The 71,684-nt window shown below is 44.2% G+C and overlaps 3 protein-coding genes across 5 annotated transcripts; 2 read left to right on the forward strand and 1 right to left on the reverse strand.

Annotated features, from left to right (window-relative positions):
* The first annotated feature begins 39,870 nt into the window (after window positions 1-39,870).
* LOC103653083 (transmembrane protein 120 homolog) lies at window positions 39,871-44,496 on the forward strand. 2 transcript variants are annotated; one of them, XM_008680048.4, is made up of 10 exons: window positions 39,871-40,241; window positions 40,667-40,745; window positions 40,873-40,967; window positions 41,950-42,054; window positions 42,151-42,230; window positions 42,573-42,663; window positions 42,739-42,846; window positions 43,214-43,300; window positions 43,760-43,828; window positions 43,952-44,496. In XM_008680048.4, the coding sequence occupies exons 1-10, from the start codon at window positions 40,020-40,022 to the stop codon at window positions 44,132-44,134; spliced, it is 1,119 nt and encodes a 372-aa protein (XP_008678270.1). In that variant the 5' UTR covers window positions 39,871-40,019; the 3' UTR covers window positions 44,135-44,496. The 2 variants fall into 2 exon arrangements, with proteins under 2 accessions (XP_008678270.1, XP_008678271.1); XM_008680049.4 differs by lacking the exon at window positions 43,760-43,828 and having other exon boundaries at window positions 39,872-40,241; window positions 43,952-44,495.
* A 1,083-nt stretch (window positions 44,497-45,579) lies between these two features.
* On the reverse strand, window positions 45,580-51,594 carry LOC103653085 (sphingoid long-chain bases kinase 1). Of its 2 annotated transcripts, XM_035967231.1 has the most exons (9): window positions 51,108-51,548; window positions 50,925-51,015; window positions 49,953-50,339; window positions 49,624-49,717; window positions 49,483-49,520; window positions 48,943-49,089; window positions 47,306-47,405; window positions 46,237-46,697; window positions 45,580-46,038 (listed from the first exon to the last, which is right to left on the reverse strand). In XM_035967231.1, exons 3-9 carry the CDS (start codon window positions 50,214-50,216, stop codon window positions 45,883-45,885), a joined length of 1,260 nt encoding a protein of 419 aa, XP_035823124.1. In that variant the 5' UTR covers window positions 50,217-50,339; window positions 50,925-51,015; window positions 51,108-51,548; the 3' UTR covers window positions 45,580-45,882. The 2 variants fall into 2 exon arrangements, with proteins under 2 accessions (XP_035823124.1, XP_008678272.1); XM_008680050.3 differs by lacking the exon at window positions 50,925-51,015 and having other exon boundaries at window positions 51,296-51,594.
* A 612-nt stretch (window positions 51,595-52,206) lies between these two features.
* On the forward strand, window positions 52,207-54,984 carry LOC103653086 (protein FAR1-RELATED SEQUENCE 5-like). The gene is made up of 2 exons (XM_008680051.4): window positions 52,207-54,534; window positions 54,620-54,984. The coding sequence occupies exons 1-2, from the start codon at window positions 52,975-52,977 to the stop codon at window positions 54,779-54,781; spliced, it is 1,722 nt and encodes a 573-aa protein (XP_008678273.1). The 5' UTR covers window positions 52,207-52,974; the 3' UTR covers window positions 54,782-54,984.
* Window positions 54,985-71,684: the final 16,700 nt, after the last annotated feature.

Consider the following 71,684-nt stretch of genomic DNA (forward strand, 5'->3'; position numbering starts at 1 on the left):
ACAACTTGCCTTCAACGAGCTCCTGCTCAACAGTCTCCACCTGCTGAACACCTGGATCTTCTGTGGCTTGCTCGTCTACTCACAACAATACAAACAAACAAGGTATAGCAGAAATTAACATTACACCAAGAAGCAGAACAGAATGCATGATAATATTCTACGCGTCGTAATGAGATCGTAGGAACAAGAATCACTAAATTCGGAGTTACGGTTATCGAGTTATGAATTTATGAAGTTATTTAGTGCCTAGTGTAGAATAACTCTAGTGAATAATTTTAATCCAAGTTTCATGGCTAAACAGATCGAGTTACTAGTTGATAGACAATATTAATACAAAATTATTGCAACCGGAATAGAGTGAAAAGGAATTAAAATGAATTTTCTATGAATTAAATGAGTTTCTGCAAATATTTTTGTACCAAAAAATAATTTATGTATTCTTTTATTTGATTTACCAATTCAATGGACTCCGCGCGATATTCCTAAGAAGGTCAGGGGCTAACCCGCAAATCTTCCCAGACTTAGCTTAATCTCGAGCTGGACTTTGGGTTGATTTATATTTTGCGCGGGGACTCTTTTGTAAAGTGCACAGCGAAAGGGTACCGACTAATCTAAGTCGTTCGATCGTGCGCCAGAGGCCGGGATTAGATAGCAATTTCCACGAATGGGTACGTTAAATCCACCGTGGGATCCTAATCGGATGGCTCTGATTCTATGAGGCTCGATCTAAATTTGTCCCTTCGATTCCTCATCAACGACCCAGATTTAGCACCCTAAGAAGTATGCCCTGATCTAATTGTGGTCGTCGCACAGGGAATCGATGCCCCGCATTGTTTCTTCCCCCACCGGCCAACTACAGGGGCGCCGCCAGGCCCCTACGGTAGAGACCTCACCGGCGGCACCCAAATCGCCACCCGAGCACGTTAATTACCATGAATCCCGGCGCATCGCACAGATAATGGAAAGGGGAACTTGGTAGGGGCTTGCTTACCGAAAATAAATGGCACGAGCACGCAGGTCCACACGAGGGTGCGGTGTCGCGGCGTCGTGCTCACTCCGACGAGCAATTCGCCACCCCAGGTTGGTCTTTTCGACGGATTGGCAGTAGCTTCAGCTTCTATGTGATTGGTGTTAGAAATATGCCCTAGAGATAATCATAGAGATGAGCATATTTCTTTGTATCCATGATATATATATTGCTTAATTAAATATCCATGAAAGGCACCTTGTTGATTAGCAATTATGTGAATTGTTTGTGAGATTCTTTACTTGTATGGTTATTCTAAATGATGTCCCTGGTCAGAGTCGATGACTAGCACATATATTAGTTGATGACTACATTTCACAAGTCATGGACATGGAGATGTCGAACTAATAATGTGGGCGCATGTATGACATGAGGCTGGACCGACCCAATGTGAGATATTGTAATATAGTTCTCTTTTTGCAACATGTATATTGTGTCCTTAGACCTGAGATTGTCTCATGTTCTCAAGATGTGGATTGACCTACTTAGGGACTATCAAACGCTACACCATAACTGGGTAGTTATAAAGGTAGTTTTGGGTTTGTCAGGAAGCATGCTGTGAGGCATGGTCAGTCAAGATGGAATTTGTCCCTCTCTTCTTGAGAGAGATATCTCTGGGCCCCTTGAGTGATTGGATCAAGAAATGCATGGTCGTGCTAGGGTTAAGAGTTAACCATTGAAAGGATTCCAATTCACAGTATCGAGAAAGAGAGGTCAGCTTAGAGCCAGACCAAATATCGTGAGACAAAGAGAACAACATATACGTGATGTTGCAATGGTTGGTCTCATATGATCTTAACGTGCGCATAGGAGTTGACATGTTTTGCTAGAAGCCGCTGTCAATTATTGGGCCAAGTAAGAGTACTCGGGCCATGTCTATTTGTACGTGAACCTATAGGGTCACACACTTAAGGGGAAGGAAGCCTAACTCGGATTAGATCCGAAATTAGACTGGGCTTTAAAGTTACTGGTGGGCCTCGGAGTCAGAAGCCCACCATAACGCCTATATAATGAGGGTCAGGGGCGCGGTTAGGCTAACCCTAATTCGCCACCAGCAAACGAGCAGTCGCTCGCCTCTCGCCCTCGCGAAGCCGCCGTCGCGAACCTAGCAGTTCGGTACGCGGTGCTTCCTCCCTGTACGTGTGGATACCTTGGAGGTGCTACATCTGGAGCACTAGGATGAACCACGCGAGGACGCCGGCGACTGCACGACACTGCTCGACACGTTCGCCTACATTGAGACGTCTTCCGCTGCCCTGCGCGTCTAGTGGTAATACCATGACCTATAACCGTAGTAGTTCTTGGTTTTATGGGGTTGAAAATTTTGTTTATCGCTAGCATAGCCTCCCCATAATCCTACAATTGGGTGGTCACGTTTGGTCCCGCAATACAGACCCGGTCACAAGCGAACGTGGATCTACACTGGCGGTGGCCATCACCGTCACCGCGACGGGTGTTCACCGCGAGTTATGGTCTGGACTTAATGGTTTTGGCTCCCGGGGTCAGGACCCTGGCACGGTTCTCTTTTATGGGGCTTGGGCGCGAGGGCAAATCCTACTAGAATGCGGACGCGGCGGGAGCGCGGAATCCCCGACGTTCGTTGTGCCCATGAACGCGAGGTGGAGATGGACGGTGTTGCGAGGGGCCCACCAGTCCGTCACACCAACCCAGAGAGCACGCGTCGTGGTATGACCAGCGGGGCCCAACGGTTAGTGACTATGGCGCTATGCGAGGAGAGAAGAGGCTGACCGCGCGGGCCCAGGCTTTTGTGCATAGCGTAGCCGGCCAAGTTAGCGTGGAGGCGCCATTAGTTCGTCCACGCGGAAGAGGGTGAGGGACTGGGCCGAAACCGGGTACTGGCCCACTTGCGGGTATGACCTTTTTATTCTTTTCTTTTCTATTTTTGTTTTTCCTTTTATTTTTGAATTCCAATTTTTTTGAATTCAATCCTTGTTGAGAATTTGCACCTTAGATCAAATGTTTAATTTAGACACACCAGTATGGGATGAATCCATTTATTTATAAATTTATTTTTGTATTGTACAGTATTTTCCAATTTTCCTAAATTGTACTTTTGGGTTAAATCCAAATTCTCCACTCATTATTTTATTTTTATTCATGTTATTGTTATTTTTATTAAATGCATGAACAACCAAACTCCAACATGATGCACATTTTATGGAAGAATTATTCACATTAAATATGTTTCCTAATAGTTCTTATGAATGATAAGGCATTACACATATAATTTTATTCCTCTCTGTATTTTCTAGAGTTGGGTATTACAATGAATTATAAAGTAAGTAGGACATAATGGGTCAGAGAACACTTGCCTTCACCAGGTTGTTGCTCAGGGAAGTTTCCTGCAACACACTCGGGAACCACGGACTGCTCGTTGTCTGTGCAAAGCAATCATTTATTCAACACACTTGGGGAATAACAAAAGAACAGTACACCAAACATATGCAACAGAGTGAACACATGTTCAATAAAAAGATAAAGACACACGGGTGCATTCTAGGTTTTGGGGTAAGTCACCATGCCAAGTGGTCTATTGTTCTCTAACTAATGCCTATCTTAGTAAATTACTTACTTAAATAAACTTATTCCAGGGATGGACTTATACATTAGATGGGATTAGGTCTACAAAGTTAAGCATTTGAATATTCATTAGGGTTTTATCTTTATTTTATTCCTAATGAAATTCCCATAGCCTTATTCCAACCTAGAGACTAACCATAAATTTGAAACATGGAAATGGTGAATGAGCATTATTTGAACAGGTAGAAAATATTATAATGAACATTTTGCGATTTGAACTACCCAATTTGGAGTTCATATGACAAAGTTATGAAATTTACAAGTTTTGGAATTCAAAACCCTAAATTAAACCTATTTCTGTGATTAAAATAAAGTCCAGGGGTCTGTCTGCAAGAAACCAGGGGCTCGGGTGTAAGGAAACAGAACAGCGGGTTGATTCCTAAGAAACCGTGGGGCTCTTTAACAAAATAACCGAGCGAATGGGTATCGGGCGTTCTCGACCGTCCGATCTCAAATCAACGGCTGAGAACAAATCCCGTGGGCGCGAGCGCGCATTGACAGGCGAGCTAGGGCAACACTCAGTGGCTTTGGGTGAGGGTGGCTGACCAGTCGGGCCGAGCGCTAGGGGCGCAAGCGATCGATGAGTGGGACCCAGGGGCAGGGGCGCCCACGTGAAGCGGTATCCCGAGATCTAGACCACTGTATCGGGGCCAGACGGTTGGGATTAGGCACTTGGGGATTAACAGCCTCGGGCAGCGCTGCTCCTAGTCTACGGCGGTGCAGTCGCCGGAGACGAGGCGGGTGCGGGCTCCAGGGGGTTTGAGGTCGCCGGAGCTGGCCAAGACCGGTGAGGGGAACCTGGCGAACTCAATGGCAGGGTGTTAGCTGTGAGCACGGGGCAGGAAATGGGCGAACGGAGGAGGGGGCGCTCCGGGTGGGTCGATTGTACTCCGGTGAGCAATCCCGACCATGTGGAGGGGTGATCGAGTGCGTCGAGCCTAGCGCAGGCTCCAGTGAGGGATGAGGGACAGCTAGGGCCAAAGCGCAAGCACAGGGCGGGGCTAAATGGGCCGGTCACCGTGCGGGTGCGGCGAACCAGCACGGCAAAGCTCTGGCGAGCGCAAACTCACTACGGCAAGGTGGAATTGGGGCAAACAGAGTGTGGGGAATGGTTCCTTACCTTGGGACGACACTCGGGGAGGCTTGGCACGACGTCTGGAGCTCCGTGCAGCAGGCACGGCGGGCGCAGATCACCAGCGAGCTCGGGCGGCGGATGTTGTGCGCGAGAGAGGCTAGGAGCGAGTGAAATGATGCAGGGGTGAGAGAGCGGGTGTGCACGGGGCTCAAAAGGGAGCTGGGGACGCGACGTGGTAGGCTTTCTCGGCGTGCGTGCACGCCGAGGGTCAGCGACAGTTGCGGAGAGGACGGAGCTGACAGGGCAGGTCCAAGGTGCAGCGACTCAGGCGCGCGGGGGAGGGAAGCGGCGCTTACGGGCCGGGCCCGCGACGCAACGGGAGGGGGAGCGCGTGCAGCTGGGGAGGTTGGCAACGACAGGTCGGGCCCACCGGGCAGAGGGAGCGGGTGCGTGCGGGCGGCCTGGGCCTAAAGGGCCGAAAGGCCGAGCAGGGGCAGGCTGCGGGCTACTTTGCCTTTTTCTTTTTATTCTAAATTTCTAATCCCTTTTTCTTTTTATTTTCTCTTTTGAATTCAAATCCAACCAAACCACAAATTCAAATTTGAATATTCCAAACATATGCATCGAACAAAAGTAAAGTCTAGGCTCAGCATGAAGCAACATTTCGTGTCTCCCCTAGGGTTTCATCTACTAAAGTAATAATACATATCCAAAATAAATAAATAAACTCTATTAAAAGGAAGGGAAAATAAATATATAGAGAGGAGAAAAGAGGTAACACCTAAATTTGGTAGATATTAGAGAAGAAATTTTACACCCCCAAATTCAGTGTGTTACAGCGCAGAGAGTCGTCTTCTTTGCAGCAGACCTAGATCTCACCTCCCGAGAGGGACCCTGTTAGGGAGGAGAGATCATAGGGTGTCTTGGCGTCGATAGGCCACCCAAGACACCTCTAGTCGATGTAGAGCCGAAGAGAGGTGAAGATTCGAGGTAGAGGGAGGCTAAACTAGGGCTAAACTAGAGCTACTCCTAATGCATAAGGTAAAAATGATAAGTAGAGTTGATTGGATCGATTGTGGGAGGTTCAATTGGTCGTAGCCCTTCATCTATATAAAGGGGGAGGTTTGGACCAGTTATAAGTTGGTTCTCGAATTAATCCCGTAGGTTTAGCTAACAAATCCTGCAAGAAATCCGGAACTGTAACTGATTCTGCGCACGCGCGGACGGTCCGCGCTACTACGACGGACAGTCCGGACCAAGGATCGTTCAGCCTCAGGGCCAGACCATCCGGTAGGCACTTTTGGTGCTCAACATATGCCCCCTACCTTTTGGTGGAGGTTGTTGAACCAAAAGCATATGCATTGTCAGCACCCTTCGGAAAACAATAGATCTCACAAGTCATTTTGTTCTCGAAGTAAGAACTAAGCCTGATGCAAGTCACTGACTTTTAAAGCAATAGGGTGATCATTCAATAGATCTCTAATGCATAAGGACGTTTCAGATTGCATCTTTCTCGGCCATGACCATCTGATCAATGGATTAAAATGTATAGAATGGAGGTGCCCCAGCTTGAATAAACAAAGGGACTATGCATGTACCATGGGTTCATCATCGTACCATTCCATATTTGAACAGGAAAATATATCGGCGATGAGTAGGTGGGTGGAAAGTATCCTCTCATCATAGGATGAATAGGCGATGCTTGTTACGTCGCCTTTTGGGCTGTTTTATTCGGTCGTTTTGTTTTAGCGGGTGATCGGGGTTTTGTTGGCCGATCGTGTAGAATGACCTTCTTGCTAGCATATTTGGAGAGCAATTGACCAAAAGTAGGACCGACTTTGACCAGCCAACCATGTGTGTTATGTTTACTTTGCCCTTGTGCCCCTATTTCTTTGTGTGGAGGCTGATGCCCCTAGGTATGGGTGGACTGTCCGGCTGAGTCATCCAGACCGTCTATTTCTACCGGACCGTCCTCGATGCTCGAGTCAGGGAGTCGTGCTTGGTTGCTCCATTGAGCATACCCCTCAGCGCCTCTAGACTTGTTAGTCTTCTTGTCCAGAGCCTTCCGAGCAATCCCTCCTTGTGATATGTTCGACGTGCGAGGATCACTAATGACGATGCTTTTGCCTTTGCCTTTATCGGCCATTTGTAGCCAAACCAAAAAAATTTGCTTGTGGATTCTATTGTATTGACAGGAAATTGTTGTGTGTCCACTTCATATCCTAAAAAAACCAACTAACCCCCATTTATGACTGATTGTATCTGTCGACGAAAAACATTACAATCATTGGTGGCATGGAAAAAAGAATTATGCCACTTACAATAAGCATGTCTCTTTATTCATCCATAGGAGGACTATTATGTGTTACTTTAATGTTGACATTTTTTACTAGCTTGTCAAATATTATCGCATTTGGCAACATTAGAAGTAAATTTAACTTCTTGCCGATTCTTTTGAACTGGCTACAAACAAGAAAATGCAAAAGATTTGGCCTTCGTTGGCCAAACAAGCACAGCGGTATATATATCTGCGGACTCATCATTTGAACTATCACGCTCTACTAGATGTATAGTACTGGTGGCCAGTTTTGATGTCTCTTTACATCGACTTTCACAAGCCAAAGCCCGCTAATGTAGCCGAGCTATTGAAAAGAACTGAGCGCCATCTAATTTGTCTCTTAAGTAGGACAACAACCCATTAAAAGTTAGCCCTTCTAGCTCTTTGTCTGCGACATGGATTCGAAAGCATCAGTTTCTAGTGTCTCGAAACCTTCGGATATAATCATTAACCAATTCTTCGCGTCTCTTCGGACTAAGGCTAAATCAGCCAACCCTAATTCATACTCCCCGGAAAAGAAATTATCATGAAATTTACTCTCTAAATCATTCTAGGAATTAATGGAATTAAGAGGCAGGGCGATGTACCATGCAAAAGCGGTACCAATAAAGGATAAAGAAAATAAACGAACACGAAAGGGTTCCCCATCGGCCAATTCGCCTAGGTGTGCTAGGAACTGTCCTACATGTTCGTGTGTGCTTCTACCACTTTCACCAGAAAACTTAGAAAACTCTGGTATCCTTGCCCCTTGTGGATACGAGAAAATGTCAAACCGGTGATTATATGGCTTTTGATATGACTGCCCTACTCTGGCTACACTAACTATGAGCCTATCTTGAAATAGTTCAGCCATCTCTTCCCTAATTTTCTCTATTTCGCCCGGTGGCAGACCACCGGGCCTTGGGATGTGGGGCTCATTCGTTCGGGCATTGCTATGCCGACCTTATTGTCGTGACCGATTGATAATGTTGTTCAGCCTATGATCATATGGTGTGTTGTGGTTTAAATATGTAGGGGGCAAAACATACTACTGTTGTGGTGTCAAATAACTTGGTGCATAGTGTGAAATAGTAGGTTCTGCATATGTGTATCTAGACTGTCCGATTATGTTCGCTACTATTGGGGTGCCACGTGGTGGTCCTAGTGTGGCCTCGGACTGTCCATCAAGGAAAGTTAGATGGTTCGTGTAAGGGTCAAACTGTCCTAGCAAAAACTTGGACGATACAACCATGTCCAGGGGCACCGATCTGTCAAGCAGGGACGCCAGTGGTGGTATTTGTCCTAGATATGAGTTCATCGTCATACCATGTAATGGCTAGGGCTGCGAATCTCTATTTGTTTTCGATGTATTATACATAGATATCCTATTAATAGTTTCACATGATGGAAAACTAGGAGCAACAGATTTCTCAAACAAACGTGTTAATTTTCTAATTGATTCTTCTAACCCTCTAATTTGTTGTTTCATTTGATTCTGTTGTTGATCTACATACTATTTGATAGATTGGATGTCGTCGAGTTTACTTACGTTGGGGATTTGTGACAAGAATTTCTCCTTCGCTTGACGCATGTAGTCTTCGTATTGCTGTTGCTCATGGACCGTCAGACTTCAGCCGGCTTCAGGATATTGTCTAGGGAGATACCCATGTAATCTTTAGAACCGGTCATTTGAGGACCTAATTTTGTAGATCTAGACATCTGGTCCTAGCAGAGTTGCCAAAAAGTGTGGTGGCGCCGATCTGGCGCCAAACACGGAACAACCCACCTGGCGGTGCTCTCTGCGGAGGCGCGGACGGTCCGTGACACTGGGCCGGATGGTCCGCGACCTAGGCGCAGGAGCGGCTCCTCTGCGTAAGTTCGGCCGGTCCGCGTCTAAGACTCGGACGGTCTGTGATGGCGCAGAGAGTCGTCTTATTTACAGCAGACCTAGATCTCACCTCCCGGGAGGGACCCTGTCAGGGAGGTGAGATCCTAGGGTGTGTCTTGACATCAGCAAGCCACCTAAGACGCCTCTAGTCGACGTATAGCCAAAGAGAGGTGAAGATTCGAGGTAGAGTGTAAAGCCCAAAAATTGGTAGAAGAAAAATAAAATAAAAAATATATTTATGATAATGTTTTAGGAATTTTGAAAACCTTTGGAATTTATTATTTCCCTTTCCTTTTATAATCCGATAATGGTATTAAAGTAGTCAAAATAACAAATAAATAAATACAGAAATGTGCATTCCATACTATGTTCTTGTATTTTTGCATTTGTATTTAAATTTATGAGACAAGATTAAGTTTGAAATTTTTGAATTTGAAAATGGAAAGAGAAATAAGAAAAGAGAATGAAATAAAAATGGAAAATACCACACAAATAAAAATATATAAATAATTATAATTCTTCATGCTAGTAATTGATTTGTGCACTTAACTTGTGTGTGAAACTCACTAACAAATTCAAATTCAAATAGTAAATTTTTGAAATGAAGAAAGAAATGCAAAACATAAAAGAAAAGGATAAAAAAAGGAAAAAAATAGAAACACCCTCTCTCAGCCGCTTGGGCCGAATTCCTCTCTTTCAGCCCAACTCACGTCCGCGTGACCCAAAACACGTGGCCTAGTTCCCCCATCGCCTCCTATCACCGCCAGACCGGGCCCACTCGTCGGACCTCCCTCTTCCACCACATTGGGTCACTTGTGTGTGGGACCCAGCGGTCAGTTCCATCTCCACCGAATCGAAACAGAATTCCACACCGCACCAACCTCGCCAGAAACCTCGGCCTCCTCTCGCGCGGACTCCATCTCCCCCCCTGTGCTATAAAATAGGGCGTCGTGTTCCCCCTGCTCACCAAAACCGAATCTAGAACCCTCCCTGTAAATACTATTGCTGACTCGTCGCCGCGTGGGTGTGGCATGGGAGCTCCGCCGTGGATCTTGACCTCCGTAGACGCTTGGAACACAAAGACTGGTCGCGTAGCTTCATCAAGCCCTGGGGTCGTTCGTGTATCTGTGCCTTGGGGAGATTGCGACTGGAGGACCCGTGATTTCTCGATGGTGTTTCTCTGCCGCCGCAGAACCGACCTTCATCGTGGGTGGCGGAATTTTGTTGTGCGACATCACGTAAGAGGTCCCCAAATTACCTCACTGCGTTATCCGCATCATGTAGAGCTTTTCTATTCGAGATTTGGGGCAGGAGAGATCCGAGATGCTGTTCGTAGTGTCTCATGGCGTCGCCGCCGGGGGCGCGTGAGCGCGGCCATGGCTGGGCGCCGTGGAGAGGTGCGCCTCAGCCGTTGATCCGATGCTGAACGACTGTGATTAGTATGTGTAATACCCCTCCGACGTGTTGGATCGGGATCGTTGATTCATGATCGCGCGGCTCGGAACAGATCGGGCTTCATAAAATCTAAGCCGTCCATTTAAGATCCGAGGGTCCCGAGCCCATACCGGTTCACTTGGATCAGGATCTGATCTCGTCCCTTGATTCCGGATCGGGTGGCCCTTGTTGGCCGATACCCCTTCGGGTGCGACATTAGCATATGAGCCCTCGGGTGTTTTAATAATTGAACCTGCCATCCCTTAGTTATGGGGGGGTTGCGTCCAGGTCCCTAGAAATGACACAATCACCCCTGAAGTATATTTTAGGCATAAAAAGTATATAAAAATGAATAAAAACTTAGATAATTCATATCTTGATCATTTTAACTCCAATTTGATCCATTCTAGTTGTGCTAATCTCCCATTAATGTTGTTTATCATCTATTAACTTTATTTTGTTAGGAAATCTAGGGTGAAATTATGCAATTAATTTCTTTTGTACCCAACGCTTAAATCTTCAGAAAATCATAACTTTATAATCGTAACTCCGAATTTAGTGATTCTCGAACCTACGGTATCGTAGCATCACGTAGAATATTATTATGCAGTTTGTGCTTATGTTTGGTGTGATGTTAATTTTACCTATACCATGTTTGTTTGTATTGCTACGAATAACAGTGAGGCACGAGAATCTGAAGATCATCCTGATACCTGGAATCTCGAGTCCCAGGCAAGTTGTGCCCTTGATCACTCCTTTTTACCTAATAATGTTCCTGTTAATCATTGTGACATGCTTAGGTTAATTTTATGGGACCTAATAGGTTTTCCCTAGCATTGTTTTCCCCCCACCTTGCAAACAGATGAATTATTGGGTAGATTTGCTATTGCTTTACCTGGTTTTGGGAAACTAATGTTTCATCATGATAATGTTCCAATTATGTTGTTGTTTAACTATTGTTTATGATAAGATCATATTGTTAATTGGAACATGGAAAACCACCCGGGAAAACAGTGCTACCACAAGGGTGGAATGGGACGCCCTTGGCCAACTAATTAGAAAAGCTAGGGAGAGATTACCTTACCCGGGTAGGCATCGCTGCTAGAGTATAGGGAGGTCCTCGGGTCGAACTGTCTGTAAAGCTTTTCGGACGAGAGATTCCTATGCTTCCTTTGTCTTGAATCCGTAGCGGGTTTTCTCGAACTAGTGGAACTTTGGAAAGGCCTCGTAGTGCTATCCTGCCTCGCTTCCTCGGTAGAGGTGTATGGGATCCGATCAACCCCATGGCAAATGGGTAACATGACTTGTGGGTAAAGATGTGCAATCTCTACAGAGTGTAAAAGTGGTATATCAGTCGTGCTCACGGTCATGAGCGACTCGGACACTCACATGGTTAACTTATGGAATTAAACTCAATTTGTCATTTGCATTGCATTGCATTGTGGGTGTGAAAGGGAAATGTGCCCTTGGGCCATTTCTAAGTATTTTGGTGATTTAGTGTCTAACACAAGTGCTAAAATGTAAAATGGTAGACAAAGTACAAACCAAGGATAAAGGTATGTTTCTCAGACTTAGTACATTGTTTTATGGACTAATTTATTGTGTCTAAGTGCTGGAAACAGGAAAAATCCAATTGGAATTGTCTTGGCTCGAGCAGCCAAGACCCTGCTCAGTCTGGGAGCACCGGACTGTCCGGTGGTGCACCGGACAGTGTCCGGTGCGCCAGGCTGGTGCGAGCGAAGTGGCCGCTCTCGGGAATTCACCGGCGACGTACGGCTATAATTCACCGGACTGTCCGGTGTGCATCGGACTGTCCGGTGAGCCAACAGTCGGCCGAGCCAACGGTCGGCCGCGCGATCTGCGCGGGACACGTGGCCGAGCCAACGGCTAGAAGGGGGCACCGGACTGTCCGATGTGCACCGGACATGTCCGGTGCGCCAATGGCTCTCTGGCGGCCAACGGTCGGCTGCGCCAGTTAAGGAAAGAAATCGGGCACTGGACAGTGTCCGGTGTGCACCGGACTGTCCGGTGCGCCACTCGACAGAAGGCAAGAATTGCCTTCCCAGATTGCTCTCAACGGCTCCTAGCTGCCTTGGGGCTATAAAAGGGACCCCTAGGCGCATGGAGGAGAACAACAAGCATCTCCTAAGCATTCCTAAGCACCAAGACATCAACTCCGCGCCTTTGATTCTTTGCGATAGCGATTAGAGCTCTAGTTGAGTGGTGAACTCATTGAGTTGTGTTGTGAGCTCTCGTTGCGACTTGTGTGCGTGGTGTTGCTGTGATTTCTGTCTTGAGTGCGTTGCTAATCCCTCCCTTGCTCCGTGCTTCTTGTGAATTTCAAGTGTAAGGGCGAGAGGCTCCAAGTTGTGGAGATTCCTTGCAAACGGGATTGAGAAAAAGTAAGCAAAACACCGTGGTATTCAAGTGGGTCTTTGGACCACTTGAGAGGGGTTGATTGCAACCCTCGTCCATTGGGACGCCACAACGTGGAGTAGGCAAGCGTTGGTCTTAGCCGAACCACGGGATAACCACCGTGCCATCTCTGTGTTTGATCTTGTTGGTTATTGTGTTTTGTTGAGATTCCTCTCTAACCACTTGGCAATTATTGTGCTAACAATTAACCAAGTTTTGTGGCTTAAGTTTTAAGTTTCACAGGATCACCTATTCACCCCCCCCCTCTAGGTGCTCTCAATTGGTATCGGAGCCGTTCTCTTCACAAAGGGACTAACCGCCCGAAGAGATGGATCCTAAGGGGAAGGGAATCGTGATCAACGACAAAGAGAAGGAATCCTTCGTCAACGAGCCGAAGGAAGACAAGCCTACCGACTCTGGCTCAGGCCATAGACGGAAGGAAGGGAAGAAGAAGAAGACGAGGCGCATCAAGGAGATCGTCTACTACGACGACAGTGATGCGTCTACTTCTTCCCAAAAGGACGATGACCACAACGACCACGAGAGAAGGAAACCGGTTAATTCGAATTTTTCTTTTGACTACTCTCGTATTCCGCAAAGTTCAAATTCACATTTGATGGAGAAGACTACGGATTTTGGAGCCACAAAATGCGTAGTCACCTATTCTCTCTCCATCCTAGTATATGGGAGATTGTAGAGAGTGGAATGCACTTTGATAGTTCGGATAGTCCCATGTTCATTAATGAGCAAATTCATAAGAATGCACAAGCTACCACTGTTCTTCTAGCTTCATTGTGCAGGGATGAATATCACAAAGTGAGCGGCTTGGATAACGCCAAGCAGATCTGGGACACCCTCAAGATTTCTCATGAGGGGAACGACGTCACCTTGCTCACCAAAATGGAGTTGGTGGAGGGAGAGCTTGGACGGTTCGCGATGATAAGGGGCGAGGAGCCAACTCAAACATATAACCGGCTCAAGACCCTTATCAACAAAATAAGGAGCTACGGAAGCACACGATGGACGGACCACGACGTCGTCCGACTGATGCTAAGGTCTTTTACCGTTCTTGATCCTCATTTGGTGAATAATATTCGTGAGAATTCCAGGTACACCAAAATGTCGCCCGAAGAAGTCCTTGGAAAATTCGTGAGCGGGCGAATGATGATCAAGGAGGCGAGGTACGTGGACGACGCTTTGAATGGTCCGATCAACGAGCCGCAACCCCTTGCTCTCAAGGCAACAAGAAGCAAGGAGGCGCTACCTAGCAAGGTGGCACAAATCGAGGCGGCTGGACTTAATGATGAAGAGATGGCCCTCATCATCAAGAGATTCAAGACGGCGCTTAAAGGTCGCAAGGGACAGCCAAGCAAGACCAAAGCCAAGGGGAAGCGCTCATGCTTCAAATGCGGTAAGCTTGGTCATTTTATTGCTAACTGTCCCGACAATGATAGTGATCAGGATCAAGGGAACAAGAGGGAGAAGAAGAAAAACTATAAGAAGGCAAAGGGCGAGGCTCATCTTGGCAAGGAGTGGGATTCGGATTGCTCCTCGTCCGACTCCGACAATGAAGGACTCGCCGCCACCGCCTTCAACAAGTCATCCCTCTTCCCCAACGAACGTCACACATGCCTTATGGCAAGGGGGAAGAAGGTATGTACTCGAGACTCTACTTATGCTTCTTCAAGTGAGGATGAATCTAGTGATGAGGATGAAATAGATTATTCATGTCTATTTAAGGGCCTAGATAGAACCAAGGTAGATAAAATTAATGAATTAATTGATGCCTTGAATGATAAGAATAGGCTTCTAGAAAAACAAGAAGATTTGTTGTATGAAGAACATGACAAATTTATAGAAGCACAAAAATCTCATGCTTTAGAAGTTAAAAGAAATGAAATGCTTTCATGTGAATTATCTTCGTGCCATGAGACAATTTCTAGCTTAAGGAGCATTAATGATGATTTGAATGCTAAGTTAGAAATAGCTAGTAAATCAACAACTTGTGAAGAAAATGTTGTTATTTGCAATAGATGTAAAGATTTTGATATTGATGCTTGTAGTGAACACATAGCTTCTATTGCAAAGTTAAACGATGAATTGGCTAGTCTTAATGCCCAACTTAAGGCTAGCAAAAGTGATTTTGATAAACTAAAATTTGCTAGGGATGCCTACACGATTGGTAGACACCCCTCAATTAAGGATGGGCTTGGCTTCAAGAGGGAAGCCAAGAACTTAACAAGCCATAAGGCTCCCATCTCCGCCAAGGAGAAAGGGAAGGCCCCTATGGCAAGTAGTACTAAAAAGAACCATGCTTTTATGTACAATGATAGAAGACAGTCTCATAGGAGTTGTAATGCTTTTGATTCACATGCCTATGATTCTTATGCCATGTATGCTTCTAGTTCTTCCTATATGCATGATAGATATATGCCTAGGAAAAGTATTCATCATGTGCCTAGAAAGATTTTTGTTCATACTCCTAGGAAAGTTATGAATGGTCCCTCTACAATATATCATGCTTTAAATGCGTCCTTTGCTATTTGTAAAAAGGATAGGAAGATAGTTGCTAGGAAATTAGGGGCAAAATGCAAGGGTGATAAAACTTGCATTTGGGTCCCTAAGACAATTGTGACTAACCTTGTAGGACCCAACAAGAGTTGGGTACCTAAGTCCCAAGCCTAAATTTGCCTTGCAGGTTTATGCATCCGGGGGTTCAAGCTGGATTATCGACAGCGGATGCACAAACCATATGACGGGGGAGAAGAAAATGTTCACCTCCTACGTCAAAAACAAGGATTCCCAAGATTCAATAATATTCGGTGATGGGAATCAAGGCAAGGTAAAAGGATTAGGTAAAATTGCTATTTCAAATGAGCACTCTATCTCTAATGTGTTTTTAGTTGAGTCTCTTGGATATAACTTGCTATCTGTTAGTCAATTATGCAATATGGGATATAATTGTCTATTTACAAATATAGATGTGTCTGTCTTTAGAAGAAGTGATGGTTCACTAGCTTTTAAGGGTGTATTAGACGGCAAACTTTATTTAGTTGATTTTGCAAAAGAAGAAGCCGGTCTAGATGCATGCTTAATGGCTAAGACTTGCATGGGCTGGTTGTGGCATCGCCGCTTAGCACATGTGGGGATGAAGAACCTCCACAAGCTTCTAAGGGGAGAACACGTGATAGGTCTAACCAATGTTCATTTCGAAAAAGATAGACCTTGTGCAGCTTGTCAAGCAGGTAAACAGGTGGGAGGCTCTCATCACACCAAAAATGTGATGACAACATCAAGACCCCTGGAGCTGCTACATATGGACCTCTTCGGACCCGTCGCCTATCTGAGCATAGGAGGAAGTAAGTATGGTCTAGTTATTGTTGATGACTTTTCCCGCTTCACTTGGGTGTTCTTTTTGCAGGATAAGTCTGAAACCCAAGGGACCCTCAAGCGCTTCCTCAGGAGAGCTCAAAATGAGTTTGAGCTCAAGGTGAAGAAGATAAGGAGCGACAACGGGTCCGAATTCAAGAATCTTCAAGTGGAGGAGTTCCTTGAGGAGGAGGGGATCAAGCACGAGTTCTCCGCTCCCTACACACCTCAGCAAAATGGTGTGGTAGAGAGGAAGAACAGGACGCTCATAGATATGGCGAGGACTATGCTTGGAGAGTTCAAGACCCCCGAGTGCTTTTGGTCGGAAGCCGTGAACACGGCTTGCCACGCCATCAACAGGGTCTACCTTCACCGCCTCCTCAAGAAGACTTCATATGAGCTGCTGACTGGTAACAAACCCAATGTATCGTACTTTCGTGTATTTGGGAGTAAATGCTACATTCTAGTGAAGAAGGGTAGGAATTCCAAATTTGCTCCCAAAGCCGTAGAAGGGTTTTTATTAGGTTATGATTCAAATACAAAGGCGTATAGGGTCTTCAACAAATCATCGGGCTTGGTTGAAGTCTCTAGCGACGTTGTATTTGATGAGACTAATGGCTCTCCAAGAGAGCAAGTTGTTGATCTTGATGATGTAGATGAAGAAGACGTTCCAACGGCCGTGATACGCACCATGGCGATTGGAGATGTTCGGCCTCGGGAACAATTGGAGCAAGATCAACCGTCTTCCTCAACTATGGTGCAACCCCCAACCCAAGATGACGAACAGGTACCTCAAGTGGAGGCGCATGATCAAGGGGGAGCACAGGATGTTCAAGTTGAAGAGGAAGAAGCACCTCAGGCACCTCCAACCCAAGTTCGAGCGACGATTCAAAGGGATCATCCCGTCGACCAGATATTGGGTGATATTAGCAAGGGAGTAACTACTCGTTCAAGATTAGTTAATTTTTGTGAGCATTACTCTTTTGTCTCTTCTATTGAGCCTTTCAGGGTAGAAGAGGCCTTGCTAGATCCGGACTGGGTGTTGGCCATGCAGGAGGAACTCAACAATTTCAAGCGCAATGAAGTTTGGACACTGGTGCCTCGCCCCAAGCAAAATGTTGTGGGAACCAAGTGGGTGTTCCGCAACAAACAGGACGAGCACGGGGTGGTGACAAGGAACAAGGCTCGACTTGTGGCAAAAGGTCATGCCCAAGTCGCAGGTTTGGACTTTGAGGAGACGTTTGCTCCTGTGGCTAGGCTAGAATCAATTCGGATTTTGCTAGCATATGCCGCTCACCATTCTTTCAGGTTGTATCAAATGGATGTGAAGAGCGCCTTCCTCAACGGGCCGATCAAGGAGGAGGTGTACGTAGAGCAACCCCCTGGCTTCGAGGATGAACGGTACCCCGACCACGTGTGTAAGCTCTCTAAGGCGCTCTATGGACTTAAGCAAGCCCCAAGAGCATGGTATGAATGCCTTAGAGACTTTTTAATTGCTAACGCTTTCAAGGTCGGGAAAGCCGATCCAACTCTTTTTACTAAGACTTGTGATGGTGATCTTTTTGTATGCCAAATTTATGTCGATGATATAATATTTGGTTCTACTAATCAAAAGTCTTGTGAAGAGTTTAGCAGGGTGATGACACAGAAATTCGAGATGTCGATGATGGGCGAGTTGAACTACTTCCTTGGGTTCCAAGTGAAGCAACTCAAGGACGGCACCTTCATCTCCCAAACGAAGTACACGCAAGATTTGCTAAAGAGGTTTGGGATGAAGGACGCCAAGCCCGCAAAGACGCCGATGGGAACCGACGGACACACCGACCTCAACAAAGGTGGTAAGTCCGTTGATCAAAAAGCATACCGGTCCATGATAGGTTCTTTGCTTTATTTATGTGCTAGTAGACCGGATATTATGCTTAGCGTATGCATGTGTTCTAGGTTTCAATCTGATCCTAAGGAGTGCCACTTAGTGGCTGTGAAGCGAATTCTTAGATATTTAGTCGCTACGCCTTGCTTCGGGATCTGGTATCCAAAGGGGTCTAACTTTGACTTGATTGGGTACTCGGATTCCGACTATGCTGGATGTAAGGTCGATAGGAAGAGTACATCGGGGACGTGCCAATTCTTAGGAAGGTCCCTGGTGTCATGGAACTCTAAGAAACAAACCTCCGTTGCCCTATCCACCGCTGAGGCCGAGTACGTTGCCGCAGGACAGTGTTGCGCGCAACTACTTTGGATGAGGCAAACCCTCAGGGACTTTGGCTATAATCTGAGCAAAGTCACACTTGAAAGGGAAATGTGCCCTTGGGCCATTTCTAAGTATTTTGGTGATTGAGTGTCAACACAAGTGCTTAAAGGTGAATCAATACCCATGGATGAACAAAGTGCAAATCTAGAGCAAAGGTATGTTTCTAAGTCTTAGTACATTGGTTTTGTGTACTAATATACTTGTCTAAGTATTAGAAACAGGAAGAAGAAGAAGAGAAGAAAGTTGGCTGTGTACAGCCAACAGGCTGTTTCGGTCTGGGGCACCGGACTGTCCGGTGGTGCACCGGACAGTGTCCGGTGGTGCACCGGACAGTGTCCGGTGCGCCAGGCTATCTCGGGCGAAGAGGCCGCTCTCGGGAATTTGCTGACGGCGTACGGCTAAAATTCACCGGACTGTCCGGTGTGCACCGGACTGTCCGGTGAGCCAACGGTCGGCCAGGACCAACGGTCGGCCGCGCGATCAGCGCAGGACACGTGGCCGAGCCAACGGTCGGAAGGGGGCACCGGACTGTCCGGTGTGCACCGGACATGTCCGGTGCGCCAACGGCTCCCGCATCTGCAACGGTCGGCTTCGCCATTTAAGGAAAGGAATCGGGCACCGGACACTGTCCGGTGTGCACCGGACTGTCCGGTGCGCCCGACGACAGAAGGCAAAGATGGCCTTCCAGATTTGTTCTCAACGGCTCCTAGCTGCCTTGGGGCTATAAAAGGGACCCCTAGGCGCATGGAGGAGAAGACCAAGCAACTCTTGAGCATTCTTGATCATCCACACTCAGTCTTTGCGCATCCATTTGTGATTCTAAGTGATTCGAGCTCTGTTCTTGTGAGAAACTGTGAGATAGTCTTTGAGCTCGAATCTTGGCCGTGTGTGTGCGCGTTTCGCTGTGGATTTGTGTGTGTTGCTTCCCTCCCTTACTCCGTGCTTCTTTGTGAATCTTAAGTGTAAGGGCGAGAGACTCCAATTTGTGGAGATTCCTCGCAAGTGGGATAAAGATAAGCAAGGCAAAATACTGTGGTATTCAAGTGGGTCTTTGGACCGCTTGAGAGGGGTTGATTGCAACCCTCGTCCGTTGGGACGCCACAACGTGGAGTAGGCAAGTTTTGTACTTGGCCGAACCACGGGATAAATCACCGTGTCTCCTCTGTGTTGAATTCTCTGTGATTGTCGTATTGTGCAAGATCTTCTCTTTAGCCACTTGGCAATTATTGTGCTAACCCCTAACAAGTTTTTGTGGCTATAAGTTAAGTTTTTACAGGATCACCTATTCACCCCCCCCCCTCTAGGTGCTCTCAATTGGTATCAGAGGCGTTCTCTTCAAGAAAGGGACTAGCCGCCCGAAGAGATGGATCCTAAGGGGAAGGGAATCGTGATCAACGATAAGGAGAAGGAGTCCTTCGTCAATGAGCTCAAAGATGACAAGCCTACCGACTCCGGCTCGGGTCATAGACGAAAGGAAGGGAAGAAGAAGAAGACGAGGCGCATCAAGGAGATCGTCTACTACGACGACAGTGATGAGTCTACTTCTTCCCAAAAGGACGACGACCACAACGACTACGAGCAAAGGAAACCGGTTAATTCTAACTTTTCCTTTGACTACTCTCGTATTCCGCAAAGCTCAAATTCACATTTGCTTTCCATTCCACTCGGCAAGCCCCCACACTTTGATGGGGAGGACTACGGATTTTGGAGCCACAAAATGCGTAGTCACCTATTTTCTCTCCATCCTAGTATATGGGAGATTGTAGATAGTGGAATGCACTTTAATAGTTCAGATAGTCCTATATTCATTAATGAGCAAATCCATAAGAATGCACAAGCTACTACTGTTCTTCTAGCTTCATTGTGCAGGGATGAATATAACAAAGTGAGTGGCTTGGATAACGCCAAGCAAATCTGGGATACCCTCAAGATCTCTCATGAGGGAAATGACGCTACCTTGCTCACCAAAATGGAGTTGGTGGAGGGCGAGCTTGGACGGTTCGCGATGATAAGGGGCGAGGAGCCAACTCAAACATACAACCGGCTCAAGACCCTTATCAACAAAATAAGGAGCTACGGAAGCACGCGATGGACGGACCACGACGTCGTCCGACTAATGCTAAGGTCCTTTACCGTTCTTGATCCTCATTTGGTGAATAATATTCGTGAGAATCCCAGGTACACCAAAATGTCGCCCGAAGAAGTCTTAGGAAAATTCGTCAGCGGGCGAATGATGATCAAGGAGGCAAGATACGTGGACGACGCCTTGAATGGACCGATCAACGAACCACAACCTTTTGCTCTCAAAGCATCAAGAAGTAAGGAGGCGCTACCTAGCAAGGTGGCACAAATTGAGGCGGTCGGACTTAATGATGAAGAGATGGCTCTCATCATCAAACGCTTCAAGACGGTGCTAAAGGGTCACAAGGGGCAGCCAAGCAAGACCAAGACGAAGGGAAAGCGCTCATGCTTCAAGTGCGGTAAGATTGGTCATTTTATCGCTAACTGCCCCGATAATGATAGTGATCAGGAAAAGGGAAACAAGAGGGAAAAGAAGAAGCATTACAAGAAGGCAAAGGGCGAGGCGCATCTAGGCAAGGAGTGGGACTCGGATTGCTCCTCTTCCGACTCCGACAATGAAGGACTCGCCGCCACCGCCTTCAACAAATCAACCCTCTTCCCCAACGAGCGTCACACATGCCTTATGGCAAAGGAGAAGAAGGTATGTACTCGCAACTCTACCTATGCTTCTTCAAGTGAGGACGAATCTAGTGATGAGGATGAAGTAGATTATTCATGTTTGTTCAAGGGCTTAGATAGATCTAAGATAGACAAAATTAATGAATTAATTGATGCCTTGAATGAAAAGAATATACTTTTAGAAAAGCAAGAGGATTTGTTGTATGAAGAACATGATAAGTTTGTAGAGGCTCAAAAATCCCTTGCATTAGAAATTAAGAGGAATGAAATGCTTGCTTGTGAAGTGTCAACATGCCATGATTCTATTTCTAACTTAAAGAGCATAAACGATGATTTAAATGCTAAACTAGTAGAAGCAAATAAATCCAACTCTTGTGTTAAATATGTTGAAATTTGCACTAGGTGTAAGGATATTGATATTAATGCTTGTAGCGAACACTTAATTTCTATTTCAAAATTGAATGATGAATTAGCTAGTCTTAATGCTCAACTTAAGACTAGCAAGAGTAATTTTGATAAACTAAAATTTGCTAGGGATGCCTACACGGTTGGTAGACACCCCTCAATTAAGGATGGGCTTGGCTTCAAGAGGGAAGCCAAGAACTTAACAAGCCATAAGGCTCCCATTCCCACTAAGGAGAAAGGGAAGGCCCCTATGGCTACTAGTGCTAAAAAGAACCATGCCTTTTTATATCATGATAGGAGACAAACTAGAAATGCTTATAAGAGTTATAATGAGTACGATGATTTTTCTCATGCTATGTTTGCTTCTAGCTCTTCATATGTGCATGATAGAAATGTTGGTAGAAGGGATGTTGTTCATAATATGCCTAGGAGAAATGTTGTTAATATTCCTAGGAAAGTTAATGAGCCTTCTACAATATATCATGCTTTGAATGCTTCCTTTGCAATTTGTAGAAAGGATAGAAAGGTAATTGCTAGGAAGTTAGGGGCAAGATGCAAGGGAGACAAAACTTGCATTTGGGTCCCTAAGAATATTTGTGCTAACCTTGTAGGACCCAACATGAGTTGGGTACCTAAGTCCCAAGCCTAAATTTGCCTTGCAGGTTTATGCATCCGGGGGTTCAAGCTGGATTATTGATAGCGGATGCACAAACCATATGACGGGGGAGAAGAAGATGTTCACCTCCTACGTCAAGAATAAGGATTCCCAAGATTCAATTATATTCGGTGATGGGAATCAAGGCAAGGATAAGTCTGAAACCCAAGGGACCCTCAAGCGCTTCCTCAGGAGAGCTCAAAATGAGTTTGAGCTCAAGGTGAAGAAGATAAGGAGCGACAACGGGTCCGAGTTCAAGAACCTTCAAGTGGAGGAGTTCCTTGAGGAGGAAGGGATCAAGCATGAGTTCTCTGCTCCCTACACACCACAGCAAAATGGTGTGGTAGAGAGGAAGAACAGGACGCTAATCGACATGGCGAGGACTATGCTTGGAGAGTTCAAGACCCCCGAGCGTTTTTGGTCGGAAGCCGTGAACACGGCGTGCCACGCCATCAACAGGGTCTACCTTCACCGCCTCCTCAAGAAGACGTCGTATGAGCTTCTAACCGGTAACAAACCCAATGTATCTTACTTTCGTGTATTTGGGAGCAAGTGCTACATTCTAGTGAAGAAGGGTAGAAATTCTAAGTTTGCTCCCAAAGCTGTAGAAGGGTTTTTATTAGGTTATGACTCAAATACAAAGGCGTATAGAGTCTTCAACAAATCATCGGGTTTGGTTGAAGTCTCTAGCGACGTTGTATTTGATGAGACTAATGGCTCTCCAAGAGAGCAAGTTGTTGATTGTGATGATATAGATGAAGAAGATGTTCCGACGGCCGCTATACGAACCATGGCGATTGGAGAAGTGCGACCACAGGAACAAGATGAACAAGATCAACCATCTTCCTCAACTATGGTGCTACCCCCAACTCAAGACGATGAACAGGTTCATCAACAGGAGGCGTGTGATCAAGGGGGAGCACAAGATGATCGTGTGATGGAGGAAGATGCGCAACCAGCACCTCCAACCCAAGTTCGAGCGATGATTCAAAGGGATCATCCCGTCGACCAAATTCTGGGTGATATTAGCAAGGGAGTAACTACTCGATCTCGATTAGTTAATTTTTGTGAGCATTACTCCTTTGTCTCTTCTATTGAGCCTTTCAGGGTAGAGGAGGCCTTGCTAGATCCGGATTGGGTATTGGCCATGCAGGAGGAGCTCAACAACTTCAAGCGCAATGAAGTTTGGACACTGGTGCCTCGTCCGAAGCAAAATGTTGTGGGAACCAAGTGGGTGTTCCGCAACAAACAGGACGAGCACGGGGTGGTGACGAGGAACAAGGCTCGACTTGTGGCAAAAGGTTATGCCCAAGTCGCAGGTTTGGACTTTGAGGAGACTTTCGCTCCTGTAGCTAGGCTAGAGTCCATCCGTATCTTGCTAGCATATGCCGCTCACCATTCTTTCAGGTTGTACCAAATGGATGTGAAGAGCGCTTTCCTCAACGGGCCAATCAAGGAGGAAGTGTACGTGGAGCAACCCCCTGGCTTCGAGGATGAACGGTACCCCGACCACGTGTGTAAGCTCTCTAAGGCGCTCTATGGACTTAAGCAAGCCCCAAGAGCATGGTATGAATGCCTTAAAGACTTTTTAATTGCTAATGCTTTCAAGGTTGGGAAAGCCGATCCAACTCTTTTTACAAAGACATGTGATGGTGATTTGTTTGTGTGCCAAATTTATGTCGATGACATAATATTTGGTTCTACTAACCAAAAGTCTTGTGAAGAGTTTAGCAGGGTGATGACACAGAAATTCGAGATGTCGATGATGGGCGAGTTGAACTACTTCCTTGGGTTCCAAGTGAAGCAACTCAGGGACGGCACCTTTATCTCCCAAACAAAGTACACGCAAGATCTGCTAAATCGGTTTGGGATGAAGGACGCCAAGCCCGCAAAGACTCCGATGGGGACCGACGGACACACCGACCTCAACAAAGGAGGTAAGTCCGTTGATCCAAAAGCATACCGGTCAATGATAGGTTCTTTGCTTTACTTATGTGCTAGTAGACCGGATATTATGCTTAGCGTATGCATGTGTGCTAGATTTCAATCCGATCCTAAGGAGTGTCACTTAGTGGCGGTGAAGCGAATTCTTAGATATTTGGTTGCTACGCCTTGCTTCGGGCTCTGGTATCCAAAGGGGTCTACCTTTGACTTAGTTGGATACTCAGACTCCGACTATGCTGGATGTAAGGTCGATAGGAAGAGTACATCGGGGACGTGCCAATTCTTAGGAAGGTCCCTGGTGTCATGGAACTCTAAGAAACAAACATCCGTTGCCCTATCCACCGCTGAGGCCGAGTACGTTGCCGCAGGTCAGTGTTGCGCGCAACTACTTTGGATGAGGCAAACCCTCCGGGACTTTGGCTACAATCTGAGCAAAGTCCCACTCCTATGTGACAATGAGAGTGCTATCCGCATGGCGGAGAATCCTGTTGAGCACAGCCGCACAAAGCACATAGACATCCGGCATCACTTTTTGAGAGACCACCAGCAAAAGGGAGATATCGAAGTGTTTCATGTCAGCACCGAGAACCAGCTAGCCGATATCTTCACTAAGCCTCTAGATGAGAAGACCTTTTGCAGGTTGCGTAGTGAGCTAAATGTCATAGATTCGCGGAACCTGGATTGAATTGTAGCATACATGTACTTATGCTTTTGATCATGTTCCTTTTTGCATTTTGTTGCTTTATTATGGTGCTCAAGTTGTAAAAACACTCCCTGGACCTCACAAGTCCGTTGCAAAGTGATGCACATGTTTAGGGGGAGATGTGTTACAACTTGACCCTTTGAGACTAACCATGTGCTTGAGTTTGATAATTTAGTCTCGAAGGAGGATTGAAAGGGAAAAGGTGGACTTGGACCATGAAAGACTTCCACTGCACTCCGATGAGAGGGTAACTAATTCCAAGTTCATCTCATGAAATCTTATTGCCATTTGCTCTGAATTGAAGACTTTGGTGAGGCAATGGGGTTAAAAGGCCAAGATTGATCCCGTTTTGGTGCTTGATGCCAAAGGGGGAGAAAATAAAGGCCAAAGTGATAAATGGATCAGCTACCACTTGAGAGATTTTGAAAATAGTAGAATAGAGTTTTTGTTTTGTCAAAAGCTTTTATTGTCTCTTATTGTCTCTATTGTCAAAAGTTGGCTTCTTGTGGGGAGAAGTGTTGATTATGGGAAATAGGGGGAGTTTTTGAACTCTTTGATCAATCTCTTTTGGAATGACTCTCTTTATGCCTCAACATGTGTGTTTGACATAGAAATAGAGATTTGAGTTTGATTTGCAAAAACAAACCAAGTGGTGGCAAAGGATGATCCATATATGCCAAAATTGAATCAAAACCAATTTGAAGTGATTTTGCACTTGTTCTAGTTGCTTTATGTTGTGTTGGCATAAATCACCAAAAAGGGGGAGATTGAAAGGGAAATGTGCCCTTGGGCCATTTCTAAGTATTTTGGTGATTGAGTGTCAACACAAGTGCTTAAAGGTGAATCAATACCCATGGATGAACAAAGTGCAAATCTAGAGCAAAGGTATGTTTCTAAGTCTTAGTACATTGGTTTTGTGTACTAATATACTTGTCTAAGTATTAGAAACAGGAAGAAGAAGAAGAGAAGAAAGTTGGCTGTGTACAGCCAACAGGCTGTTTCGGTCTGGGGCACCGGACTGTCCGGTGGTGCACCGGACAGTGTCCGGTGGTGCACCGGACAGTGTCCGGTGCGCCAGGCTATCTCGGCCGAAGAGGCCGCTCTCGGGAATTTGCTGACGGCGTACGGCTAAAATTCACCGGACTGTCCGGTGTGCACCGGACTGTCCGGTGAGCCAACGGTCGGCCAGGACCAACGGTCGGCCGCGCGATCAGCGCAGGACACGTGGCCGAGCCAACGGTCGGAAGGGGGCACCGGACTGTCCGGTGTGCACCGGACATGTCCGGTGCGCCAACGGCTCCCGCATCTGCAACGGTCGGCTTCGCCATTTAAGGAAAGGAATCGGGCACCGGACACTGTCCGGTGTGCACCGGACTGTCCGGTGCGCCCGACGACAGAAGGCAAAGATGGCCTTCCAGATTTGTTCTCAACGGCTCCTAGCTGCCTTGGGGCTATAAAAGGGACCCCTAGGCGCATGGAGGAGAAGACCAAGCAACTCTTGAGCATTCTTGATCATCCACACTCAGTCTTTGCGCATCCATTTGTGATTCTAAGTGATTCGAGCTCTGTTCTTGTGAGAAACTGTGAGATAGTCTTTGAGCTCGAATCTTGGCCGTGTGTGTGCGCGTTTCGCTGTGGATTTGTGTGTGTTGCTTCCCTCCCTTACTCCGTGCTTCTTTGTGAATCTTAAGTGTAAGGGCGAGAGACTCCAATTTGTGGAGATTCCTCGCAAGTGGGATAAAGATAAGCAAGGCAAAATACTGTGGTATTCAAGTGGGTCTTTGGACCGCTTGAGAGGGGTTGATTGCAACCCTCGTCCGTTGGGACGCCACAACGTGGAGTAGGCAAGTTTTGTACTTGGCCGAACCACGGGATAAATCACCGTGTCTCCTCTGTGTTGAATTCTCTGTGATTGTCGTATTGTGCAAGATCTTCTCTTTAGCCACTTGGCAATTATTGTGCTAACCCCTAACAAGTTTTTGTGGCTATAAGTTAAGTTTTTACAGGATCACCTATTCACCCCCCCCCCTCTAGGTGCTCTCAACACTCCTATGTGATAATGAGAGTGCTATCCGCATGGCGGAAAATCCTGTTGAACACAGCCGCACAAAGCACATAGACATCCGGCATCACTTTTTGAGAGACCACCAGCAAAAGGGAGATATCAAAGTGTTTCATGTTAGCACCGAGAACCAGCTAGTCGATATCTTCACTAAGCCTTTAGATAAAAAGACCTTTTGCAGGCTGCGTAGTGAGCTAAATGTCCTAGATTCGCGGAACTTGGATTGAATTGTAGCATACATGTGTTTATGCCTTTGATCATGTTCCTTCTGCATTTTGTTGCTTATTGTGGTGCTCAAGTTGTACAAACACTCCCTGGACCTCACAAGTCCTTTTTGCAAGTGATGCACATATTTAGGGGGAGCTGTGCTACAACTTGACCCTTTGAGACTAACCATGTACTTGAGTTTGGTTGTTTTAGCCTCAAAGGAGGATTGAAAGGGAAAAGGTGGACTTGGACCATGAAAGACTTCCACTGCACTCCGATGAAAAGAGTAACTTTTCCAAGTTCATCTTTATACTCTTATTGCCTTTGTGTTCTCATTTGATGATTTTGGTGAGGCAATGGGGTTAAAGGGCCAAGATTGATCCCGTTTTGGTGCTTGATGCCAAAGGGGGAGAAAATAAAGGCCAAAGCAAGAGATGGATCAGCTACCACTTGAGAAATTTTGAAAATAGTAGATTAGAGCTTTTGGTTTGTCAAAACTCTTTTATTGTCTCTTATGTCAAAAGTGGGCCTCTTGTGGGGAGAAGTGTTGATTATGGGAAAAAGGGAGTTTTTGGAATCCTTGATCAAATTTCTTTGGAAAACCTTTCTTTATGTCTCTACAAGTGGTTTTGACTTAGAGATAGGAATTTGAGTTTGATTTGCAAAAACAAACCAAGTGGTGGCATAGATTGATCCATATATGTCAAATTTGAATCAAAATAATTTGAGTTCTTATTTGAAGTGATTTTGTACTTGTTCTACTTGCATTATGTTGTGTTGGCATAAATCACCAAAAAGGGGGAGATTGAAAGGGAAATGTGCCCTTGGGCCATTTCTAAGTATTTTGGTGATTTAGTGTCTAACACAAGTGCTAAAATGTAAAATGGTAGACAAAGTACAAACCAAGGATAAAGGTATGTTTCTCAGACTTAGTACATTGTTTTATGGACTAATTTATTGTGTCTAAGTGCTGGAAACAGGAAAAATCCAATTGGAATTGTCTTGGCTCGAGCAGCCAAGACCCTGCTCAGTCTGGGAGCACCGGACTGTCCGGTGGTGCACCGGACAGTGTCCGGTGCGCCAGGCTGGTGCGAGCGAAGTGGCCGCTCTCGGGAATTCACCGGCGACGTACGACTATAATTCACCGGACTGTCCGGTGTGCACCGGACTGTCCGGTGAGCCAACAGTCGGCCGAGCCAACGGTCGGCCGCGCGATCTGCGCGGGACACGTGGCCGAGCCAACGGCTAGAAGGGGGCACCGGACTGTCCGGTGTGCACCGGACATGTCCGGTGCGCCAATGGCTCTCTGGCGGCCAACGGTCGGCTGCGCCAGTTAAGGAAAGAAATCGGGCACCGGACAGTGTCCGGTGTGCACCGGACTGTCCGGTGCGCCACTCGACAGAAGGCAAGAATTGCCTTCCCAGATTGCTCTCAACGGCTCCTAGCTGCCTTGGGGCTATAAAAGGGACCCCTAGGCGCATGGAGGAGAACAACAAGCATCTCCTAAGCATTCCTAAGCACCAAGACATCAACTCCGCGCCTTTGATTCTTTGCGATAGCGATTAGAGCTCTAGTTGAGTGGTGAACTCATTGAGTTGTGTTGTGAGCTCTCGTTGCGACTTGTGTGCGTGGTGTTGCTGTGATTTCTGTCTTGAGTGCGTTGCTAATCCCTCCCTTGCTCCGTGCTTCTTGTGAATTTCAAGTGTAAGGGCGAGAGGCTCCAAGTTGTGGAGATTCCTTGCAAACGGGATTGAGAAAAAGTAAGCAAAACACCGTGGTATTCAAGTGGGTCTTTGGACCACTTGAGAGGGGTTGATTGCAACCCTCGTCCGTTGGGACGCCACAACGTGGAGTAGGCAAGCGTTGGTCTTGGCCGAACCACGGGATAACCACCGTGCCATCTCTGTGTTTGATCTTGTTGGTTATTGTGTTTTGTTGAGATTCCTCTCTAACCACTTGGCAATTATTGTGCTAACAATTAACCAAGTTTTGTGGCTTAAGTTTTATGTTTCACAGGATCACCTATTCACCCCCCCTCTAGGTGCTCTCAGGGTGTTGTTATTAATCTTGATCTCTTATTTAATTGGGTTGGTATCTACTTATAGCTTGTAACTGCTAATAAAATTCCGACCAACTTTAAGAAGCAATGCTCATCTTTAACCATCCTCTTTGGTAAGCCTTACACTTCACATGGGCTCCCACCTTTGGTGAGTTCGTGCACATTATTCCCCACAACTTGTTGAGCGATGAACGCATGTGAGCTCACCCTTGCTGTACTCACATCCCCCCAGGTCAAGAACAGGTACCGCAGGATGAGGCGCATGAAGGATGATGTGATGAGTTCGCGAGTGGTCTAGGTCGTCGTCTCCTAGTCAACTTTGGGTTGCTGATCATTGTCTTCGTATGATGTAATTATTTAACTATTTTGTATAGAACTTCTATTATATAGTAAAGATGTGACATTTGTTTCTGTACCATGGATCATCATATGTGTGAGACTTGATCCTAGCACACTTGGTGATTATTTCGCGCCCGGATTTTGGACCCCCTGAAATCCGAGTGTGACAGAAGTGGTATCAGAGGAATATGAACTGTAGGACGTAACCTAGATAGAACTGGACAATCCTTACCTACTTACCTTTGCTACTCTGATTCTTTCTAAACTTTTCTTAATATCTTCTCATCTATTGGTGCTTTACTCTGATTACTCTTACCTTTTCACTTCTAAAGACAAAAGTGGATTTCACACTTTGAAATTCTGTACCTAAAGAGACCCTTAGGAATAGGAGACCTACTCTTAGGAACAAAAACAAAACTATTTTTATAGGTATCTATACGCTTGAATGTTTGTTCTTATGATACTTGTCTGATTTGGTTCTTTGATTGAGTGTGATGGGTTGTGGAGCAATGCCCACAATTACATCTGCATATATACATCTAGGCATAAAAGAGAATATTTGTAAAATAACTAGACAATCTAGATTATCCCCATTTAAAATGTATCTAGGGTTACATATCTATCTCATCTTAACAGTTTCTATCTTATCTATGAAGATTTATCTTATAAGCATAGTTATCCCGATATAGACACAAAACAACATACCAAACTCTGCCCATGATCCTTCAGTTTATGACCAGCTACTAGCCTATCCATTTGCTTACTAAATAATTTTCCTTGCAAAACTACCTTACCATATATTTCTAACCCAGATGGTCAATACCAGGAAGGGAGGCGGTATCGATTTACCTGCTAACAACCGACGCAGGAGGATTGTTAACCAACCATAACCAGAGATGAATCCTCCACCGGCTGGAACAGATCACGTTGCTGCCGCTCAGATGCAGATGCTGCAGCAAATGGCAAACACCATGACGGAAATGCAAGCGCAAATGCGACAAGAACGTTAGGAGATGCGCCAGGAAATACGACAGGAAATGAGGCAAGAACGCCAAAAAATACGCCAAGTACAGTAGGAATGACAGCAACTACCACCCCCACCACCACCAGCTCGGCCTAGGGATAAACACCGGGAGTTTATGAGCCATAAGCCACCGACATTATCTAACTATCCACCCTAATAGGCTTAGGCTATATCTAGCCATAATGGGCCCTCCGCCCCTGCCTATCATAAGTACTGAGCATGCAGGGCACTTCGTCTTCCAAAACTCTATAGAGTTTGTAACTCTGCTCTTAGGATTTATTTGGGTACTCAAGTATTATCTCAATGCACATGGATTCAGGTGGATGGTGTAAGTTAGTTTAACGTATTCCCTAATCCACCTCAATCCATATGTATTGAGATAATACTAGAGTATCCAAACAAAGCCTTAGAGTTTTGCTTTATAGCCATGTGCCCATGTATGCTAAACACCCCCTTAGAGCAGATTTATTTTGAGATAGAGCGAAGCCATGCCAAATAGACTCTAACACTGTTTTAGCCCAAGAAGAGGAAACGTGATAGCCTGACACTACAATCGATCAGGTAGGTTCTCAATGAGGTCTGCCTACCATTGTGAGTGGATATCTAAGTTTAAGGCTATCTCCAGCAACGTCCTCTAAATTTTATCCCCTAAAGGAATATTCTCTGTCCTTTACAGAACTCTCTAAAATATTCCATCCTCTATATCTAGACTTTCTCCAGCAACGTCCTCTAAATTTCATCCTCTATATCTTATTCTCTATTTTTTCTAACTGTTTTAATAAAATGTTAACAACTGTTCGTATGTCATGTTCAAATAAAAATAGCAGTCATAATTATTTCAAGGTAATCACGGTAGTTCTTGGTCTCCCAGCCACCACCTGCGGCCATACGTCGAGTAACTTGGATGCACACCTCCCAGCCACCACCTGTTGCGGCCGCGAGACGAGGATCGAGTGTTGCCGGCAGCTTCGCCGTCGTCGAAGCCGAAGACCACAAAGAAGGTGCAGCACCCGATGGGAAGTTTCTGTTTGCGCGGGAGCGAACACAGGAAGCAGGACAGAGTAAACAGTGGATAGCGAGTGGTAGCGGAGTCCGCCACATTTGCCGGATCACAAACGCACTCTATAATTTACCGGAGGTTATACCGGGTGTTGCTGGAGACGTAGCGAACAGATTCATCCGGTATATTTAGCGTAGAGGACGCTTTACCGGCCCTTGTTGGAGCCAGTCTAAAAGTGTAGACCAATCAACAAGAAATGTGATGGATGACCGGGTATGAAAAAGGCTGTGGAAACGGTGTTGTAAATTTAGAGAAATAAGTGACATGCTTCCTTCATATTTAAATAAATTAAATATTCTAATTCCGAATAAAACAATCATATAACTCAGATAAATACCATATGAAATTATAGCAGCAATGAACAGTAGCAATTCTAAGACATGTAAACATGTAAAATAGCTACACAGGTCCATTTCATAATTAAACATGGCTTGCAGATGAAGAAGGCAGATTAAACAAATAAACATAATTGTTTATCTTAAACTATTGCTCTCAAAATAGTGGTTTGCTGTAATAAACAGCCCTCCAACGCTAAAAGGTGATCAGAGATCCTCGACTAACGTGACAGTCGTATATTACCAAATAAGGGTTTTAGATCAGATGTAATAAGCCTAATAATCAAATATAAATACTGATAGAAAGGAGCTGTGTACTAAATAAATTAACAGAATTTAACACAGGTAAACAGCCTCAACAAAGAGAGATTTAATTAGGCACAAATAATATCAATTATGAAAATGATAATACACTAAAACCCAGACTGTCACGCTGTCTCACTACACCGCTATCATCATCGAGCACACAAATCTGCCCACAACAGTGCAATCACACCCAAGTATTTAATACTAGCAGATTGCACAAAATTAAACAGTAAATAAAATGAGGCAACGAATAACTCACAGCACGTAGATTGTCTACGTGGGAAGACCAGCTCAGCGAACACAAGGTTCTGTCCCAGAAAACCAATTCCGCCGCCCACGTCCGGGCCTGCACGGCGGGAGGTTGACGGAGATACTAGAGCCGCTGCCGGAACCGAGGGAGATGTCCACGGCACCAGCCCGAGAAGATGAACACCGCGCAGCAGGGAGCCCAAACACTAGGCCACGGTGGACAGCAATCAGAACATACAGAGCACCTCACAGGTGCACTGGTGAGACAACGGAGCGCAGGAGAACCTCGCTGCGCACAAGCAGGGCCACCTCCACCTTCTTCTACCAGCAGGATTAACTCCAGAACACCAAGAATCGAAGGAATCGATCCAAACTGTGACTGGAATCGAGAGGAAGAATAGGAACAGAGAGTTGGGGATTTCTTCGCGAGCTCAAGCGCAGGGAGAAAGACTCCATATTTCAAGAGCCAAACCGGAGCAGCGGTTGCACTTGAGACGACGTAGAGATCGGCGAGAGCTGCACGCCGCCGCCAGCCCCCACGTTTCACCTGCTCGCTCGCTCTCTCTGGTGCGTGCCCTACGCGTCTTTTGCTGGCCGGCTGGGCTGGGCTGCTCGGCCGTGGGCCTGGCAGCGGCCCAGTTCGGCTAGCCCTTTTTTTGAATAAAGGGAAAATCCCTTAAAATGAACAGCAATCCCCACCATTTTCACTCTTATTTTTCTGATCAATGTCATTGAGCTCCCGTACTGTTTATATACTACTTTTCGGCAGAGGTACTTGTTAGGTTTGAACCAAAGCCTATCCCAGTGTACTCCAACCCTGCACGAGTAAGCGGAGGACTACGCCTTGATCCACAAACCCTAGTGTGAGAATCTTCGCACAAAAGGCACATAGTACTAGGCAGATTATCTGCTTCTCTTACGGGGCAGGGCGTTACGGTCATGCCCTTTAATATCTATTCATGAGCTCACTAGAGAGAAAACCCCATTCTCTCCTGGACTGCGACCCCACAGTCAGCTCATATAGGTGAAATCGTTAAGGAAATTCTGTAGGACAATTTCCCTGCTTATAGCATTGACTTCATTAAGAGCATATCGCTCAACCTGCCATACAGTCAGAGCACAGCAGCTCATGAGACTATTTATCTTTTGTGCTCTTGGTTCCACAGTGCTTCGTTTCCTGGAGCCTGGATCTCGGGATCTCCGGTCACACAGGACAGTTATCCGCAGTTGAAACCGCTAACAGGGTACGAGTCCCATTCCCATACACGCTGCTTGGATTGGCTTTTGAGCCAGCCCTTTGGTGAAAGGATCAGCAAGGTTCCTTTCAGACTTGATGTAATCTACGGTTATTACACCCGTCTCTCTAGCATGCCGACATGAATCAAGTCGTCTTCTGATATGCCTCGAGGATTTTTGGTTGTCCTTTCTACTGTTCACTTTCAGCAACACAGAAGTGTTGTCACAGTATACTAGGACAGCCGGTATCGGCTTTGCTAGCATTGGAAGGTCTGACAATAGGTCTCTCAACCATTCAGCCTCCAATGCTGCTGAATCAAGTGCAACTAATTCAGCCTCCTTGGTGGAACGTGTCGACACTGATTGTTTAGACGATCTCCATGACACGGCCCCACCAGCTAAAGTGAACACATAGCCACTTGTAGACTTCATTTGATCCGAGTCAGAGATCCAGTTTGCATCACTGAATCCTTCAAGTACTGACGGAAATCCGGTATATTTAATACCAAGATTCATCGCTCCCTTCAAATACCGAAGCACTCTGTACAACGCTACCCAGTGTCTATCTCCTGGACTAGCCGAATAACGAGCCAGTCTGCATACTGCATATGAGATATCTGGTCTAGTTGCACTGCTCAGGTACATGAGAGATCCGATGATCTGCGAATATAGTAGCTGGTTCACAGGCTCGCCTTCATATTTACTGAGCGTGTAGGATGGATCATAGGGCGTGGTGACTGGTTTACAGTCCATATGTCCAAAGCGAGTCAGGACCTTTTCCACATAATGGGATTGTTACAAAGTAATCCCATCCTCACCCTTTATCAGCTTGATGTTCAGTATAACATCAGCTTCACCCAAGTCCTTCATATCAAAGTTCTTGGAGAGGAATATTTTTGTCTCCATGATAGCCTCCAAATCGGTCCCAAATATCAATATGTCATCAACGTATAAACACATGATGACACCTTTGCCCCCAGAGAAGCGATAATACACACACTTGTCGGCTTCGTTTACACAAAACCCGGCAGTGGTCAGAGTATTATTAAACTTCTCATGCCATTGTCTGGGAGCTTGTTTAAGACCATATAAGGATTTAATCAAGCGACACACTTTGCTCTCTTGTCCTTTAACCACAAATCCTTCTGGTTGCTGCATATAAATTTCCTCTTCCAGCTCTCCATTTAGGAATGCTGTCTTTACGTCCATTTGATGAACAAGAAGTTTATAAGCAGCTGCCAGAGCTAAAAGCACACGAATTGTGGGCAATCGAGCCACCGGAGAATAAGTATCAAAATAATCCTCCTCTTTCTTTTGAGTAAAACCCTTAGCCACAAGACGGGCCTTGTACTTTTCAATAGTACCATCGGGTCTCCTCTTCCTCCTAAAGATCCATTTGCAGCCCACAGGCTTGCAACCAGCTGGGAGATCAGTTATCTCCCAAGTTCCGTTCGAGATGATTGAATCCATCTCGCTACGGACAGCCTCCCTCCAGTACTCTGCATCCGGAGATGTATATGCCTCTGTGAGGGAGCGTGGTTCTTCATCCACTAGATAAATAATATAATCATCACCCAGAGACTTTTCAGTCCTTTGTCTCTTACTCCTCCTTAACTCCAAATCTGGAGTCTGGTCATGGACACTCGAGGGCAGAGAATATGTCCGAGATGGACCATCTGAGGCTACTACTTCCTTATCCCGCATAGGGAAGATGCTCTCAAAGAATGTCACATCCCGAGACTCCATTATTACATTTACAGCGATTTCGCTTGTCTCGGAATGGACCACTAGAAATCTATAAGCTGCACTGTTATGTGCATAACCCAGGAAGACACAGTCTACGGTCTTAGGGCCTAGCTTTCTTTTCTTCGGCAACGGGACATTGACCTTTGCAAGGCAGCCCCAAGTCCGAAGATGTGAAAGATCTGGCTTCCTTCCTTTAAATCCTTCATAGGGTGTGGCCTCACGGTTGCGAGGCGGCACCCTGTTCAGGACATAGCATACTGTGAGTACTGCCTCGCCCCACCATATGTCAGGCATCCCCGAACTTTGCAACAAAGCGTTAGCTAAGTCACACACCGTTCGGTTCTTCCTTTCAGCTACCCCATTTGACTGAGGTGAATATGGAGCGGTGGTTTCATGAATGATTCCACACTCTTTGCAGTACTCATCAAAAAGGTTGGAAAGGTATTCACCTCCTCTATCAGACCGTAGCCTTTTAATCTTCTTGTCTAGCTGGTTTTCAACTTCAGTCTTATAGATCTTAAAGTGTTCTAGTGCCTCATCTTTAGTTCTGAGTAAGTAAATATAACAGAACCTGGTAGCATCATCTATCAAGGTAAGAAAGTATCTTTTACCGCCTTTTGTGATTATACCATTCATCTCACAGATATCTGAGTGAATTAGTTCTAAAGGAGTGGTACTTCTGCCTTCAACCGTATGAAACGGTTTTCTAGGCTGCTTAGCTTGCACACAAATACCACATTTTACACCTTTAACATGTTTATATTAAGGAATTAAAGACATGTCACTTAATCTCTTAATGGCCTCAAAATTCACATGACACAAACGGGAATGCCATATATTATTAATGGAATCGTTATTACAGACCACATTAACATGGTAAGAAGAATGGTTATTCAAAACAGAAAGACGGAACAAACCGCCTGACTCATATGACTTTCCAACAAAAGTACCAAACTTAGACAGGACCACTTTATTAGACTCAAACACTAATTTGAGACCCTGTCGACATAGCAGCGACACTGAAATGAGGTTCCGGCTCATCGATGGCACATAGAGTACGTCCTTCAGCACGAGCGTCTTTCCTGAAGTTAACTTCAGGTAGACCTGTCCAGTACCTCGAACTGCTGCCGGAACACCATTTCCCATCAAGACTGGTGCGCTGTTGTATCCCTGGAATGAAGAGAACATGGATCGATCAGCACAAATATGAACAGTAGCTCCTGAATCCATCCACCAGTCATCTGATGGACTTGCCATAAAGGCCTGAGGTGCATACCCTGGGGTGGAGTTAACCACCACGTTCCCTTCTTTGCGCTGAGGTGGAGGACCTTTTCCCTTCCTAAGTTTGCATCTCCGAGCTGTATGCCCAGAGACACCACAAACGTAGCAGATAAAGTCCTCCTTTTTCTTCTTCATCTTTTTGGACTTAGGTTGGTTCAGATTCTTCTGTGGAGAGTTCTTCTTCTTCTGGAATTTTCTATCTCCACCCTTCTCAACAACGTGAGCCTGGAGTTGCTGGGATGGCTTGTTACTGGACCTTGCACGCTCTTCCACATTTATCGCAGCTGACAACTCAGTGAGAGTCATTTGCTTCTTCATGTGGCGGCGTGAAGTCACAAAGTCTCGCCAAGAAGGCGGGAGCTTTGCCAGTATTGCATTCACCTGAAAACTGTCTGGTAGGACGCAGCCATATTGGACCAAGTCCCTAACAAGGAGTTGAATCTCCTGTAGCTGTTCCATAACAGACCTTCCCTCAACCATTTTATAGTTGAGGTAGTTTTCCGTTGTGAATGACTCATTGCCATTGTCAACTTCAGAGAACTCGTTCTCAAGTTCAGTCCATAGACCCTTAGCGGAGGTAAAACCAGAGTACACGTCAAATAAGCGGTTCGACAAGACGTTCAGCAGACGAGACAAGCATGCCTCATTGGCTTCATCCCACTTGGCCTTCTCCGCTAGTGCGGCGGCTTTCGCTGCATCATCAGAATCATCTGATGCAGCCTGGGGAACAGCCGACGTCACTACCCAAAATAATTTTAGGTCAGTGAGCCACATGCGAGTCTTAATCTGCCAGCGCTTAAAGCTTGCGCCGTCGAACGCTTCAGGCTTAATGACATCAGAACTGGAGGCCATTATACAGATTGGTTTTCTGGATTGTTGTAAATTTAGAGAAATAAGTGACATGCTTCCTTCATATTTAAATAAATTAAATATTCTAATTCCGAATAAAACAATCATATAACTCAGATAAATACCATATGAAATTATAGCAACAATGAACAGTAGCAATTCTAAGACATGTAAACATGTAAAATAGCTACACAGGTCCATTTCATAATTAAACATGGCTTGCAGATGAAGAAGGCAGATTAAACAAATAAACATAATTGTTTATCTTAAACTATTGCTCTCAAAATAGCGGGTTGCTGTAATAAACAGCCCTCCAACGCTAAAAGGTGATCAGAGATCCTCGACTAACGTGACAGTCGTATCTTACCAAATAAGGGTTTTAGATCAGATGTAATAAGCCTAATAATCAAATATAAATACTGATAGAAAGGAGCTGTGTACTAAATAAATTAACAGAATTTAACACAGGTAAACAGCCTCAACAAAGAGAGATTTAATTAGGCACAAATAATATCAATGATGAAAATGATAATACACTAAAACCCAGACTGTCACGCTGTCTCACTACACCGCTATCATCATCGAGCACACAAATCTGCCCACAACAGTGCAATCACACCCAAGTATTTAATACTAGCAGATTGCACAAAATTAAACAGTAAATAAAATGAGGCAACGAATAACTCACAGCACGTAGATTGTCTACGTGGGAAGACCAACTTAGCGAACACAAGGTTCTGTCCCAGAAAACCAATTCCGCCGCCCACGTCCGGGCCTGCACGGCGGGAGGTTGACGGAGATACTAGAGCCGCTGCCGGAACCGAGGGAGATGTCCACGGCACCAGCCCGAGAAGATGAACACCGCGCAGCAGGGAGCCCAAACACCAGGCCACGGTGGACAGCAATCAGAACATACAGAGCACCTCACAGGTGCACTGGTGAGACAACGGAGCGCAGGAGAACCTCGCTGCGCACAAGCAGGGCCACCTCCACCTTCTTCTACCAGCAGGATTAACTCCAGAACACCAAGAATCGAAGGAATCGATCCAAACCGTGACTGGAATCGAGAGGAAGAATAGGAACAGAGAGTTGGGGATTTCTTCGCGAGCTCAAGCGCAGGGAGAAAGACTCCATATTTCAAGAGCCAAACCGGAGCAGCGGTTGCGCTTGAGACGGCGTAGAGATCGGCGAGAGCTGCACGCCGCCGCCAGCCCCCACGTTTCACCTGCTCGCTCGCTCTCTCTGGTGCGTGCCCTACGCGTCTTTTGCTGGCCGGCTGGGCTGGGCTGCTCGGCCGTGGGCCTGGCAGCGGCCCAGTTCGGCTAGCCCTTTTTTTTTGAATAAAGGGAAAATCCCTTAAAATGAACAGCAAACGGTGCATCCCAAGTAAGATTAAATTAAAAAATCTATAGGTGGAGAGCTCTCAATGGATCGATCCCTTGCAATAAAAAAATTGCAGACTGCCTGATGTGCCTTTGAGGCAATGAAGATGTTAGGCACATGATGTTTACTCGTGATCGTGCAAAATTGGCTTGGACTTCTCTAGTAGTGTGGAGTCAGACCAATACAGGTCTAATACATGATCGATCGGCGGGGCATCAGATGATAAAAGAAGCTATTTATTCGTAATCCCTGGCCATAGGGATGCCAATTGTTTACTTTCAAATTATATAATCCAACATATAGATTATATAAACACCTATTAATCTGCTTATAAATTGTCATAATCTAGATGTCTAGATTATATAATATATCTAATAATTTGTCTTCTAACTTATTTAAGCTAGCTTATATAAGTTATATAAGTTAGAAGACAAATGTGGCCTATACGAGGTCCATGCAAAAAGGATCTAGGGCGTCTGCAATAGATTCAGGTTGCAATCGATCAGACTGCATGGTGGTCATAAAAACTATTCAGAATGGGGCTTTTCGGCAACCGCTTAATCTCCAACTCTTTTTATGATGTTATAATTTGTCGAATGATTTTGCGGATGTTTCCATCGAGCATTGTGATAGATAAGCCAATCAAGTTCATATGCTTGGCTAGCAGCTGCAGCATTAGCTGCACTGCAGCACAACTGCTGAAACGAGCAGCCGAACAGCAAACCCCTAGCAGTATCTTTCATCTATTACCAGAGTAACCAGACGATGTAATAGTTTTTTTTCAGACGAATAAAGCTTACCTGATAGCTAATTAATAAAAAAATCCAAAGTTAGAAACAAAATAAGAGCCCTAGATGCCAAACCAAAAAACCTCTCGAAAAGCAAATGCAAGAGGCCAAAATCTACACCCCCCTGAATAAAGCAGGCTGTTTTTTTTCTAATCTCGTAGTAGCCTTCACAAACCAAATCACCAGGACACAAGTCACCAACCTACCTCCTCCCCTCCCACCGCGGGCTCCCGTGCGTCTGCCACGGTGCCACCCGCTCCCGCGACATCTATAGACAGAGCAGCCGTTCTAGAAAGCATAGTAGGAGAGAGATGAGCGAGGAGGAGAGGAAAGGAGGGGGCGGAGGAGGGGACGACGGAGCGGCGGCGGCCGCGCGAGCGGCGGAGCAGGCGCGGGAGCTGCAGGACGCGGCGGCGGCGCTGCTGACGCGCACGCGGGCGGAGGAGGAGGCGCTGCGCCGGCGCGCCGCCGCGCTGCAGGGGGAGCTAAGGCGGCTACGCGAGGCCGCCGCGGCGCACGCGGACAGCGAAAAGGTGCGCTGCTCGCAGCTCATCCTTCCGACGCTACGCGCTCGCGCTCTTTGTGTGTGTCCGCTCGCGCGTGCGTGCCTCCCGAACCCCCGTGTCACTGCGCCCGGCGGCGGATGCGTGTCGGTGCCCGGAGATGCTTGAGATCGCTCGCTGCGCGGGTCCCCCCTGCGCCTAGGGTACCGCGCGCTGCTAGCTTGGCTCTGCATGCTGCGTCGCTGGGTAGTAGGTGGGCCGGATCGCCTGGGAGATCTGCTCCTGTGGAACTGCGATTTGGCCTGCTGTAAAAGTGCCAGCTTTCATAGCGCCAATGCGCTGTGTAGTCATTGGAGTTCCTGAATCAATCGTTGCGTCATTTTCCGTGCATGCCGCTGATTGGTCGTCACAATGTGCGTGATTGCTCGTGTTGATATGGCTATGGTTTTGCCCAGGTTGAGGAGGACTTGGATCGAGCAACGTGCCTCATTACCGAAGGAGACGTTGCGTCGCTGCTCCCGAGCAAGACGCAAGGTGATCTGAGTTGTTTTAAGCTTCGTTCATCATGTTCTTGGGTTTTGTCTCTTTTTTTTCGGGGTTGAAGCCTCTATATTTTTTATTTTATTTGTAATAGTGTCCTGTACTTCTGTTGGGTTTGCAGGCACTTTTCTGAGGATGTTCTTGGGACCAGTAAATCTGCGGGCACCAAGGAAGGAGGTGCAGCTCAAGGTGAAGGAGGAGTACAATAGCTACAGGGTATGTGTCAAACTGTACTATTCATGGTATTCTAGGTGTCAAGTTGTGTGTTTTCAAATTAGGACTTTGGATGATTCATATAATCACGCTGGAGGCACTAGTTGATTTAGGGTTTTGAAATTTGGCTTGTTCTTTGATCCAAGTATTTTGGGAACAATGATACTTTTAGTTCGTTCATCAAAGCTTCCACGAAGTGAAAACATGCTCTGTCACAATGTGTAATTGATCTTTACCATGACACTTCAATAGTATTGGAACTAACATGGGAAGCGCACAAGGTTGTTAGACTTAGGTTACAGGTCTGCGCTGCTCAGCTGACCAAATGCTTATAATAATTCTGTTTGTATCTAATGCTTTTCAGTCAACATAGTGGTCTAACTTGTGGGAGTTTTATCCACTAATTAATATAAAATTTTGAAGTAAATAAATTTAAACTAATGTAACTCTGATTTCCTCTGAAACTATAATAGTCACATAAAACGGGTTCGAAGGCATCGACCCTCGACCCATGTTCACGGGTTCATTTTTGAACCGAAGTGTAAAAATCGTTCACAAGTAGCATACCACGTTCTGCGACCTTATACCTTGACTCCAACCTATAAATTTTGTGACTAGGAAAACATTGTAACTTTGAGTTATGCAAGTTTATGAAGATGACTTACACAACATCCCACTTGATCTCCTCACTCCGCTGTCTTGGTTTATCCTGTCGAGTTTGTACTGAAATTAACATCTTTCTGTGGAAAGGGAAAAGTAACATTTTAGGAGAATTTCAGCCATATTATTCCATCAACAATATCTGGATCGTTCTACATTTGACCATCTTTAAGTATACAAATAAGAAACTATATGCATCCTTTTACTCTCTGCTTTTGCAGAAGGAATCTTAGTTTAACTATCATTGTTAGATCCTTGGATAATAGATCCAGACTAGCTAGAAAGTCTATTTTGTTTATAATCGACCTTTTTCCCCTATTCCCAGGACAGAACTGCCTTGCTGTTTCTTGGTTTTCCAGTGATTTTGTTGTTCCTTCGACAATGGTTATGGAATAGATGCTTTCCAGCATTGCCAGTTCAGCTGTACCAGGTACGCTTTAATGCTTGTTTGCTATAATGCAGCATTGTTGAATTAATCTTATGTTTCATGACATGCCAAAGGACACTGATACCTTAACTTGTACAGGCTTGGTTGTTATTCCTGTATACTAGTTTAGCTTTGCGTGAGAACATACTGCGAGTTAATGGAAGCGATATTCGTCCTTGGTAAGGATCACTGATGGTCTGGCATATAATCATATCTGAAGAAAATAATGGTGTTGTGGCCTGCGGATAGAGGTGGTAATGGATCACGATACAAATGTTCCTTCATAATAAGTTAATAAGGCCCTTAATAAATTTGAGTTAAAAAATGAATAGGAATAGAGCCCGATCCTAATCCGATTCGATCCTTAAATTTTATAGTGTACAATTTAGAGCCCATTACCACCCCTACCTGTGGATTAAAAGCTTTTAAACTAATGCATGTGGGATAGCTTCTATTTTTCAAGACCTAGTTATCTGCTTCCATCTGCCCTTTTTTCTGTTCTCACTGTTTTCTCCCTTAAGGTGGATACTTCATCACTACTCTGCCATGCTGATGTCTGTTATAAGTCTCACATGGGAGATAAAGGGGCAACCTAATTGTGCACGCAAGCAGGTATGCATTTCGGATCTGTCCTTTGTGCAATATATAAAAAAAATCATGTGCCTAATCTGTTTCTTCTTTTGACAGAGAGGCGTGGAACTTTTTCTGTGCTGGGCCATAATGCAAGGATTTGTCATGATGTTGCAGAATAGATATCAGCGTCAAAGATTATATACTAGGATTGCTTTGGGGAAGGTGATATTCTGACAAGAAAGGAGGATCTCATCCTTATTGTCTTGATAGAATTTACTCCATCGAATCACATATATAAATTAATCTAGGTTTGTCGGACTCAAATTTTATTTAGCTTGATGATCACTATCTTAAATTTTATATATATTGAAAACACAAGATTCAAACTGTGAAAGTATTTCTTATACTGAGTCTAACAATGTTGATCTTGCTTACCAATCTTTATATAATAAATAAATGGTTGATGGTCAAAGTTGGAGAAGTTTGACTTAGGACTTCAGGAGTTAGGACAAACCTAAATGGATTTGTACTCGTGTAGTTACTGCAGTCAAAGTATTTTTTTGTAAGTGGAATTTTGCTTTTCAATCAGGCTAAAAGGATGGATGTTGTATGGGGAGAGACTGCTGGTGTTGAAGGTCAATTGTTGCTGTTGTGCCCTCTCCTTTTTCTATTGCAGGTATTCTTTATTCTGATGGCTGCATGCTGTTGAACACGGCAACATGCAGTTATCTAAGTAACCACATCTAGGATGTATGTTGTAAACTTGGTTTTCCTATTTGACTCGTGAAATTGTCTTTGCATATATTTAAATATTTTTATTACATACAAGATTCTTTTCTGACAATTTTTTGATGATTGTGCCAATTCGTCTTCTATATCGAATACTCCCTCTGTTTTAAATTGTAAGACAATTTGACTTTTCTAGATATATTACTCTTACTATGCATTTAGACGGAGTGTATGCTAAGTGCATAGCAAAAGCAAAAGCCAAAATGTCTTATAATGTGGAATGGGGGGGGGTAATATTTTTTTGTGCTATTGATTGTCTTATGATTGCATCAGATAGGATCTTCTAATAAATACAAGCATGGCCATTGGAGTAAACATCTGATTGTTCTTTTTCCATTTTGTTTAGGGATTTGAGGGTTATGTTGGGTTTTTACTTCTTCGCACAGCTCATACTGGTGTCGTCCCTGAGTGGCAGGTCAGAGACTTTAGCTGTTAATGCAACCAGGATTCCATTGTATTGTTACTTGTTAGTTGATAAAATGCTACCAGGATCGCTTCGTATTTTATCCTGTGTTATATGCTTTGTGTTCTGTCACAGGTGGTGGTCTGTGGGATCCTGCTGATTTCCATGGCAATTGGCAACTTCGCAAACACATTGGATACATTGATGGCCAAGTCTCGGTTCAAAGCGAAGATGAAGAAATCAAAGGGCAAACGGGATCTTGACACGTGCCCCTCACCAACAGGTTCGTCGCCGACAGATTCAGCAACCAGAGCATGAAAAGGTCAAGAGGGCCAGTTGCTTACCCTATGACCATTGCCCGTGTTTAACCAGGGCTGGTCACCATTGTAAATCATTAGTGTTTTCTGGCCATCAGCCCCTAATCCTTACTGTCTCTGTCAGAGCTCATACTCATGTAAGCATCAGGCAACTAGGTTGCTGATGGTCCTAGGCTGAAAAAGGATACTGAGAATAAACTTCTGGTGTTTGTTTATACCTATATCCTGAACATGGAGTGGAGTAGATGAGCTTTAGGACTGCAAGTCTTAGCAAAATTTTCCCAGTATAGTTGTGAAGCTGTGAGACATTTGTCACAATGCGAAGCTGTATACAGGTTGAGGCACTATATTGCTTATTATTCTGCCCTCGGTGTATGATTGATGAAATGGAGAGTGCAGAACAGCGCTGACACTCAGTTCCCCATGATTGCCATTGGTATATGCCAGTGCACCCATACAGTAGCTATAATAGCTAGAGGAAACGTGTGCTACATACGAATAATGGAATCGAAACCAAAGTAATTGACGAGGGACGTACACAGACAAGCTAAGAGCCTAATTGGCTGATGAAAAAAGTGCTATGAGTTGACAGCCGTAAAAAGGCTAAAAACTGTTTGATTAAAGTAAGTGCAAAACATATCACTTGTTTTTATCTCTTGAAAAGTTACGAAATAGTTGGTGCAAGTAGTTAGCTAGCATCAGAAACCACTATTTAGCATGAGATATGAGTTTATATTTCTGTGCCTTGTTCGTATCCAGAATCATCTTGGACCACACTAACATGATGTTGAACCATTGATCTCTGTATTGAAACAATTGTAGGTAGGAGTCCAAGAGTATAATTGTTACAATAAACAGAAATCTTACCTTGTGTTGCATATTTATGGTCGATCTATGATTTCATAGCATACATCATTTTTTTTGGATGAAGTGTTCATGGAAATTTGACATGTACCATATGTGATAAAGATATTGGTTGTTCTTGCCTCCGGTTTGGTGAAAAGGTATCTTACTTTGATTGCCATAGATTTTCCTATTCTAGAATAAAGCTTATGTCAATGTTTGGCAACAAAGCAAAACAAAGCAAGAGTAGAAAGGTGTATCATAGAATAATTTAAGTTCAAAAAAAATTACATACTTCACAAGTGTATGCTTCACAGAGGAATACAATGCTAATGCACCTACTATGTGGTACCATATAGATGAATCTATATGTGTGATGTGAATGAATATATGTGTTTTTGAACGTATACGGTATGGACAATATGTGTTGTGGATGGAGAGGACGCTGAAGACAATCTTATACTACTGCTATTCCAATCCCAACTCTGCACCTGCTAGCTTTCACGATACAGCAAAACATGGCACTGGCAATCTGGTATCCAGCGCCTAAGCTTTTCCCCTATGTGCACTAGGCTCTAGCCTTGTTCACAAACTCACAATAAATATACGAAAATAGTGGCCAAAAATTAAAATCAGTTGTTCAGACTGCTGCAGCTACAATCTATAGAGACAGAATACTGTATAATCAGTATACGAACATTGCTGAAACTCGCTCTCTTATCATGAAATTAACCAACAACCTCGGTACTGCTGGACAGATAAAACAGTAAGCCTTGTTCGGTTATTCCCAATACACATGGATTAGATGGGATTGGAAAAAATTAAGAAGTTTGACTTGTTTGGGATTCAAACTCATCTAATCTCACTCAATCTACATGGATTGAGAGCTAACCGAACGAGCCCTAACTAGTTGAAAGCACCGGGATCCTGGCCAAGCAGCCTGCCTTGTGCTGGAAGCAGCGAGCACTGCCATTCAGCACCGCGCTCTCCATCAAGAAGCTCACCGTCGACGCCACAACCACTGTGGGTACTGCCAACTGGCCTAACCTTCACTTCTTTTATCTGCGAGCAAATCATTGTCGCAACAACAAAATGCCACATCAGTGCACGGTCATCTAAGAAGCCAAGACAAACTGATGGAGTCCTATGTTCTAGGAAAGAGCATGCTACTAAGCTCAAGGATATCTACTAAGCCCTATAGGTACATGAACCGCCGCAACAAGCGCTGTAAACAGATACAAAGAAAGTCACGATACATACCTTGACATATTCCACGTAGGGGAGTAGAAGATGCCAGCAGAGCTGATAGGCAACAAAGAAGCAAAACAGTCTCAGCCTGCCGCTTCCATGGACGAGAATCAGGTCCAGGCTGCCGTCGTCGTGCCGCGCTTTCGGTGCGATAACAGGAGAAAGTAACCCCTGGGCAGGCTTGCAGAAGTGATTGCAAACAAAAATGCCAAGAAACTCCCCGTTCCTGGTAACCCAGTCGTCTTTGATCCTACCGTTGGTCTGTGTGCCTCTCCTAACCTTGCCGTCATCAGAAAGCTGTTCGTGACGTTTTTCAGCCAGTGGTCTTGATTCAGAACTTCTCCCCTGCAGCGATGAAGGGAGATAGTCCACCTCAAATCTGTACTGGGGTAATGAAAGAAACTTCAGAAGGCCAGCAACAACGTAACGGAAGGGACCGAGCTGCACGCGGAACTTTTCTGACAGTTGCAGAACTGCAGAGGAAAAAAAGTATTAAGCTTTAAGACGACATATATAGGAACATGGGTATATAGAAGATATAAGATGCATCAGATTAGGAACATATGAAATTGTGGGTTTCCAAGTAGCGTTTTCAATTGATAAGAGGTAATCAAGCAAGAACTAGAAAATAATAACAATTGTGACATGCTTGATAGCGGTGGTGCAAATTTAAAGTATTTAGGCATCTTTATTTATTGAGAGTATGAACATAACAGATTGGTTGTGCAATTCAATTTGATAGGCACAAACCTGCATTGGTGAGGCCATGAGGTGAAGTTCTGTTACTTATTTTTGTTCTTAACACCAAGTTCTGCTGTATTATATGGTTTCAAACCCATATTAAGCCCTTCCTTTATTACTAGAAAAAAACAATAATTATCACTTTCTTGCTTGAGGTCATACCTTACTTTTGCCTCGCTAGACACTCAAAAACTCAGATAGAAAAAGAACAGCTACGTATAATTTGATTAATTTCTAACCAACATCGACAACATTGGAACCATTTAGATGATAGAGTTAAGATGGCAAGGGCATCACATCAGATTATCAGAATTAGATGCGCAGAAGAATGGAAAGCTACCATCAGCTACGAAACCATAGTAGGAAGCTGTCAAACCAAAATGAGTCACTCCAGCTTGGATCCACTTTACGGCAAACACATCTATTGGTGTGAAATCCCCCTGCAGAAGAATGGCCTCAGATTAATATGTGCCGTTAAGTTTGATGATATACCGATTCAGAGAAAATCTTAGTTGTACGATCTAGTATCAAATAAGTGAACATGAAAACAAGATGGCTAACGAGTGGAGAAGTATATCAGTACCAATCTACAAAAAATAAGGGAGACATTCAAAGCTGTACTAGTTACCAGGCAGTAAAGTTGACGAGCCATACATGAAGCTATGGAAGAATTATTGAGCATTGTCTAAGAGAAATAACAAGGATCTCTATGAACTAATTTGTTTTCATACTCAAAAGATCAACCATGTAAGCCATTTTCTTAAAAAGACAAGTGATGGAACAGTATAGGGAGCAAAAGGACCCACATAAGGTTTTCATTGATTTGGAAAAGGCTTATAACAAAATACCAATGAATATTATGTGGTGGGCTTTAAACAAACATAAAGTTCCAAAAAAGTATGTTAGACTCATTTAAAACATGTACACCAATGTTGTGACTAGTGTTCGAACAAGTGATGGGGACACGGATGACTTCCTGATAAGAATAGAACTACAATAAGAGTCAACTTTAAGCCCTTACCTTTTTGCTTTGGTAATGCATGATATCATACGGGACATACAGGAGGATATCCCTTGGTGTATGCATTTTTGCAGACAGTGTAGTATTGATTGGTGAAAGTCGAGCAGGAGTAAATAAGAAATTGAAGTTATGGCAGGAGACTCTAGATTCTAAAGGTTTTAGACACAGTAAAACTATAGAATTAAAATCAAATATATGAGATGTGACTTCGGCACTACTATACATGAAAAATGAGATGCTAATTTGTAAGACTAAGTAGTGCTTATAAAGAATATCTTTCGGTATTTAGGATGAATGCTACAGAGAGATGGGAATATTGATGAAGATATTAGCCATGGAATAAAAGCAGGGTGGATAAAGTGACATCAAACATCTACCGTTTTATGTGACAAGAGGATACCACGGAAGCTAAAAGGCAAGTTTTATAGGACAACTGTTAGACCTGCTATGTTGTATGGTGCAGAATGTCAGTCTAAAAAAGACAACATGTTTAACAGATAAGTGTTGCGGAAATACATATGCTATGTTGGATTTATGGCCATACAAAGAAGGGATCGAATCCGGAACGATGATATATGTGATAGACTAGAGATAGCACCAGCCACCAATTGCAGAAAAACTTATCTAACACCGTTTGAGATGGTTTGAACATATCCAAACGAAGACATATTGAGGTACCAGTGTGTAGTGGGATCCTAAGGCACGATAGCAATGAGAAGAGAGGCAAGGAAAGACCGAAGGTGATATGGGAAAATGCGGTAAAAGGAGACTTGAAATGATAGAATATACCCAAAGATTTAACCTTGAATAAGAGTGCATGGAGAACAGATCCAGGTGGCTGAACATTGACTAGTGGTTTTAGTCGGGTTTTAACTTTAGCCTATCCCAACTTGCTTTACTTCAGACTAAAAAGCCTTGTTGTTTTTTGTTGTTGAGTGTTAACATAATCAAGGTACCTTAGCTAAAGCGATTGCCGCAGAAACAGGATCCCTGATGCCAAGAACAGTCCACACCAATGAATTATCAGAACCAGCAGGTATTATCCCAATGGGAAATCGAATTGCCACGTCAAAATCGTCTCTACTAAGTAATCCATTCAAAACCTGCATTAAAATATGGAAATATGTCATCAGCAGGATAGATAAATTTCATACTAGAAAAAACAATAAAAAAAATGCTTCTACACATGCCCAGGGGCCAGGGTACACTTGTATCCACCACCAGTTGAAAACAGCTAACTGGCAGTGCTACATAGTACATACTAGTCCAATCCAAACTAGAAACTACTATAAAGTATAAACTGCTGCTACAGATCAGCCATAACCATGAGCTAAAACTGGTAGCTTTTATATGAGAGCAATGAGAATAGTCCCATCTAACAGACATGGTTTATATATAGTAGATGCAAAGAAATGTCCACCCAGGTGCAATAAAACAAAACTGTATTCCAGTTGGTTTTCTTTACAAAAAGAAAGAAAGATGGGAAAAGAGATGACCTCATTGACGATCCCATCGCCACCAACACATATAATACCTGTAAACAAGGGAAAATATCATCTTGAATAGTGAAATAGACAGGAACTTGATTGCCAAAAAAAGAAAGAAAACAAAAAAAAGAGATACACAATTGATATTACCATCAGGGAATTTTTTGAGGTCAACAGTAGAAGAAAGAACCTTTGCATGCCCGGCATATGCTGTTTCAATGACTTCCATCTTGAAGCCTGAAAGCTGCACCAAATCAAAACTCAAACGCAAACATATACAAATTACAGGTAAGAAAGGTTTTCTTCTAGCACATACAGAATCTGTATTTTCATGGTCTTGTACATATTATTTATTTACACAACTGAACTGGTGACAATACTCATTTCTATGGATATGACAAAAACTTTGATGAATGCATCAACATAAGTGTTAATAATTAATAAGAAGGTTTTGGCTAAGAAAGGTCGGAACGTCTTACCTTCAATGTTGATTGCACTTTCTGGTAGAAAACATCCCGAGAGCTGCGGAATCCAGAATTAGGATTCAAAATGACAAGCGCTTTACGAATAGCTCCCTGTTTTGTATTTGATTGGTCTTGCAAAACATTGATTGATAAATAGTTGGGCACTCCTCTGCAGGAGGTACTAAGGTCTGATGAACAGTGTGGTACGAGCTTCCTCTTCTGGGTTAAAAAGTAAGCGTTTCGCTGAATTGATTTCTTTAATTTCCGAGGCAAAGGCATCTGGTCTACTGGTGAAATTTGCAAGTTAGTGGTATGAGAATACTGATAGTAGTAGTTTCTTGAACGACATGTACTGTAGGTGAGGCATCCATTGACTCCATCAACAGCAGCACTACAGGAAACCTGCCATGGTGATTACCGTGCATATGAGGAAAGAGCAAAGAAATAGCCACTAACTTAGACAACTTATGGTAAACAGACTGTCAGGCAGGTGTATAAACAATGACTGTTAAAAGAGGTATTTGTTACACACTTGTTACAGATTAAAGCAATCAAGCAAGCCAGCACCCAGGTGGTAGAGCGGAGCCTATAAGGTAGACCATGCATCGATATCTGATACTACCTCTGGGTGGAAAAAATGTTATTTCCGATCAGATAATTGTACTAGCTGCAGGCAAAGCCCGGCAGCCGATCAGAACGTCATTATTATTTTTTACCAGAGGGAGTAAGATATTTGTCACTCCCTATGATCCCAAATATAATAAGTCTATCAAATATTTTCTCGAATGCACCGAATAGAAATCCATCATTTATTCTAATCTTCCAGGTCGACCCCTACTATGCACAATAATGAATTGAATAAACTTGTCGTCTGTGTTAATTTTAGCAATAACTGGTGCACAGTAGGCCCATTGTTAGTACTACTCACCCTAATTCTTGTGTCCAGTTGCAAATGGACTATATTTGGGAAAGAAGGGAGTAACTTACATTACAATGGCTCTGTGAAAATGTTGGTACAAATATTATCAGACTTAAAAAAGCAAACGTATATGCCCCGAATATTCAATTGAAATGTGCACTGCATGAAGAATTCATTAGCTGCATAAGATCTGAAACCTCATTCTGACACGACGATGACACTCATTGCAGAACAGTGTGCAAGCAACATACTCCGATACTCATGCTGGGGGTATTCATAAGGCAAGAAAATCGATCCATTCCTCCCGATCCTCTCCCATCTTGTTTTCGAACTCCGGAGGGCAAGAACTTTTCCCCTCCGCGTCCTCGCGCCCTCACTCGGCGACCAAATCCAATCAACAGCTACCGACACGGAGACGGACAAACGAGGGAGAGCTCACCGGGAGGCGGACAAGGCCTCTAGAGCTCATGATCGCTCTCGGCGCGGGCCAGCTCCACGAGATCCAGTGGCGGCCTCCGTCCGTGCCCCCGCGTCTCACCGCACCGCAGCAGCGCAACCCGCCGAGCCCGCGGGGGCGGGGATGGGGTTGGGGAGGAGCGTCCTTTCTGAGGCGGCTTCCCAATCAAGTCCTTTCTCCTCAGCTTTCCGAGCCCGCGGGGGCGGGGATGGGGTTGGGGAGGAGCGTCCTTTCTGAGGCGGCTTCCCAATCAAGTCCTTTCTCCTCAGCTTTTTTCGTGTGGGGGGGGGGGGGGGAGAGAGATTCGTTTTTTTATTAGGGAATATGTAGTAATGTTATTTCTCTTATCTTAGATCCAAATGACGTTTAAAGTTTGCTAATTAATGTTTCAGCTTTTTATATATATACACTAGATGGCAAAACAATTTCCAATTTGCTTCATTGTTGGTTTTGGCGACCGAGATTGCTCTGGGAAATCAAGAATTTGCGTGAGAGTTTATATTCAAATAAGAGTCACAGGAGTTTATGGGGAAAAAAAGAAATTGCACAAGTACGAAATTAGGCTTCAAAAACCCTAAATACCAAGCAATCAATATAATGGTGCGCGAGTGGTTGGCGGTTGGGATCCAGATTCAGTGCCTTAGCCAAGGTAAGGCACCACGTACCTTGCCCCTCCGTATCTGCCCTCCAACAACGATCCAATGGCTCCTATCGTGTGTAGGCAAAACAACAGAGGAGACTCCAATTAATACCGAGCCAGGACGCGGTCCTCACTCGCAGCGCGCGCAGGCACACATTTTGCCGCATTTCGCGCGCTTGTTCTTGCCTGCCGCGCGGGAGCCCTGTGCCGCGCCGCCCGAGAGCCCTGTGCGCCGCCGCCCTGGTACCCCTGCGCGCTCCTCGACCCGGTGCTGCGCGTCGTCGATCCAGTAGCCCAACCCTCCGATTTCAGTAAGCTTCCCTTTCTCTTCACTGAATGCTTACCAATTTGAGATTTGAGATTTCAGTAAGCTTCCCTTTCTCTTCATGTGCCATAGTTTTTTCTGTAGCATGTCATGCATTCCATGTGCCATAGATTTCAATAAACTTCGGATTAAGGGAATGGCAGAATTTGGCAAGGGGACACCTCAAATTGGTTTGAGGTTCAAAACTCCAGATGAGGCTTGGCAGTTTTGGGTGGCATATGGGGGGCATACAGGCTTTGATGTGAGGAAAAGATACTCAAATGTCAGCAGTTATGATGGTAAGGTTACTTCATGCAGATTTGTTTGTTCCAATGAGGGCCACCGAAGAAAAGGGCAAACTGATCATGTGACCAAGTGTTTTAGAGCTGAAACAAGAACGGGCTGCACATCCCGAATGACTCTCACATTGGATCGAGGGGCAGAAAACTATGAAGTTACTGATGTTATGCTTGAACACAACCACAAGCTTCACTTGCCAGAAACCCGCCACTTGATGGCATCACAGAGGAAAATTTCAGAAGTGCAAGCCTTTGAAATTGAAACTGCAGATGATTCTGGAATCAGGCCAAAAGCTGCACATGATTTGGCTTGCTGTCAAGTAGGTGGACCACTTAATCTTAGCTACACTTGTCGTGATAGGAAAATTATTTACAAAGCAAACGACAGAGGGAGTTGGCTTTTGGGCAAGCCGGAAGCATGCTGAAATATTTTCATGACAAAATTTCAGAGAATCCATCATTCCAATATGCTTTGCAAGTGGATTGTGAGGAGCACATAACCAACATATTTTGGGTTGATGCAAAAATGATTCTAGACTATGCACATTTCGGTGATGTTGTCACATTTGACACTACTTTTGGCACAAATAAAGAATATAGGCCATTTGGTGTTTTTCTTGGGCTCAATCAGTTTAGAGAAACCACTATTTTTGGTGCTGCAATTCTCTTTGATGAAACAGAAGCCTCATTTACATGGCTCTTTGAGACCTTTCTAGCTGCCCATAATTATAGGCAACCTAGAACTATTTATACTGATCAAGATGCAGCAATGGGAAAGGCTATACCCAATGTGTTCACGGAATCATATCATGGATTGTGCACCTTTCACATCATGCAAAATGCTGTCAAACACTTATCTCCAGTGAAGGGCCAAGAGAAAGAATCTCATATTCTCTCTGATTTTAGTGCTTGCATGTATCGCTATGAGGACAAAATAGAATTTGAAGAAGCATTTGACAGCATGAGATCTAAAGTGCATAAGCAAACTTGGCTAGATAGTATATACAAGGTGAAAGAAAAATGGGCTGAATGCTATATGAGAGATGTCTTTAGTTTGGGAGTGAGAAGTACACAACTAAGTGAGAGCTTCAACGGTTCATTGAAGAACCATTTGAAATCAGATTTTGATATTGTTCGTTTTTTGAAGCATTTTGAGAGGACAGTTGAAGAAACAAGAGCTAGAGAACTAGAGGCTGAATTTGAGGCAAGGAAGAAGCTACCAAGAAGGCGGATGTGCACACATATGCTAATTCAAGCAAGCGATGTTTACACTCCAGTTATTTTTGAAGCTTTCCAAGTTGAGTATGAAAGATCCATGGCTGCATGCACTACAGTGTTGGATGGAGATAACAAATATACTGTCACTATTGGTAATTTAAGTGGTGATTTAAGTTTTGAAGAGGAGCGCATAGTGACAGCTAATCCTTTCAACCAAACAACTGATTATAGTTGTCAAATGTTTAATAGGACAGGGATATTATGTGCACATGGTCTGAAAGTGCTTGATTTGATGAATATAAAAATGTTACCCACACATTATGTCCTAAAAAGATGGACTAGAGAAGCATGCAGTGGAAGCATACTGGATAGACAAGGAAGGGAAGTGGTGGAAAATCCAAAGTTGGAGGCTCAACTTAGGCTCAGATCTTTGTCTCATAAATTTCTCAACATGGCATATAAAGCAGCCATTTCTCTAGAGTGTTGTTTGCTAATAGACAATGCACTTGATCTCCTTGGTCCACAAGTAGAGGATAAACTCAATGCACCATCTAGTGTTGCCAATGAAAAACCATGTAATGACCAAGAAAATATTAGCCCAAACATGCAACAAAGAGATGACTTGCTCGGCACTGCACAACTTAAGAAAAAAGAGGTTCAGTTGAAAGGCTCAAAGAGAAAGAAAAGTTGGATTGAGAAGTTACGCAAAGGGAAGCGCAAGGCGACTAAATCTGCTGTACCAACAAAAAAGGGAGCAAAGGTATACTGCAATCTTGATATTTTAATATTGATGTTGTCGCTCACTTCTGAACTAATTTGTTGCATTTTGTTGGCAACAACAAAAGAAAGAAGATGGTGCACCACCACATGTACAAGTGGAGAATAACAGCAGCAACAAAGAAGCAAATGTGGACCTCCATGAGTATAGGGTCATTGGTGATTTTACCAGGCTCCTAACATCTATGGCTAGTCATGATGAAAATTTTTATGATGAAGATCTGTTCTAGATTTGCAAGTTGATTGGATAGTATTTTGGATAGAGCTAACAACAATATTTTGTGGGCTAACTATAGTATTTTGTGAGTAGCCTGATGAATGACAGTTAGTATGCCAGGCAATGCCCAAATGGTGTAATTGTAAATTTCTGAATGCCATGTATTGCTTAAGAAACTGAAACAAATGTTATATAAACATCCTTCAAAATTAGCTGTATGTTTGTGTTCTGTTTGCATGTGCTGTTGGTAAGCTGTACTATGTGCAAACATAACATGTTTGGGATCCAGACGTATTCCTGCTGGTAAGCTGGTTCCTGCTGTGTCCCTTTTGCTGTAGAAGGCAAGGTACGTGGTGCCTTACCTTGGCTAAGGCACTGAATCTGGATCCTGGCGGTTGCAGCTGCCAGGAAGCGCGGCGCAATTTTACTCGGTGCTACTTATTAAGGCGGTATTCTGTCATTCCCATTCTCGCACTGTCTTTCTCATTCTCCCCTCCCCGCAAAGCTCATTCTCATTCACATTCCCGGCTGTCATTCCGTGTTCTGCCATTCCCATTACCCCCTCTCCGCACTGTCTTTCTCATTCCCCTCTCCCCGCAAATCTCATTCTCATTCCTACGTGCATCCCACGCCTAGCTAAAATTAAATTAAAAAAACACAAATGTGGCTCCAATGGGATTCGAACCTGCGACCTCTCAAGCAAATGTGCTCGTAGCTACAACTACACCACATATGTGTTTATATCAATATTTGTTACAGTAAAAATATATATTACATCTCTCCCAAAGCCCACCTGCTACCTTTGCACAATGTGTAGTAATAGATAATTATCAACGAGATTCCTGAATTATATTTTTTGATGGAGGGAGTAGTATTTAAAAAAGAGTCTTGCATGCAATTTCTTTTGTTTGAATAATGTTTTTAACTTAAATTCTTTTTTATATGTGTGACATTTATTCTCCGTAATATTTTTCCATGGCTCTGACTTGTGAGTCATTTTCATAAACCAACGTCAAAAATGAATCCATGTTTCTTACTTGGAAACCCCGAACAAACACCACTGGCAGGAGGCGCTCGTGTTGGCGTCGCTCATTGACGACGAAAAGAAGCTTGGCGACTGCCAGTTCGACCTCTGGAAGCAGTACTACGTGACCGCATGCGTCGCTGTGTTCGGCAAGCTCCGGCGCAGCCGCCGCTTGGACACGGTCCAGAGCGGCTGCACCGCGCTGTCCATCTTCAAATAGGGGGACCTCATGGTCGTCGCCAACGCCGGCGACTCTCGGGTTGTTCTGGGCACCGCATTCGACAACGGCGCCGTCACACCGTCCAGCTCATCATCCACCTGAAGCTCAACTTCCCACGTAAGTCACTACTGACCGGCCATGAATTCTTGTGCGCCGGGACGATGGTCGTTGCTGACGTTGTGTGAGTGTCCTCGAACAAGATTTATGTAGAGGAGTAGCACATCCGGTGGTGCAACGGCTATGTGTACTACCTCGCTGATGAGCCCGGGGTGCACTTCGTTTTGCAGCCCAGCCAAGAGTCATCGGTACTCGCCATGTCGTGTGCGTTCGATGACTACTATATCAAGGACTATGACGTCTTCTTGGCACCAGAGGTTTCGCAGAGGAGGACCGACAACAATGACCACTCGCCATCGTCGGGGTAGCTTTTGTGCCGGCCTGCCTTTAATTCTCTTCGCAAACACATACACTTGCTTTTTTTGTTTAAGCAAACGTGTATGGTGGTGCGTACCTGATGACTGACAATGTACGAGGGAACTTCTACCGGCAGGTGTGACACATGCTCTTCAATGATGAGACCATGCAAATCGTGGCATATATCGAAGTCTGCATGATAGTAATGGTTGCAATGGAGTAGTGAAACAACTAAATTAAAATAACAAAATTTATGTATGGCTAGGATTACAAATGAATTATGAAATATTTTTATAACAATATAAGACACATTTTGTATATAAGTTATTATGTTATTATATATTCCTGTTGCAACGCACGGGTACTCACCTAGTATCAAAATATGATAGCGATCGTGGATGTAAACTGGACGTACGAGATTTAAAATGTGTATATGAACATCAAAACTCTTGAGCATGAGATATTTATTTGAACAATGTCTCAAACTGGTGACTTAAATTAAAATATAAGACTCTACACAACAAAAATTACTTCAACAGTGTCTTATTTTATAAAATTCAGTCAAAATTATAGAGCATCCTCTCAATTACCTCAAATATAGTACACTGTAGTGTCCTATAATATATATTTGAGCTTTACTGTTAGAGCATAATATTTTGTTGGTGCCCTAAATTTAATAAAATATACTTATTTTTAAATTATAGTATATTTTTATATTTCACGCTGTTTGAGATGCTCTGAATAAAGATTAAAAATCAATATGGAGACTAAAATAAAAATAAATACAATACCACGTGCATTGTTCCAAATATGTATCTGAGTCCGTGATGGTCGGCCGCCGAAGTGCTATCCCTAGCTGGAAAAATATTTTGTACATCCTAGATATAAACATCTTCTTTTACAGTCTCTCACATCTATCACTTGGAGGCTCACAAAACAAATAAAAATTTGTAATTTAACTCTTAAAGTAATTTGTTTTTTTTATTTATATGGACCATTAGACAGAGATACTTTGCATACCGGATGCAGCATTCTATAGCAATTTTAGCATAACCATCATGAAGGCGTATGACAGCAAGCTACATGCTTATCACGCCATCAGTCATACACACAACGCAGCAACCAACACACATTTTGTAATTAGCGTTTCCTCTCCGCATCGGCTCCGCTAGTCTCTCTAATCCATAGTTCAACCGCTTTTAGGGGCTATACATATGGTATCTGAAAGTCGCCTAGAGGGGGGTGGATAGGCGAAACCTGAAAATTAAAACTTTATCCCCCAACTAGATCCTTTGATTAGTGGTTAGAACAAGATGAACAATTATCGGAGTATAAAAACTAAGTTCTTGCTAGTAAAGAGTATAGCTTTCAAATAATGCGGAAGTGATAAATCAATACAACTAATAATTCTATGATAACAAAGCAAGAAAGCTTAGATGAAAAAGAGCACTAACTCAAGTTCTTTTCTTGCGGAGTGTTGCTTCACTTAAATGAGATTTTAACTTGAAGCAACACCAAATGATATGAGCAAAGAATAGTGCAAGAGAACTTAGAGTAAGGGAAGGCAAACAAATCACAAGCAAAAGCACAGTGAACACGGGTGATTTGTTTTACCGAGGTTCGGCCCTCGAAGGCCTAGTCCCCGTTGAGGAGTCCACTTAAGGACGGGTCTTTTTCAACCCTTTCCCTCTCTCCCGATCACACAAGGATCGGCGAGCTCTTCTTCTTCTCAAGGATCACTCTCGATCCCACAAGGACCACCACAATCTTTGGTGTCTCTTGCTAGCTTTTACAAGCCTCCAACACTTTGGAGGAAGTTCGAATGGGAGTCAAAAACTCCACGCGCAAATGAACACAAAGATGTAGCACACACTATCTCTCAATGAATCTCACAAGGCGCTAGGGCTAAACTCAATTGAGTAGCTCTCAATTGCTTGCTCTCTCTTTTGTGGCACTTGTGTTGGTTGTAGTGGACTAAATCTTGTGTATAGGATGGATCAATGAATATAGGTGGTTGGGAGGGCTTGAGTATGTCAACTAGATGACTTGGAATGTTGCTTGGACTCCCACCCCTGAAGTGGCCGGTTGGGGTGGTATTTATAGCCACCATCCAAAAACTAGCCGTTGATGAAGTCTGCTGGCGATGGGCGCACCGGACAGTCCGGTGCACACCGGACATGTCCGGTGCGCCAGCCACGTCATCCTAGCTGTTGAGATTGGAGCTGGTCGACCGTTGGAGGCTTTGTCCTCATGTGGCACCGGACAGTCCGGTGCAGCACCGGACAGTCCGGTGCCCCTCTGACTTCTGCTCTGACACTCTGAATTCAACTGTACACTTTGCAGAGTCGACCGTTGCGCGCAGATGACCGTTGCTCCGCTGGCACACCGGACAGTCCGGTGTACACCGGACAGTCCGGTGAATTTTAGCGGAGCAGTCTTCGTGAAATCCCGAGGCTGCCGAGTTCCTGAGGCCGCGTTTCGTTGGAGCACCGGACACTGTCCGGTGTACACCGGACAGTCCGGTGAATTATAGCGCGCCGGCCCTGGACTTTCCCGAAGGTGGCGAGTTTGAGTCTGAGTTCCCTGGTGCACCGGACAGGTACTGTTCACTGTCCGGTGGCACACCGGACAGTCCGGTGCGCCAGACCAGGGGTGCCTTTCGTTGCCCCTTTGCTCCTTTATTGAATCCAAAACTTGGTCTTTTTATTGGCTGAGTGTGAACCTTTTACACCTGTATAATCTACACACTTGGGCAAACTAGTTAGTCCAAAGATTTGTGTTGGGCAATTCAATTACCAAAAATATTTAGGACTTAGGTGTAAGCCTAATTCCCTTTCAATCTCCCCCTTTTTGGTGATTGATGCCAACACAAACCAAAGCAAATATAGAAGTGCATAATTGAACTAGTTTGCAAAATGTAAGTGTAAAGGTTGCTTGGAATTTAGCCAATATAACTATTTACAAGATATGCATGGAATGTTCCTTTCTTATGTAACATTTTTGGACCACGTTTGCACCACATGTTTTGTTTTTGCAAATTCTTTTTGTAAATCCATTTCAAAGATCTTTTGCAAATAGTCAAAGGTAAATGAATAAGAGTTTGTAAAGCATTTTCAAGATTTGAAATTTTCTCCCCCTGTTTCAAATGCTTTTCTTTTGACTTAACAAAACTCCCCCTAAAAGAGATCCACCTCTTAGTGTTCAAGAGGGTTTTGATATACATTTTTGAAAAACTAATTTTCTCCTCCTTTTGGACACAATAGGATACCAATTGATAAATACTCTTGGAGGTGGTGGTGCGGTCCTTTTGCTTTGGGCTCATTTCTCCCCCTTGTTGGCATGAATCGCCAAAAACGGAATCATTAGAGCCCTTGAAGTGCTATCTTCCCCTTTGGGCATAAATAAATGAGTTAAGATTATACCAAAGGCGAAGTCCGGTCTTTTAGCTTTGGGCTCTTACTCTCTCAAAAGACGAAGTCCTTTTCTTTGATGCTCATTTCTCCCCCAAAGAATAGAGAGTTGCTTGGAGTGATGGCGAAGTATGATTTACGGAGTGGAAGCCTTTGTTTTCGCCGAAGACTCCATTTCCCTTTCAATCTACGACTTAGCATAGTAATATACTTGGAAACATATTAGTCGTAGTCATGGTACGGGAATAATAGGATATATGCATTTGTACCAAAATGAAAGAGATATGATTATAGTTCTATATAATATAGGTTTCTCCCCCTAAATATGTGCCTTGAGAGGAATACTTATTTTGGCCTTAAATGCCAAGTGCACATAATTAGGTTAATGAGAACAAGTCTATATCATAGAGAAAGTGAAGTGCATTGTGTCATAATATATGTGTGATGCTCAAGACAGTTTATGCACTTATGAAAGCATGTTGCAAACATTTTAAGCATTTTTCCTTTAAAGATTTCAAAGAGACTTAAGGACCATCCACCTTTGGAACAAGGTAGCTTATCCTCGTTACAAGGTTAAGCTTTAAGCTCTTTGACAATAGAACCACTTCATCTAGTTTTAGCAAAGATGCAATAATGCATGAGTGAAATTTTAAGAGGTTAAACTAGGTATGAAGCAGAGATAAATGCAAAGGACATGCTTTCTCTTCCTTTTATACAAGATATGTAAAGAAAGTATAGAAAAAGGAAGATTTAGGTACAAGTTTGAATGAAAGGAAGTGGTTTTACCCTTTTGTACCTTCACATAGAGACGCTCTCTTCATTGTGCTTTGTCTTTAGTCTTGGTTGCTTAAGACCTATACTTAATGACAATATGTGGAAATACTTTGCACAAGAGAGAGTTCTATAACTAGTGATCTTTTTCAAGTTATTGTTAGCATATATCAAATGGATCATTAGTTGCATAAATGAATCATGAATTCTCCTTTTTCCTTAGTGCATACCAATTGAAATCAAATTCAAATTACATGAGGCACTAAGAAGCATAAGTGATAATTGAAGTTGTTCAATGATCAACCAATATGCGATCAAGAAAGCAACAAAGGCATTAAATTTTTAATCAAGCTTAAAAATAGGAGAATCCAATAAGCATGCTACTTTTAGAAATGAAAGCAACAATCCTTGATAAAAGCGATATTACTTTAACAAGTTTGATTGATGTGAAGTAGCATACTATATGAGAAACATTATTCTCATGCAAGAGACTATATGAAATTACTAAGATAAAGCAATAGTCTCAACATAATCAAAATATAATAATGGACTCCCCCTAAAGATATGCATCAAGTAATTTAAAGAAATGATTTCGATGCATTCATTTTTAAGGACATAAAGGGGGAAGCATTATACATTTTGATCAAGGCTCATAAATTCAGCAATAAACAACTTAAGCCTTGTAATCTCATAATGAAAAAGAATTTAGAATGCTTACAACCACACCATTGATTATTGAAGACCTTATTGTCCAAGTAGGTGTTGTTGTCCTTGATGTTCTTTCTTTTTCATTTGAGTGTCCTCCCTTTATATTTGTCTCTTTTTCCTTCCAAACTTATTGAAAATACTCAAGAGACATGTTAATAGCGCAAGGGAGTATATGGTGAAAGATGATTACTTTAGATAATTAGCATACAAAAATTCATCATCCACAAGTCACACAGACATGAAGTAAAATCCTTAACATTAGTGCATTTCATTTGAGCACCTTTTAAGCATTTTAATAATCATTGGAGATTTTACTTTATCATATTGAAGTTAGTTAATCATCACTTGGAAGCAAATCAATATGATAACATATATATAAATATCGCAAAGGCATTAAATAGATTCTAATGGACATGAGCATTAAGAAAATGATATTTGAATGCACACTTAGTTAATTTCGGTCCAATAAAGAATCTATTCCTCTCAAGGGTAGAATATGATAATTTAGATTAAACACCCATTGAGACGGGAACCAAACTTAAGAAGATGAGTTCCCATACCTTTGCTTTTACCTTTCTTCCTTTGGGTGAAGCTCAACCCATGAGGCTTGTGTACTTTCTCTCTTGTAGATTTTCATAATTGAACTCAAGAGAAATGTTAGTAGCAACACAAGCACTAGTTTCCATTTTTTGTAATCATTTTGGTAAGGAATGAGAAGTTAGATTAACAAAAAATGGAAACTCCTTAGCATGAACTAGATTATCCATAGATGATGTTATGCTCAATTTTAACTCATAAAACAAGCATAAATAATTCTTTGAGATTATAGGAATAAATCTAAATCATGATTTGGAAAGCGATAAATGTGAAAGAATCATATCCAATTAAGCAATAAGAGATACAACATGAATTATTGGATATAATTTCCTAGACATGATGAGATACGCATTTCCATAGAGAAACTTATTCTCTACAAGTGAGACTACTTAAATTACTTAGATAAAAATATTAGTCTCCCTTTCTAGCTATAGAGAGAATTTTTTCTTTTATAAGTGTCCTAAGTATTTGAATTTCTTACATGACACCTTATTCTTTTAAGAACATGAAATATCTCTCTATATCTAGAACATGGCAATAATAGAATAGTTAATGTAAAGACATGCCATGTGAACTTGCAACAATTTAAAAATATGTAGATTGTCATAATATAGAATTTGATAAATACACAATCTACCATATGAGAGGAATTTCTTCAAAGAATGATGACATAATTTTAAAACATCCTTAAGTGCTTTCTATTTCTATGTGACTACACAAGACACATGACAAATTAAGATAATTGCACTTAAGAATATAAATGTTACCATCCCTTGACTTTCCTCCATGTTGTAGGCTTTGATATTCCGCACATGATGATTCTTTATTTCCTACAACATTAATATCTTCCCGAGATGATATGAGTTTTGAATACAATAAACTGAAGTAACCTTGGATCAATCTTGAATATGTAAATCATTTGAAGATTGATAGCTTGAGTTGATAAGAATTGAATTAACTCCCTCAAGCACCCCAAAGGTTCATACCATCTCCTTCTCCTACAAGGCTTGTCAAGCATATTTTGGTACCCATCGCTTAATGGGTCCATCATGGTTAGTCAACAAAGATCTAGCAACCCAAAAATCCTTTGTGTTAGTACTAGGTAAACTCATTACCTTTCTAGCACAAGTTGCAATTTTGGGTTGCCTAGTTATATGAGAATCAATTGACAAGTTAGGAGTGAAATTGTTACCAATGGGACAATCCTTGCATTGATGTCCCTTTTCCCGGCATGTGTAGCATAGGCGTTTTCCAAGTTTTGAAACTTTCTTCCTTCCTTGTTTGTTGCTTGCTACATGGTTAGTAAAAATTTTCTTTTCTAACTCTATGCCTCTTTGTTTTAAGTGAGGACAAGATCTAAGCAAGTGTCCCTTCTTGGAGCATTTAAAACAAAGTCTATCATCCTTGTTAATAATCAAGCCATTTTTAATGTAGGGACACGACCTAATCAAGTGCCCCTCTTCAAAGCATTCACTACACCTCTTAATGTGAAGTGTGACTTGATCATTACCTTGGATGTTACCTTTTGTGTAGGCGTGGTTGAGGCTTTTGGAGGAGGTGTTGAATTTCATATTTTGTTCCCTCCTCATTGCAATCCTCAAATCCTTGACATTTTCTTCAAGGGATGTAGTGCATGCCACGGTTGTTCCCGTCTCAAGCTTCTTCACCATGTGATCACGGTTATCTTGAGAAGGTTGGGCAATGCATTTCCCTTTTAGTTGTGTCAAGCTCTTCTTTAGCCTCTCATTTTCTTCTTTGAGCTTTTGATATGAATCATCATTTGTTCCTGCAAATTCTAGCTCAAAGGAAGATTTGCTTGTTGACAGACAACAAGCATTAGCACATGGTAATATAGTATCAATTTGAATACATGTGCAAGAGTGAGGTTGTTGGGATTTTAAATTTTCTATCACAACCTCATGAGCAATGTTTAATATGATATGATCATCTCTAAGATTTTCATGAGAGCATAGGAGCATATCATATTTTTCTTGAAAAGCTAGATTTTCAATTTTTAGCTTTTCCACTTGGTCCTTAAGCAAGGTATTCTTATTTACTGATTGAGCGATACAATGTAAAGCGTTATCTTGCTCAATTGAAATAGTTTCATACCTTTGGACCAAATCGACATGAGAGCACTTTAGCTCCTCATGTTCTTTAGTCAACTCGTCAAAGTGTAGCATTTTCATGGAGAGAATATCTTCTAGCCTTTGACGAGCTTCGCTTTGCTCTCTCGCTCTTTCTAGAAGTTTGAGCATGACCGCCTTATCTTCTTGGCTTAAGCGAGCGTAGAGTTGCACAAAGCTTCTTTCTTCCTCCTCATCCTCATTTGTGCTTCCTCTATCATTTGCATTAGCCACACAACACATGTGGGAATCGAAATGGGAAGACAAACCTTTTGGAGAGGTGGATTCATCGTTTGGTCTCCATCGTTCATTCTCTTCTTCTTCCTTGCAAGGGTTAGCATCACAAATACTAAAGGAAGTAGAGACACACAATGAACTATCATGTTTGGACTCATCAAATTTGCTTCTAATTCTAGTCCAAATATCATGCGCATCATGGACGGATTCGTCATAGTTTGATATGAAGGCATGATAATCTTCTTTGCTAAGAGAATTAGTTAAGATGTCAAAAGCTAGATAGTTTAAGCGATAACATCTTTGATCCTCCTCGGAATTAATTTTTCCATTGAAATTAGAGGGAAAAATACTCTTGTCTATAATTTGTTCTAATCGAGGATCTATGGTTCTAAAAGCATTTATCACACTAGATGACCATGAATCATAGTTAGAACAATCATCAAATAAAATCTCAAGAGTTACCTCCTTCCGAGTTGGGTTCTCCTGGGTCTTCTTGTTCTTTTGGGATCTTCTACGAGCCATCACTTCGAGTTGTTAGACTCAAGATGAAGTGCCTAGCTCTGATACCAATTGAAAGTCGCCTAGAGGGGGGGTGGATAGGCGAAACCTGAAAATTAAAACTTTATCCCCCAACTAGATCCTTTGATTAGTGGTTAGAACAAGATGAACAATTATCGGAGTATAAAAACTAAGTTCTTGCTAGTAAAGAGTATAGCTTTCAAATAATGCGGAAGTGATAAATCAATACAACTAATAATTCTATGATAACAAAGCAAGAAAGCTTAGATGAAAAAGAGCACTAACTCAAGTTCTTTTCTTGCGGAGTGTTGCTTCACTTAAATGAGATTTTAACTTGAAGCAACACCAAATGATATGAGCAAAGAATAGTGCAAGAGAACTTAGAGTAAGGGAAGGCAAACAAATCACAAGCAAAAGCACAGTGAACACGGGTGATTTGTTTTACCGAGGTTCGGCCCTCGAAGGCCTAGTCCCCGTTGAGGAGTCCACTTAAGGACGGGTCTTTTTCAACCCTTTCCCTCTCTCCCGATCACACAAGGATCGGCGAGCTCTTCTTCTTCTCAAGGATCACTCTCGATCCCACAAGGACCACCACAATCTTTGGTGTCTCTTGCTAGCTTTTACAAGCCTCCAACACTTTGGAGGAAGTTCGAATGGGAGTCAAAAACTCCACGCGCAAATGAACACAAAGATGTAGCACACACTATCTCTCAATGAATCTCACAAGGCGCTAGGGCTAAACTCAATTGAGTAGCTCTCAATTGCTTGCTCTCTCTTTTGTGGCACTTGTGTTGGTTGTAGTGGACTAAATCTTGTGTATAGGATGGATCAATGAATATAGGTGGTTGGGAGGGCTTGAGTATGTCAACTAGATGACTTGGAATGTTGCTTGGACTCCCACCCCTGAAGTGGCCGGTTGGGGTGGTATTTATAGCCACCATCCAAAAACTAGCCGTTGATGAAGTCTGCTGGCGATGGGCGCACCGGACAGTCCGGTGCACACCGGACATGTCCGGTGCGCCAGCCACGTCATCCTAGCCGTTGAGATTGGAGCTGGTCGACCGTTGGAGGCTTTGTCCTCATGTGGCACCGGACAGTCCGGTGCAGCACCGGACAGTCCGGTGCCCCTCTGACTTCTGCTCTGACACTCTGAATTCAACTGTACACTTTGCAGAGTCGACCGTTGCGCGCAGATGACCGTTGCTCCGCTGGCACACCGGACAGTCCGGTGTACACCGGACAGTCCGGTGAATTTTAGCGGAGCAGTCTTCGTGAAATCCCGAGGCTGCCGAGTTCCTGAGGCCGCGTTTCGTTGGAGCACCGGACACTGTCCGGTGTACACCGGACAGTCCGGTGAATTATAGCGCGCCGGCCCTGGACTTTCCCGAAGGTGGCGAGTTTGAGTCTGAGTTCCCTGGTGCACCGGACAGGTACTGTTCACTGTCCGGTGGCACACCGGACAGTCCGGTGCGCCAGACCAGGGGTGCCTTTCGTTGCCCCTTTGCTCCTTTATTGAATCCAAAACTTGGTCTTTTTATTGGCTGAGTGTGAACCTTTTACACCTGTATAATCTACACACTTGGGCAAACTAGTTAGTCCAAAGATTTGTGTTGGGCAATTCAATTACCAAAAATATTTAGGACTTAGGTGTAAGCCTAATTCCCTTTCAGTATCAAAAATTGCCATATAATTTTATGCCACGCTTACTTAAGGTGTCTAAGATTAGATGTGTTGAGCACCAAATTGAGCGCGCGGACGGTCCGGCCCTGAGGCCGGACGGTCCGCGGTCCGGACGGTCCGCGCCTGTGGGCCGGACGGTCCGTGCGTGCGCAGAACAGATTAGGGTTCCGAGTTTTGTGCTACGGTTGTTAGCTAAAATCATGGGATAAGCTCGGAAATTAGTTTGTAAAGGGTCCAGCCCCCCTCCTCTATAAATAGAGAGGTATACGACCGATTTGTAATCAACAATCGAATCAATACAACTTCTATTTCGCATTTTATCCTAGGAGTAGTTCTAGTCTAGTTTAGGTTTAGTCTCTTGATCCCCAAATTCTTCGTCTCTCTTCGACTCTACGTCGATTAGAGGAGTCTAGGTCGGCCGGCCCGAGCCTAGACACAACCTAGGATCTCTACTCCCCGACGGGGTCCCTCCCGGGAGCGAGATCCAGGCGCCGTCGGCGATCTTCCGCCGCCCCTGCGCACGCGCGGACCGTCCGGCCCTAGGGCGCGGACCGTCCGGCCGTCAGGCAGGGAACCCAGGCTCCTGCACTAGGTCGCGGACCGTCCGGCCCTGTGCCGCGGACCGTCCGCGCCTGACCAGAGAGCACCGCCGCCTCGCGCCAGGCCGCGGACCGTCCGGCCCCCGCGCCCGGACCGTCCGCCCCTGTGCAGAGAGCACCGCCGCTGGTTCTCTTGAGTAATTGGCGCCTCCAAAAAGGCGTCAACATACTTTTTGGCGACTCCGCTGGGGACAACACATATAGACCTATCAAATCGGCCCTCAATGGCCGGTTCAAAAGATAGCTCTGAGGTTTCCACCAACAATATCATCACACCGACATGGGAAGCCTTGCCGGCTGAAGAACAGCTCCTGTTCGAGGAGCGCCAGGAGCAGCTGATCCAAGAAGCAAAGGCGAAGTTCCTGACTGACTTCAAAGTGGACAGGAACAACAAAGTCGTTCGGCAACGGGCGACAGATCTGGCTTCGCTCCGACCTACTACGATTACCCCAAATGTAAGTAGCACCAACGAACTCCAATCTCTTAAAGCTTACATAGACGAACAGCGGGAACAGATGCAAAATATCATAGGGGTTATGCAAAACGATTGTAGGAGACTAGTACGTGCATTTGATAAATCTAGTATAGCAAATTTTCCTTCACACGAGGTTGAATTAGGAGATAATACACGTAATACATCGGTTAAAGGTTGTCACGACCAGTCACAACCCCCTTATGGGATACCGATGGACACGTACCCTGAGCAAACGCAAATCGGCAGTAAACCAGCCGATCTACACATGTCTGGACCGTCCGCTCGCGAGCGCGGACCGTCCGGGTCAGCCACAGCCGGGCCCATTTTTAATGAGTTACCTAGACACACACCCGAGCCACCACATAGGGCACCGAATTTAAACTATCCAGTCGGACGGTCCGCATACAACGACGGACGGTCCGCATATAATCACGGACGGTCCGGGTACGTAACCGGACAGTCCGCGCATGAGTCTTTTGAGGGGGATTATTACCTGAATCCTCGCCCGTCCCAGCAACACTTCCCATCACATTATGCAATGCACCAGCCCATTAATTCAGGATCCAGAGCCCAGGAAAGCTTTCCGGCCCCACCTAGAAGGCTGGAAAGAAACGATCAAACATATGAGCCATATAGGGCAAATGGAAATGCACCACGTAGCTCAAACCAATGGGGGGAACGACAACATACTAACATGCAACCAACCCCACCTATGTTTGACCAGAGAGCCGGTGGTCTTGCACCGGCTGCCATTGGTATAGTGAGGGAAGAAATAGCCGGGGCGTTCCGAGATAAGCTCGGAGTAAGCATGATCCCTGGGAGGTAATCATATCGGAAGCCTTATGACAGCCGATTTGATCGCCACCCATACCCACAGGGAACCAGGATACCCGAGTTTGCAAAGTTTTCGGGTGATCAAGGAAAGAGCACGCGTGAGCACATAGGCCAGTTCCTAGTACAATTAGGAGAATTGGCCGACACCGAAGCATTCCGTGTGCGTTTATTTTCATTATCCTTAACAGGGACTGCATTCACGTGGTATGCCACGCTCCCTCCTAATTCCATTTTGTCATGGGGAGACTTAGAGCAAAAATTTCATGAACATTTCTTCTCTGGTGATTATGAGCTAGATTTAGTAGACTTAGTGACCCTACGACAAGAAAAGGATGAATCAGTTAGTGATTATATCCGGAGATTCCAGGATACGAGAAACCGATGCTTTCAAATTCATTTAACAGATAAACAATTGGTGGGAATAGCCTTTGATGGATTGCGCTATTATTTAAAAGAGAGATTAGAAGGCATCCAGTTCTTTACTCTAGCACAATTACATCAGAGAGCTTCGGCTTGTGAAAGCCGAAGCAAAGAACTAGTCAGAACGGTTCATCATAATGTCCCTATAGTAGAACACAATCAAAGTAGTTCGGACGATGAACCAAAGAAAGTTTACACTGCCGAAATAGTTTGGCCCGAGCAGGCCAAATCTTCGGCTTGCTCCTCCTTGCAGTCAGTTCAAAAGGAACGACAGGAGGAGGTTAAGTTTACATTTAATGTCGGCAAATGTGATAAGATATTCGATGAATTACTAAAAAATGGTAACATTAAAATTGATTATATCGTTCCACCTGCCGACGAACTAAAGCGTCGCGCATACTGCAAGTGGCACAACTCATTTTCCCATGCCACTAATGATTGTAATGTGTTCCGACGACAAATTCAATCGGCCATTAATGATGGACGATTGAAATTTCAGGAGGACACGGAGCCCTTCCCAATGAATGTGATCGACTTTAATGGCAAAAAGGTCCTAATTCGGCCCAACACAGCCGATAAGGGCAAAGACAAAAAAGTCATCATCGGCAACGCACAGGAGGCCGATGGAAACAACAAAATTTCTTGCAGGAAAGTGATGGCCGAGAAGACTCCTGATGGAGGGGAGACACTGAAGGTAACCATCACAAACTCCAGCGCTGGGGTGCAAGCACATACAAGGGGATATGCGCGAGAACCCATACTACGCATCGCGGACGGTCCGGTGTCCAGGCGCGGACGGTCCGTAACATCACCGGACGGTCCGGAGCGTTCCAGCGGACGGTCCGGCAACGCCGAAGAGCCGCGGCGACCACGTGCCTTCAAACCACAACGACCAGAAATAGGTACGTGGAAAACTATCACGTTCAAGGCAACTGGTCGGTTGGTAAAATCTAGCCCGACCTTTGATCAATTATTGTCTAAATATGTGAAAAAGAAGGCTGACCCCAGCGACCGGCCACCAAAGGGACCTCGCTTACCCACCCAGGTGCGACGGCAGGTTAGACCGATTGGACCACCACACCAATCGAAAAGGACGGGAGGTCATAATGTTCAATTAAGACCTAACGTACCTGCATGGACACCTCCACCACCATATCCAACTATGCCATATCCATATACATACATACCTCCACCATATGTCACAAATCAAATGTGGGGCATGCCACCATACCCATTTAGGATGCCACAGTATCCCGCTTGGGGGACACCCCAAACATCTGTATTCAATAGGTTGACACCTCCAGTACAAGACCGATTGAGAACCCCTCAATCTGGTCCACGAGCACAGGCCCAGCAAGATTGCCGAACAACTCGGCCCCAAAGGCTGACTAATCCGGCAGGGGGGCATACAGCTACAACCTCCAACAGTACGAAAAAGGGAGATGTCATTAAAAATAGGAATGACAGATGTCGTCGTACAACAAAATAACAAAGGGCCGATGATTTTTGGTGAATCGGCCAACACAAACAAAAAAGAAAGTACGACTGTCAATAAAATAGCTGATCCAAAATACTCCATGCCTCGATGGTGCCCATCAGGACTGACACGATCGCAAAAGCGAAAATTACAGCGCCTCAGAGCAAAGGTGAAAGGGAAATGTGCCCTTGGGCCATTTCTAAGTATTTTGGTGATTGAGTGTCAACACAAGTGCTTAAATGTGAATCAATACCCATGGATGAACAAAGTGCAAATCTAGAGCAAAGGTATGTTTCTAAGTCTTAGTACATTGGTTTTGTGTACTAATATACTTGTCTAAGTATTAGAAACAGGAAGAAGAAGAAGAGAAGAAAGTTGGCTGTATACAGCCAACAGGCTGTTTCGGTCTGGGGCACCGGACTGTCCGGTGGTGCACCGGACAGTGTCCGGTGCGCCAGGCTCCCTCGACCGAAGAGCCCGCTCTCGGGAATTTGCTGACGGCGTACGGCTAAAATTCACCGGACTGTCCGGTGTGCACCGGACTGTCCGGTGAGCCAACGGTCGGCCGGACCAACGGTCGGCCGCGCGATCAGCGCAGGACACGTGGCCGAGCCAACGGTCGGAAGGGGGCACCGGACTGTCCGGTGTGCACCGGACATGTCCGGTGCGCCAACGGCTCCCGCATCTGCAACGGTCGGCTTCGCCATTTAAGGAAAGGAATCGGGCACCGGACACTGTCCGGTGTGCACCGGACTGTCCGGTGCGCCCGACGACAGAAGGCAAAGATGGCCTTCCGGATTTGTTCTCAACGGCTCCTAGCTGCCTTGGGGCTATAAAAGGGACCCCTAGGCACATGGAGGAGGAAACCAAGCAACCTTTGAGCATACTTGATCATCCACACTCAGTCTTTGCGCATCCGTTTGTGATTCTAAGTGATTCGAGCTCTGTTCTTGTGAGAAACTGTGAGATAGTCTTTGAGCTCGAATCTTGGCCGTGTGTGTGCGCGTTTCGCTGTGGATTTGTGTGTGTTGCTTCCCTCCCTTACTCCGTGCTTCTTTGTGAATCTTAAGTGTAAGGGCGAGAGACTCCAATTTGTGGAGATTCCTCGCAAGTGGGATAAAGATAAGCAAGGCAAAATACTGTGGTATTCAAGTGGGTCTTTGGACCGCTTGAGAGGGGTTGATTGCAACCCTCGTCCGTTGGGACGCCACAACGTGGAGTAGGCAAGTTTTGTACTTGGCCGAACCACGGGATAAATCACCGTGTCTCCTCTGTGATTGTCGCATTGTGCAAGATCTTCTCTTTAGCCACTTGGCAATTATTGTGCTAACCTCTAACAAGTTTTTGTGGCTATAAGTTAAGTTTTTACAGGATCACCTATTCACCCCCCCCCTCTAGGTGCTCT

The sequence above is a fragment of the Zea mays genome, chromosome 4 (genome assembly GCF_902167145.1).
Source record: "Zea mays cultivar B73 chromosome 4, Zm-B73-REFERENCE-NAM-5.0, whole genome shotgun sequence".
Taxonomy (NCBI): Eukaryota; Viridiplantae; Streptophyta; class Magnoliopsida; order Poales; family Poaceae; genus Zea; species Zea mays.

Coding starts and splice junctions, on each gene's coding strand:
- LOC103653083 (XM_008680048.4), top strand. CDS start 40,020: ATGAGCGAGGAGGAGAGGAAAGGAGGGGGCGGAGGAGGGGACGACGGA. Junction 40,242..40,666: donor CGCACGCGGACAGCGAAAAG/GTGCGCTGCTCG, acceptor GGTTTTGCCCAG/GTTGAGGAGGACTTGGATCG. Junction 43,829..43,951: donor GTGTCGTCCCTGAGTGGCAG/GTCAGAGACTTT, acceptor GTTCTGTCACAG/GTGGTGGTCTGTGGGATCCT.
- LOC103653085 (XM_008680050.3), bottom strand. CDS start 51,325: ATGAGCTCTAGAGGCCTTGTCCGCCTCCCG. Junction 49,090..49,482: donor GCGATGGGATCGTCAATGAG/GTCATCTCTTTT, acceptor ATTTTAATGCAG/GTTTTGAATGGATTACTTAG. Junction 47,406..48,942: donor CGGCAATCGCTTTAGCTAAG/GTACCTTGATTA, acceptor ATTCTTCTGCAG/GGGGATTTCACACCAATAGA.
- LOC103653086 (XM_008680051.4), top strand. CDS start 52,975: ATGCTGAAATATTTTCATGACAAAATTTCAGAGAATCCATCATTCCAA. Junction 54,535..54,619: donor CAACAAAAAAGGGAGCAAAG/GTATACTGCAAT, acceptor CAACAACAAAAG/AAAGAAGATGGTGCACCACC.